We start from the raw sequence: 71,724 nt of genomic DNA on the forward strand, positions 1-71,724 counted from the left end.
GATACTGCAGAAGGGAAGCATGCATAATGTAAATACAATTGCTTTGAGCCCAGTGGAACTCCATGTATGATTACAGTAAGAGCAGAAGTCCTTCATATAATCATCTCTGGCACACGTCTCTGGCTATGTACCACATGCTGTTCAAACCAAAATGTGTGAGGGGCAGTGTTAAAATCTCCCAATTCTTTTAATCTTTGGGCTGAAGGAAGGACAATACTCGGTGTATAAATGCTCAATCAACAATATTTTATTTCCATATAATTCAACACTTAAGAGCATAAGAACCATCATGATGGGGAGACCTGCCTGCAGAGGGTCACAGCAAGTCTCAAAATGGTGACGGGTTACTCAGCTTCTTATAGCCTCTAGTGGCCCCCACCTAGACGTAAAAGCCTAAACATTCACATTGGGTGATTCTCAGCTTCTTTCTTCGACCTCCGGGGATAGACCACCCTTTAGTCGTTGCACAGATCAGGGGATTATTCTGCCCCGATTTCAAACAAAGATCTGTGTATTTTGGGGTCACCGCCGTGTCCCCGTTTTTACCAAGAGCCTCTCGAACCTCGTTGGTCTGGTGTTCCTAGATTTTGGCCAACCCCTTCATGGTTATTGCTGTGTTTATGGGATCCATCCTCTCGAGGAGCCCAAACGCCATGACACTTGACCCCAGTTGCTGTCTCGGCAGTCCCTACATCTGTCTCTGCTGTGAAGGGTCCTCATATCTCCGTGTCCCCGTCTGGTGTCTGTTCCTTTCTTAAGTTTTACCATACCTAAATTATTGAACACACAAATAAAGTCATAAAATGTTCATAAAACCATTGTTTGATGTTCAGACTCAACTTCCCCCTTTTTGACACACTCCCATGTGTCAATTCATCGGAGCTAGAAAATTAAAAGAGAAGGTTAGTGACATCATATCTCAGAACTCAAAATTAGCATTAGCAACCAACGGGTTAAATCTGCAGTTCCACACTCTCATGTGAAGCTACCGTCTCCTCTTCAGTCTCTCTTATCCTCCTGCTCCTGCAAGAACAAAACAAAACAAAGCGAAGCATCCACCCTTCTCTTGCCGGCTAGGTGAATTGTTTGTTGGCATTTACTAATCCTAAAGTTGGTGCAGTCATTGTCTCAGTATCAAGTCAGTCAAAACTTTTAGGCCGTCCATCACAGTCCAGTCACATGCATTCATTCACACACATTCATACCAGATGTTGCTGATAATGGAGTCTCACGCGCGAGCTATTCGAGCATCCATCACCAGCAAGATGACGTCATCATTTTAAAAAGAAAACAATTCCTTGTTTTTTGGACTGGATTGACTCGCTGCAATCCTTTTAGACTCAGGACTTCTCACGTGATCAGTGTCCCCTATAAGTGAATTTCTCTCAAGCCAATTACAATCATGGAGAAGCACACTTTGCAACTGTTTACAGTAATATATTTTATAGCGCTTTAAATCTCAATCTTTCAGGCCTGATTTAAAGAGCTGATTGTTAAATCATGAACTCACAAAATATCACCACCGGTGGATCACACCTCTCAGATGTTTTTCCTCAGTGCACTGTAACAAAAACGAAAACAGACGTAACCAACAAAATACTAATAAAAATAACACAAACTAGGGCCCGTTGCAGACATGTCCAAACATAAAACTATCCCTCTCTCGCTTAGAGAAAGAACACAAGCCAAAGCTCACTGATAAAATCAAGCTAGCGCTAAGCAAAACCAAAAAATCAACCAGAAATTCACAGGAACGTTTTGCTTCCTGCCGGGACAATATTGTGTGGGAATGAGAACCTCAGGTGCCGTAGCACCTTTTGTTCCTCCTTGAATTAAATCTCAATCACAGAAAATGCCGTACTCCGACCTAAAACTTACACTATTAATCTATTAATTCATCATTTTCACTCTGTGCCTCTGTTCCTCACCAGGCTGTGTGAAGCACAGCAAAGAATTCAGTCAAGGCCTTGAGCCATAAACAGACATCACGCACAGACATTGTTTTCATAACCAAACTGTTTCAGACCTTACCCCTAAAATCTACATAAATGTCCTCTGGGTGACATAAAACACATTTTGAGTAATCAATGGTAATCAATGGCTCCTCATAAAAATTATGTATTGGGATATTTGTGTGCAGCATTTTGCATATCAGCATAAGCATTTGTTAGCAAAGCATTCTTCATTGCATCAGCGTGTGTGTGTGTGCGCATCACTCTTCGTTGCACAAGCGTGTGCATGTGTATGTGTATGTGTGTGGATCACTTCTCAGTGAATCAGCATTTCGATGTGTGTGTGTGTGTCATTTCTCACTCAATCAACGAGTGCACATCTGTTCATGTGTGTGTTTCTTTTCATTCTGCATCAGTGTATGTAGATGTGTATGTTTGTGTGTGTTTGTGCTCATCACTTTCCTGTTCTGGTGTCCTGGGTAAACCACGGCCTGAAGCGTGCCCTGGGGTCCTGCCCTCCTCCTTTTCAGTCCGTTTGCGACCATTGCTGCTGCTGCTCAAAGTTCAGTCCGTCCTGGTTCTGACCCCAATTGGGGCAGTCCTTTCTCCAATGTCCATGCTCACCGTAGGTGAAACCTGCATCTTCCTCTGTGTTTTTGTCCATTCCGAGGTGCCTTTTGACCTCACTTGCTCCTCCTGTCTCGGTCACGTCCTTTTTGCTGCCCGATCATGCGTGTTGGTCCATCACTGTCCTGCACAGTGTTAATGCAGAGTTATCAAGATCAGCATTCTTTTGTTCGGCCTTACTTTTCATTCGGGCTTGGCGGGCGTCTCGTCACAGCTCTGTCAGCTGAAGCTGTCTGAGAATTTTCCCCCGTGTAGTGAAACGGGCCTTAGGTTTAGTGCTCTCCGTCTCTGCTGCATGAGATCGCATTCCTGCAGCACTGTTGACATTTTCAGGTTGTTGTTGTGGGTCCAGCTGTTGCAGCATTTGGTCAGGGTCACGTAGAGGGGAGAGCAGGAGTCCAGGTCAGCCTCGGCTTTCAGGGCCGGCAAAGCAGCCTGTAATTAAACATAAAGAGAAAAAACAAAAAAAACAAAAAACAAAAACAAACCGAAGTGTACGAACAGGAAAATGATGTTGTGTTGGCTGTGTTACAACGAGAGGGGAGAAACACCGGGCCAGGCCCTGTGTCAGCCTTCTCTCCCCCTTTTTTTTTTTTTTTTTTTTTTTTTTCACGATATAATCAACTGATAACCCACCAAGTTGACAGGACAACATGCACATGTTCAAATTCTTAAGATCATGTTTAAACTCACAAAAGAGAATTTTCTTTCCGTCAGTAATCACTTGTGTTGTTCAATCATCAGAAAACATCTCACAGTTTGACTCTTAACCACTAAATTTGTTATTTGATCACTAGTTGGTCATACCAGTCTCTTTATTTTCTTTTTTCTTTGAAGCTAAATTGTTGTCCTGCAACCCAGAGGGTTTCTTTGTTAGTAATGGATAAACTTCATCATTTAACAACAGAAGTATGTTAATTTTTGCTGCTTTAACCTTGCTGGAAAATCTCCACATGTTCATGAGTGTAAGCTGTTTCTTCATTGCATGTGTGTGCATTTGTAGGCAGGTCATTTTCTTTCTTTTTTCTTTTTTTTTTTTTTAACTTTTTAACCCAAACTAGGCGTTACCTTAAAAGGAGCCTTTCTCTCACATTTCTCTGCTCGTGTGTGTTTTTGTTTCACCTTTTGTTGTGATGCTCCGGACGCCTTCCCAACCTCCACAAGTCCGTCGGCCCCACTTTCCACCCAATTTTGTGTACTCTTACAGATTTAGTTTCTCCTCTAATTCTCTCCTCGCTGCTGTCGGTTTCACAGCTGCTGATTCGTGCTGGGTGTGGTTCCCATTACTATAATTTTGCTTCGGCCGCTGTGCTTGTGGGGGCAGTTGGTCCAGGTCCGTAGCTTCCTGTATTAACACACTAAGAGATTTATTTAATATCATTTTCATCACTGTTAAACAGATAAACAGGCAACACGCCCACCTTGACAGTGCAAACTGCACGTCAGTCTCCCAACACATTCCTCTCTCTGCTTCTCAATAATTCTCCACTACACACCTCTTACTATCTCTCTCTTCTTTTTTTATTTTTTATTTTTATTACACCACAGAGTAATACACCCAATTATGCCCGTCTATCTCTATGTGGCTCCAAATTCCCTCTTTATTTAATTTCACACTCGTCAGGGGACAGGCCCACAACAATTTCAACCACTGAAATGAGGAATTCAACCTTTTTATTTTTGACTACTCTAGAGCTCAACCTTTGATTGCAAAATGTGTCTTGGTCTAGTCCAGAATAAATGTGAACCCGTGATTACACGGCCGTTCCAGTGTTATTCTGTTATCGTTTGAGGGCCCTCAGCTCTCAGGTGATAAGCCTGGACCTCCAGACGCCGCTGGTCCGTACGCCGCGTCCAACGTACGGTGGGGGAGCCAACCCCAGGGCAAAATTAATTTCCACAGGTACACTAGGTATCAACCTTTGATCCTAAAATGTGTCTTTACTCTAGTGTCCTCCTAATCACACATCAACCGCCACTGTCACTGTGTTCACTCTTCACACACAGAGCGCGCCCCACACACAGAACTGCACCCAGAGCGCGCTTCACACACACAACGCCCAGAGCGCGCCTCACCAGCAGTGAGACCCACAGAGAGCGCTTTTCACCAGCGGAAATTTACACAGAAACCTCTAAGCTCAACTGTTAGAACTCTTCCGAAGCACAACCGCACCATACACCATGTACCCCTTTCACTGCGCTTATGGCCGCCACCACGGGGCAAAATCGCATCATAAAACAGAAGTGATGCACGTCCCCGAGGCTCAAAACCGCACCATAAACCAGCGTCTGCTTTATCTTTAATCGGGGTGAAGTAAATATTTTACTTATAATTTTATGACCGCAGCCCTCGAGGCTTAACCGACACCATAAACCACCGTCTAACCTCTATTCAATGTGCTGAAACCAGCTACCACTCATGCTGCACTTACGACCGCATCACCAGAACACGGCCGCATCATAAACCAAAACCTGCGGACGCGTTACGCATTACGCGTTACTGGCGCTTAACCGACACCGTAAGCCAGCATCTGCTTAACCTTAATTTTATACTAATTTTATGGCCGCATCAACGAGGGCTTAACCGACACCATAAACCAACTTCAAAACCTCTATTCAATGTACTGGACTTATGGCCGCGTCTCCAAAAGATTCTAATGTATTATTGCTACAGAAGCCAGTCTTAGACAAAGTTAAATGTGGAAGGTAAAGTGGGCTGCAACTAGCTCAACGTAGTGTATTATTAGTTTCTTGGTAGAAGCAGTTTATCTAACACACTGGAATTCAGCCTCAACTTATGTTGTTAGTATCTCGCGCCAAAAACCAGACACCGACAAATTTACTGTGAAAATACGTGTAACTCAGCGAACAGATTAATTTGGAAAGCCCAATATGCACATTTGGTATTCATAATACAACAGGCTGTGCTTACCTTTCTGTTTAGGCCGGCCCTCTGTTCGCCTCGCCCCACGATCTCACCACAGGCCAAATCTGCCCCTCCTCAGCACGCCAAAGATCCGGGTCACGGCACCAAGTTGTTAAAATCTCCCAGTTCTTTTAATCTTTGGGCTGAAGGAAGGACAATACTCGGTGTATAAATGCTCAATCAACAATATTTTATTTCCATATAATTCAACACTTAAGAGCATAAGAACCATCATGATGGGGAGACCTGCCTGCAGAGGGTCACAGCAAGTCTCAAAATGGTGACGGGTTACTCAGCTTCTTATAGCCTCTAGTGGCCCCCACCTAGTCGTAAAAGCCTAAACATTCAAATTCTTTCTCTCTTACGGCGCCTAAGTTATGACCTCGGCTCCCTGTCTTTCTGCTCTCCGTAAAGGTGGGGGTATGGAATGTGGCCTGTTTCTTCTATTCTAGACACAAGGTCTCCTGCACACAACATTCTCTTCATGATTCAGCAGTATGAAATGTCAAGAAACCATGTAACACATTCAACAGTGTCGAGTAATACAGGTCAATCCAATAGATCTAATGATTTTCACACTCTTTTAAGTCAGAAGTATAATGCAAACTAAAACTACATACTGATCACACACTCTATATTAAGGGGTATAATATGATCTACAGCAGTATCATAATTCAACTACTTTGATTACAGATATAAGGTAACATATGATAACAGAATAATCTCACAGCAGCCGGAGCTAAAATGCCTTGTTTCAGACAGCAAATGAATGGAGCGGATGAGTGGTTGAGAGAGGTGATACAATGTCCCAGACACGACAAACTAACATTTTACAATCTGTAGCTCTTCTCATAAGTCTGAGACAATGTGGGCATTATCAGAGCCAAGCTTCACCTTCCTCACATGGATTGAATCACAGCAGTTTATCTAGTATTGTCTCTTTTTTTTCATAAGATTAACTTTGGGTAATCACTCAATGCATCTGCTTGTTTGATTTATGAGGAACCCATTGTTTCCTTTTTCTTTTGTTATCTCGCTATGTTTGTGTAATAATGTAAGGAATCATCTTTCCCTGACTGCAAGATTTCCTGCAGAAAACAGTTAAATAAGAGGTTAAAGGAAACTAAATTTTTAAAAAAAGATCTAGGTCATCTATAAACTTGCAAGTCAATGATTAAAATCCATTTTAAAGTCAGAGGTGTGCAAAAGTTAAAAAAAAATCCTCATGTCTATATATTTTTCTTCAAAAAAGTCAAAAATTTCTTGTATATTTTTTTTAAAAGTGCTCTTGAGTAGACATTCTCCAGGGTTTCTGAAGGTCTTTCAAAGAAAAACTTTGAAAGACATTTTTACACTTGTTTTCAATCCAGTCCTCATACACTGAAAAAAAGGCCATGTTGGATTTACTTGATTCAATAGTGGACATCGGTTGCACACAAATTTTTTGCTTTGGCAGAAACTTAAACAATTGAGTTCAATCAACACAACTTTTTCATATTCAGTAAACCTGTGCATTTTGTGTTCATAAAACGCGATTGAAACATGTTTAGATGAAGTAAGTTGAACTCTTGGAATATTTTAATCCTTTACAATTTTGTCATTTTATTTCAACACTATTCAGTAACTTTTACCCCAATACTACTTGGTCACTTAAATACTACATGTTCTCTTCATATTATATAATGTTCAACAAAGTCTAGATCCTGGTTACCATAAAAATTGAATGGATGTACAACAACTACCATCCTCCTATCTTTATCCCGGTTGCAGGGGGGCTGGGAAATAACCCTGAAGTGATAGGTTACAAGGCAGGGCACACCCTGGACAACTCATAAGTCTATCACAAACAACCATTTGCACTTACATTGACAGGTAATTTAGAATCACCAATTAACCTAACTCTAACAACTGCATGACTTTTAACTGTGGGAAGAAACCAGAATACCCAGAGAAAAACCAGTGCAGACTAGCCAGACTGTGGATTTGAACCCACGATCTTCTTATTGTGAAGCAACAGCACTAACCACAATGCCAACAATCTAGACTTGACAAAAGTAGGAAAGCTATGATTTCAAGGCTTGATGCAGAATTTTTTTTGTACGTTTTCGTCCTTGACAGGTTAAACCACAATAAATAGCAATAGCGTACACATGGTGTGTGTGTAGTTGTCTGCCTCTTATAACTCCAGTGATTTTCCTGCAGTTTGACATCTCGTGCGATCTTGTGAATTTCATGAATTCAGCAACTAACCACTCTTACTAGATTGTACCATGTCATCTCAACAAGAACAAATTAAGTTGTTGGATTTCATACAGATCCTTCATGATTTAATTACGTTTATAGAAACATGATATTATTGTGTTTACATTACAAGTTAGACTTTTTTAATGTAACAACCACCCAATTTGCTCGATTTGACTGAGATGGATGCCTTCCTGAAACCATGATCCAAAGCGTATGAGACTGAAAGTTATTGACTTACTTCACTCGAACATGATATGAACAATTTAATCTAGCCTCTCTGCATATCATGTAGTTTCTACACTATATAGTTACACTTAACGTTAAAGCATGAGGCACTTATGTTAAATACACGCAAGATGCTTACGTAAATCCAAGAGTTGGCCAATCCCTTTTTTTCAGTGTAACCGACCATTTTCAGAGGCGTGTGTTTTTGCTTGTTGAACCACTTAACACTGACATTTGAATCATTCAAGCATAAAAAGGGTCCAAACTCCAGAGATGAACCAGGGTTGTGTTTAGTGGCTAATTAAGCTGATGCCCAGTTTTAAACTGTAACTTTAGGCACTTTGTTACAAGCAGCCTATGGTCAAAACATACAATTTGGTCCTATTTCTTAAGCTGAATCTGTAAAAAATGCCAATTCTAAAACCATTCAGCAGACATTTTTGCACCAACAAGTTGATTCCCAAAGAGGTATTAGCCAAACACCTGGCACAACAGAAATGGCAGTTGTAAAAACAAACAAACTAATAAACCAAAAATTATCTACAGCAGACAGAAGAAAAGACCTGACACAAGACTTGAGGTCTGGCCCTTCAGTTCATCCACTGTTCACCAAAGACTCATCAGGAACGTCTCAGTGGAAGGCTGGCTGTCAAGAAGCCATTCTTAAGGAAGGACAACGATGAGAAAAGGCTGAAGCCTCAGCATTATTAAAGCAATGTGGCATGATCTTAGCAGGAACAAAAAGGAACAACCAACATCCAAAGACGAGCTCTGAAGCTTGGAGAACTATTCCTGCAGTCTGCTTCAAGAAAATACAAGAAAGCTTATCTAAGAGTTCAGGCTGTGCTGAAGCACAAAGGTGATCATATTAAATATTGACTTACACGCTCGTTACAATTGCATAGACTTTGTTTTCCCCTTAAAATCTGTATTTACAAAAATTGCTCCAACTATTTGATGTTTTATTAGGAAAAATATAAAGAAATGAGGAGTGGCTCAAGATTTTTGCAAAGTACTGTCTAATCTTAATCTAATTAATATCATTTACTTTTATTTACTCTTTTTATTAACTTTCACTTAGTGAAAGGGTTTTTTTCACATGACTCTTTATTTAAGAACAAAAGCAAAGCTGCACCTCTCCCCAATATCGGTTGCATTTCCAGACTGCAGCTTTTCCACCTTTGATTCTTGGAAGTATAATTATACCTATTATTAACAGGAAGAACTTTTTCAAATGTGAACAGGTTTCCTTTAAGGAAGAATTGGTTTATGACTCACTCTTTTGACTCCTTTTGTTGACTTTTTTTTTTTTTTTTTCAGGTTTGTAGCCACAGATAAAGTTTTACTTATCAGTCATTTCAAGAACTAGGAAGTGCACTCAAATGTGAACCACGTACGTGTTGGGAGTCTTACCCCAGCTAAGACAGACAGACACTCCCATAGGCTAAAGATAATTACCATAATGGGAATGTGATCTTTGTTGTAATAGGGTATCTATTGCACCATAAGTGAGCAATCGCAAGAAGAAAACTAAACAAAAGCTGCTTTTACTTCCTTAAAGTTCCTGTAAAGACAAAACAAACACACAGACACACACATGGACATATTAACAGACACACAAAAACTGCCATTTTATTCATGAAGCTGCCTCAGTGACAGAAGCAGACTGAAAATGTATTCAATAAAAGTGTGTCAACCACGTGGCATATCTTCCCATCAGCAGCCCACTTCTGGCTAGTTATTCCCCTCAGATCTCCTTGTCCATGTCAGTAAATATTTAACCCTTGGTTGATAATTGACTGTAAGGTAAACACAGCAGGAGGCTCTATTTCCTCTTGAGTGCACTACATGAAAAACAGCATCGACGTTGTGTTTTTATGGCATTCGTTTCATGGGGCAAATATTATGAAGCCGCTGTAAAAGGAAGTCTTCAGAAATAATTGTAATCGCTGAGGATTTATTTTGCACCGTTCAGTTTGCACAGGGAGTCTACGTGACCACTTGTGAACGTGATGCATTTTTCGGATTGGGCGTATTTGCTTAAGAACAGTGTTCTTTATCCTTTTTGAAAGCTTGGAAAACCCAGAGCAATGTGTTAGATTTGAAATCGAATAACCTTCCTCTTTGGCGAATGCAACTTAACACGTGAATGCTGCTGACACTGGATTCACGTGTTGATTTGAGCACGGGTGCACGTTTCAGCTTTGATGTTGTGCGAATTATTTCCCACACATTTGATAAAAGTGTCTATCTCGCAGCTAATTTGGTTTTACTCAATGAAAGGCTTCGATAGTTGGACAAAAGATTGAACTTTGTATGTGAGCGACAAGAAGTGCGCGGCTTAAAAACCAGCATCTGTGATGATGTGTGGCACACGGGGCAACATGTGTTGCCATGCAGATGATTTCTTTTTCTACGCAGGCAAGAAAAGAGATCCAGCCACATTCTGAGCATGCACCAGCACGGCTCTGTTGTCAAACAGTCTAAACTGGCTTAACTGGCCCGATTGCGGTCCAGAATTATCAAGCAACTGAAACAAATGATAAGAAGCCTTAAGCTGGTGAGCTTCTCAAATCTATACCTACATTAAAAATGAATGAAAAACATTTCACTTTTTAAGGCTCCAGTAAATGCTCTGTGCACTTTCCAAAAGCTTACAGTGTTGATGCAAAAAAAGAATTTCCACATTTTGAGATGCTTGGTACTTTCCACCATTCCCAATGGGTCACCACAGCAGACGGATCGGCATTTAGATACAGTTTTAACCTGCACAGGTTCAGTTTGTGCTGTCCACCTGGTCTTAAACTGGGGGATCTTTTTGCACACAAGGCAAATTCTTTGCATAATTTGCAGAAATATAAGATAGAAAACAAATCGTTAGAGAAATTTGAAACGTATTGCATTACACTTATTGAAAACATACTCATGTTTTTCAAATAAATATTACACAGCTTTTTGGTAAACGTAAATTCTCCAGGTTTTATTTGTGCTTTCAAAATCATACAGCTTCATTTATATTCATATTCATTTTCAGTTTGTGCTTTGTTGTGAGAAACACAGTAAAACCCTGCAGACTCCTATAAAAACAGTCTCATTTAGTGTCTTTTTATTGTGATTCAAAGTAGTAAATGTATTTTAAGTTATCATTTCCCACAAGGATATGCTGCCACCAACCCTGTAAAATGCATAAAAGACTGGTACGTGACAATAATCCACCAGCTTTACAAATGGCCAAAGCATCCATAGAATCTCATATCAGCTTTGACAATGAGGCAATGTGTGTGAATATAATGTGTGATTGACAAATAACAAACTCCAGAAGTTTCCCAGCTACAAAGCTCCATTTCCTGATCATTACCCTGTAACCTGAGAATATACTGCAGCACGTCCAGCATGATCAAGTTTCAGTGTAGAAGACAAAGCCTCACACCGTCTTGCAATGTGATCGCTTCAGATTTAACGGCAATGTTGACAGATAGGATAAAGAAAGCTCGTGTGGGGACGTTACAGATAGAAAACCTCAACTTAATAATCATCTGTCGGACCTGTTACACCTGTAAAGTTTGATCTGTACTCATTACAAATGATACTTCTAGGATCTCTCTCTTTCTCTCTCTCACACACACCTACACAAACACAGTGCTTGTCTGGGTAATGACGCTGAGGCAGCAGGCACTGCTGTACATAACGAAGAAAAGAACAAATAAATGTGGGCCACTGTGACTTGTTGTCTTGATGCATGCTCAATCATCTAGGTAAATAAATCCCAAAAGTTGATTCTGTTCATCTGGATGTTGCGTTTTCAGTGGGAGAAATGTTTCATCACTCATCCAAGTGACTTCTTCAGTCTCAGCTGACTGCAGGTTCCCCCAACCTTACAACCTTACAACAGTACATTTGCACAATAACTGAAACTAACCCACTGAATGAACAATGGGCTGTGAGGTCAGTTCTTGATGATTAACATGCAAATTCTCTTGACCACTGATCAAAGACCACTGATCAATGGCTATGAGTACCATTCACAGAGTTGGGGAATGGCTGCACAGCATTGTAAGATGGCTAAAGATGTACCCTCCTCGATTCAGAGATGGTCTTTCTCTTTTCACATAAATGGCCTCCTTGACTCCCAGCTCAAACCCCGCTCCTCCCCATCCAGGATGTGCACATCCTCGTCACTGAAGGATGGTCCACTGGCCCGTAGGTGTAAATAGACTGGCCTGACGAGGTAGCTCTTCTGTGTTGTCCGCTTAGCCAGAGGTTGTTTGGTTCCCCCGATGTATACATCATCAACAGTGTTGGGACTAACGCGTTATTAAGTAACGCGTTACAGTAACTACGTTATTATTGTGGTAACGAGCACGGTAACTAGTTATTATGCCAAAACCAGGAACGCGTTACTCGTTACTGGGATTTAGATAGGCTCGTTACTCGTTACTTCGTGTGGTGGATATCGCGGAGCTTCCACAGATTCAATAACATTAGCAAGTGGTGGAAGCCAGCAGGTGGATGAAGGAAAAGGGAGGCAAGAGGAGAGACCCGAAGCGGCCGCCGGTCCGAGTGTCAGGTGAACTGAACTTCAGGTAAGAAGTTATGACCTGCAGTCTATCAGTCAGATATAAACCAAGTTTAGGTGGAGTTTATTTTCGGTATGCTGACATTTTCGTACTGCGTGCTAGCTAGCATGACGGAGTTTCTATACAGCTGGGTGGGTGCTATGTTACCAGTGTTGGGTAAGTTACTTTAAATTAGTAACTTAGTTACATTACTAGTTACTTCTCTAAAAAAGTAACTCAGTTACTTCAAGTTACTCGTTACTTTCAAAGTAACTAGTTACTAGGGAAAGTAACTTTGGTTTTACTCAGAATTCTCTTGTTAATGTGTTGCTTCCGTAACTGGATACCCAGCCAGACTGCCAGTCTTCTAGCTTGCTTACTTGCCACAAGTGCACTGTGCCACCTACCAATAGAAAGGAAAAAATAATGTGCACATTTCCACGAGAGAAATCCCACGCCTGGACCGTCGTTGACCGCCGCCATGATTCTAGCCTGCTTTTTACATCCAACACAAAAACTGCAGTCGTGGTGCTTTTGATTGTACTCAGAACTTGGAAATTCTGCCTTCTGAATAGGAAGATGTAGGTAACACCAGACTGCAGATGAGCTGCATACAGAGCTGGACTGGGACAAAAAAATCGTCCCGGGCATTTTGACTAGAGACCGGCCCACCATTATAGGAAAAATCATAAAGCCTTTGAATGAAAATAAACACTGTTGTGACAGTGATGTACACTGTTCTGATGGTATATATGTATCAATCTATCAATTGTTTTTTGTAAGACTCAGATAATTATTTTTTTAAAAGCGAGACATTTTAAATGAGAATAATAAAGAAAAGTATTTCCTTGTGCCCCCCTTTCCCTGTTAATGCCCTACCTGGCCCCCTGGCAACACTTTGCTAGACCCGCCCCTGCACAGTTACCAGCTGTCAGCTACATAAAAAAAGGATCCTGGTGTTATTTGTCTCTCAGAAACAGCTCATAACTTCCCTTCAACTCATCCATGTCACCTAAAAGGTAAACCTGTTTCTACATCACCTGTTCAGCTCTGATGATTCAGTAAGGACATCTCCTGGTTTCATCTTCATGTTTCCCTCTCACCAGATAATCAAACCGATATCATGACCAGCAGCTTTACAGCTGTGGCTCCAGCAAACATCAGCTGATACTAGAAATTAATATTAAATAAATTCTAACAACAGCTGATCAAGCTTAAACGTGCTGCTGTTGTTTAACGTGACATCCGCTGGATTCCTCTTTCTGGCGCAAAGTGGGCGATAAATAAACAAGAGAGAAAAGCCGATCAGCTGATCACTGATCAGTTTCGTGATTGAAGTAGAAACAGGAGAGGGAGGGGGGAGAATGAGAGAAGAAGAGGCAGCTGTGCAGCTTCAGCTTTGTGTCTTTTTCATTGTAGCTGAAGTCCGGGACAAACTGTGTTCCTTTTCACCTCAGTACGAAACGCGTAATATTTTCTCTGAATACCAGACGATTCTGTTTTTTACTGGACGGTTGGCAACTCTAATAATTAACCGTATGAACAAAATAAAGTTCAACATCAGTAACATAGCACCCACCCAGCTGTATACAGTAGAAACTCCGTCATGCTAGCTAGCACGCAGTACGAAAATGTCAGCATACCGAAAATAAACTCCACCTAAACTTGGTTTATATCTGACTCAGATAGACTGCAGGTCATAACTTCTTACCTGAAGTTCAGTTCACCTGACACTCGGACCGGCGGCCGCTTCGGGTCTCTCCTCTTGCCTCCCTTTTCCTTCATCCACCTGCTGGCCTCCACCACTTGCTAATGTTATTGAATCTGTGGAAGCTCCGCGATATCCACCACACGAAGTAACGAGTAACGAGCCTATCTAAATCCCAGTAACGAGTAACGCGTTCCTGGTTTTGGCATAATAACTAGTTACCGTGCTCGTTACCACAATAATAACGTAGTTACTGTAACGCGTTACTTAATAACGCGTTAGTCCCAACACTGTATGTTACTGATGTTGAACTTTATTTTGTTCATATGGTTAATTATTAGAGTTGCCAACCATCCTGTAAAAAACAGAATCGTCTGGTATTCAGAGAAAATATTACGCGTTTCGTACTGAGGTGAAAAGGAACACAGTTTGTCCCGGACTTCAGCTACAATGAAAAAGACACAAAGCTGAAGCTGCACAGCTGCCTCTTCTTTTCTCATTCTCTCCTCTCCTGTTTCTACTTCAATCACGAAACTGATCAATGATCAGCTGATCGGCTTTTCTCTCTTGTTTATTTATCGCCCACTTTGCGCCAGAAAGAGGAAACCAGCGGATGTGGCGTAAAACAACAGCAGCACGTTTAAGCTTGATCAGCTGTGCCACAGTGCACTTGTTGCAAGTAAGCAAGCTAGAAGACTGGCAATCTTGCTGGGTATCCAGTTATGGAAGCAACACATTAACAAGAGAATTCTGAGTAAAACCAAAGTTACTTTCCCTAGTAACTAGTTACTGTGAAAGTAACGAGTAACTTGAAGTAACTGAGTTACTTTTTTAGAGAAGTAACTAGTAATGTAACTAAGTTACTAATTTAAAGTAACTTACCCAACACTGATCATCAATCAGGCAATCCTCCTGGCACTTAACAACATACACTGTATTACTCTGTTTGTGTCGGAGGACCCGATCCTTGTGGTGGACCAAGTTTTGGCACAGCGTTTAAAAGCCACTGAGATGTGGTCATTAGAAAAAATGCGTCTCAGCTGTTCAGATACTCCTGACACGTTTGGAAACACTACAGGTTTTCGCTTAGGCAGCAGTTGGGACTTATGGCTGCACTATGACTTCATTGGTGGATAATATTAAGAGCAATTATATAAACATAAGTATTTGAAACATTTTAATTGATCGCAACAACGATCAGCCACAGGCCTGTCTTCCTATTGCAGTATTGATGCCAGCATTACTGCAGCTCTGTAGAGGTAACTTACAGGACATCATCACAGTTTAACATCACTGATAATTGAAGACCATCCCAGTTTCACGCTCTTGAACCATGACCAGTAAAATATTACGAGGATGAGTCTCAAGGATTGGAATTTACCCAGAAACTCAAGGATGTTTAGTGTTACTGTCAGACTTGGGAGTAGCTCCAACGGGAAGTTTTTAATCTTCTGGGTTTGGAATAACTGACAACAAACGCCAGCAGAAACCACCTTTAAAAAAAAAAGCAAAAAGAAAAAAGAAAATGCAGTTTTAAAGTAATATTTTATAATCTATTCACATGTCAGAGAAACAAAATGATAATGATAATATTTACAGGTAGTTTACTCACAGCAGTTTATCTAAGCATCTCTATCTGACATTCTTGATAAAACAATGGCAGGTATTTAAACTGACACGTGTTACGAAAAAACAGAGCAGGATGATGTAATGAGCCAAAAATTATGCAAGAATGATTATTCATGTTGAGCTGCGTAGATGAATTCTCGTAGATGAAGACAGTTCTGGGCACTTAATTACGGTAGATTATTTTTTTCATTGACACTTTGTAGTAAATGAAGTCAGTTTGCTGCTCAGAGGATATCGCAACATCATGTTGCGTATTAAAAATAAAATCCCTACTTGTTATTGTGTCCTCACGTAGTGAATTAACATGCTAGCCTATATTAAATCCTATAATTTCAATGTGCTTTTTGACTCACAACTACATTCAGTAAGACATTATCAGGTGCACGTACTGCAGCTGTGCAGGTTTCAACTAAATATTTTGATGTGATGCAATCCTTGCAGGCCTGCTTTCATAGAAGATTTTGTAATATGATATATGTTTTCTGATATGCACAAATCTGACATGCACATTCGCTTTAATCTGTAGAAATAATATGACGTTTGCAGGGAAGGTAGTGCAGTGTTGTCTCTTTCCTCCAGACACGCACTGTAAAATTAGACCGGTGTTTTTGGAGAGGCCAAGGATCAGTCTACTGCCTTATCAACCTCGTGCAAGAAAAAATAACACAACGGACCAGACAAATGAAATACCAAACAACTCAAATAAAGAGGTGAAAAAAAACAGGCACAGAGGGTGAGGTTTGATATATTTTGTAGTTCTGGTCAAACATGACCAATGTGACTTTTTCATTTCGCACGCCAAATCCAAACATTTGTGAGCGTGTCTTTGATTTCTGAGCTGTATTGTTGGCTTTTGATGTGTTGACTGTTAAGCGGTAATAATTAACTTCTATATCTCTAATATGCGGTATGCCTCGCATGAAACCGCAGAATAGTGCAAACATGTATTTTACAGGTTTTATGTAACACTGAAATGACCATGAGCACTAATGCATTACGTTGATCGGGTTTCCTTCCTTGTAGCTACATGGATCTTGTTGCTCTTGGAGTCAACAACGTGCAGTAACATTCATTCTTCTTCCTTATCATAAATCTTGTGTGTCTAACATGCAACATAATCTGAGCTGCAAGCACCAAGAGAGGCAGATTTTGCAGGTGTAGTTTAAATCTTCTATTATGACGACTAAATTAAAATTTAGATTAGCTTTACTTTAATAATTTGTTTTATAAATACTTGTTAATTAAGAAAATTCATTTTGCTTACGTAAAAATATTTGTTCTGAAGGCTGAGCATTTCTCACACACACCCTTCTTTTTTACGCCTCGTGTATTTGCGTGCCATTATTGTATGTCATACATTATCTGCCTCCTATAGTTTGTCTTGCCACCTTTGTTGTTTATCCTTCACCTGCTCATCAGCTGAGACAGATGATGTCTCCTCCCTGGACCCAAATCTACCAGATTAGTTCCTGAGAAAAAGGAGTTCCTACTTCCCACTGTTGCCAGGGTTATATTCCTATGTTGGTGTTTACACTTGTGTAAGATGCATCAATTCTGACTCAGTCTGTGATAGGTTCAGATGTTTTCATTTGTGTTGCAGTCTGTCTCATCTTCTTGTTAGGTCACTGCAGTGTGTCACTGTTACTTGTTTGGGCATCATAATCAGGAGCATTGTCCTCCTCCAATTGAGGATACGCTACTCAGCACCACACCAAACTAGATCATTGTTTAAGGGAATTTTTTAAGGAAATATTTTTACTTACCAGAATGGCAGACTTACATAACAAATATAGTTAAACTGGTTATGCTATTTCCTATTTTATGTAAGAGTGATGGGATGCCCAACCCACATGAAACCGCAAGTAGGAAAGGAGCACAACACATTAATGACAGTAAACAAGTCAATTATAAGTGCTGCAATGAAAAGTATCCCAAATCTCATGAATAAAATGTGCCAATTCAGCAATAACCTTTTACCTACTTTACTTTCAGAGTCTTTGATGGAGCAGATGTATGAGTTCGCAGCTAACAGACATGCCCGAGGACTCTCTCTCTATCCATGTTAAAAAACACTCATACAGAAAGCTGCAAGGAGCCTGTACAAAAAATCCCCAAACAAACAAAAAACAAACAACAACAGTCAATCATTTATTAGCTCATTTATTAACTCATGTGGTTTGTAATGTTTCTTAAGGGTAATTAAAACACTGTGTAAAGAATGAAAACTACATCAGCAAGCAGACTAAGTGGGTTTCTACTAAAGGCAAAGAATTTGTAGTCTAAGACTTCCTCATCTCTGGCAGAAGGTCCAGAATGAAGATGTTATAAAAGATCAGAACGTTGAACATGATTTGTCTATGTGGGTCACGAAACTGATGTGTGGCAGGATTGTGGACCCAAACGCAGGATTGAGAAAGCAAGATGTAAACTCAACAATGCAGCTTTAATGCCGATTGCTCACCAAAGCACATCATCCGAAACAATTCAAAAGGAATTCAAAATTCAGACAACTCGAAGAACTCACTAGACTACAGAGCAAGGGAGCGCACAACTCAACAAAGGACGAGAGGAGACTTAGACAATGTATAGAAAAGGTACTGAGGGAAGTAGGAACAGGTGAGAAACACAGCTGAAGGCACTCAACCAAAGACACGGGGAAGTAAAACTCAACGCAGAGAACAACGCTTTTTAAAACAAAACAGGAGGAGAGACAATCGGGAGACACAAAAAGACCCAAAGACAAACACAGAGACTAAACAAGACATTAAACACAAGGCATGAACACACAGTCTCCACCCTAAACAAAACAAAATGTTTTAAGCCTAAGCAATAATTCTGAGTAAAATGCAACTTAAATGCATAAAATCAACCAATTTATTATTAAATTAAATGATTATTAATTACAATGTGCTTTGGATAAACTGAATTTATATCGGTCAAGTACATTTCATTTTACATTTATATATATATTTAGTTAAAGTCACAATTTTAGGACAATTTATTCATTTATTTGGTTTTGTTTGTTTTTTTCTTTTTGTTTCTTTGTTTTTTTGAGTGAAAGACTGAAATAGAAACAAAAGTGAAACCAAGAACAGAACATTGTTTCACTATTACTCAAACTAAAACTTAAAAATAGAAATACAAAGAAACAAACAGGGCCATGCTGTTGTTCGATAAATGAAAACAAATTCAAAAACCACGTGAGCTACAGCTAAATTATAATCATTTCTATAACATATTATTCAATCAACTGTTTTTTTTTTGTTTGCTTTTGTGTTGATACACAATTTACACCATAAATCAATCTGTAATGCTTTTAAGTGGCCTGTATTAAGATAACAAAATGAGAGCTTATCTTTTAATTGTGAAATGATAAGATATGCTAAGGTCTGCCTGGCTTCTGTGCTCGCTGCTCAATGATGAACAAATGCTGCCCTCTATTGTCTTCACAGGTGATGCTACGTGGTGCCGATACTCACAGTTTAATATGTCAAAAATTCAACTCTGTCCTCTTACAGCGAGGACTGCACAACCTATTAATTAAACTAGATCAAATTCCAACAACCTGCCTCGTGCTTTCAATGGAGAACTGAAACGGGACAACTCAACAAAGGACATTAGGAGTTGTCTTTTATACAATTTTATATAATTTCACTGTGGAATAATAATTTCATTCACTGCACTATAACAGTTTCACACAGAGACCTGGGGTCTGTCTAATGAGCCATGCTGTGAATAACTCAGAGCCAGTAATGTATGTTAGATTGTCAGTTGCTTAGTATGCTTCTGTACTGTTAGGGGCACAAACTCTATTTGAGTATAATTCATATGCAAAAAAACACTTAAAGCATTATTGATTGCATGTTTCTTCCACTTTTTGAGCCCAATTAGAAAAATGAGACTTTGTAAAAATCTCATATTGTTACAGTCATGATGCCAATATGATTCTTCAAAGCTCCTGCTTTGAAATACTGAACTTTAAAAATTGACCTGGTGAAAGATAATAATTCACAGTGACACACCGTCAGGATAAATCTGACTTTAATATCACTGTAGTCATCTGAATCAACTTTCTCGAATGTGCTGTGAACAAATGCTGCTGCAACCCACTGTGGGAAAGCTGTGTTATTAAAATGAAAACATTTGTGACACATGGAACACATTCACAGAGGACACAAAGGGAGGACATGCAGAGGCTGAATTAAAGTCAAAAGTCCAAATCTTTGGTCAAAAACAGGCAGCGGTTACAAGACAAGGAGCCCATCAAACAGTCTGCAGGGTCAAGCACACGATGAACTCAAACAGAAATAAAAAAAAAACTGGACACTGAAAAATTTAACAAAGTGATGCAGGAGGGGACAAAGGGAAGCAGCACTGAATTATCATCAATGAAAGAGCAGAGATTGCAAAATAAATCAGGAAAGGACTTCAAACTTACTGAGACTAAGGCCTCTGTTACAAATCTGTCTCATACAAAAACATGTTGTACAGGTACAGTATGGTAAGTGTTCATAGTAATTCATAAGCCGGCTCTACCTGAACCCCTTCAATATTTAAAAGTTTGTGTTTTTCTTAATTGCAGTCAGAGTGTGGCTGCTAAAGATGAAAACACATACAGAATGTAAACTGAGCTTGGTGACCTTTGTTAGTAACAAATGAGGCCAAAAAAACAAAACCCAAAACACACAAACACGATATTCATTAATAATTAGAAAGCATCTAAACATTCTGGTGGTGGATTTTTACAGTCTTCCGCTCGCTGTCATCTTCATAACCATCGTGATCAATACGTGACTTGGCGAGGTCCTGAGGTAGGCGGGCTGTCTCTGCTGATGTTACCTTCACAGGCAGGAACAGCGTCTGGCACGAGTTGGGGAAACATCCCAGTGCACTGGTGTAGTTTCCTTTCCAGCTGTTTGACATTTGACACTTCAACATTAAAGGGAACAAGAAGAAGCAGAGTTGGGTCAGGTGACCACATGGTTTGTAAAATACTGACAGGAAGTAACCAGGTAGTTAGAAATGGATGGCAGCATGTGTTTAGAGGGACTGCGTTATAGTTGGTGTAGTTAGGTAACTATACTTACCAAACGCAGAAGCACACAGACGAACAAGGATCAGATGCTGAATGTTGCATAGCCACCACCAAACAACTGACTTATTTTTACACACCGGCCAGCATCTGGCCAATCCACCACCTTTCATTATTTGTACCGTTATAGAAAAAAACAACAACAAAAATCCATCGGCCCATAAAAACGAAAAATCACCATCGGCCCACCGGGCAAATGGCCGGTATGCCCGATGGGCAGTCCAACTATGAGTCTAGCACTAGGCTTAATCCATTCAATTCAAGTTCCAAATAATGTCAGTGTGTTTATTGTAAGGCAGATTAATATGCATGCTAGGTTGAACCCACCCGAGAGATTCATAAAGTTTTATCTATGAATTCTTTTTTGCTTTACAGTCACACAAATGTTGACCATGAAAGCTTTTTGTAGTGACCTATGCTGCCTTCACCTACAAAGTCCAGAGCACACAGTACATGTTGGTATAAGCTACACCACATAGCTGCTACAGTTATATTACACCACAGATTTGTGTATAATCGTTATCGTGAGACTATGTAACAAGAGCATATGATCTGTTGATAAAACTCACTGTTATGAAGATAGATTGGTTCCAGTGTGTTCATGAAATGCTGGGTTTATCCATCTTCTGGGCCGTGCCTACAGTGGACTTCGGAAGATTTCCTTGTGAGGGAGCTGGTGGTGAAGATCTCGAGGTCCTCCTTGATTCCTGCGATGAGCTTCAGTCTTCCTGATGTTTCTAAAATTAAGCCTCTTTCAGTGGGTCAATAGAACATCTGGCACAAGACAGCTGTGATGAAAGAAAGGGAAGAAGTTTCTCCAGACCTCTGGACCAAGGAAACCCAGCTTGGTCCTGATGTTCTCCCTCACCAGTTTCCCCGGGGTGGATGTAGCTGTTGATATTAATGTGGACTCTATTATTAAATGAAAAGAAATAATTACACTACACTACTGAAAATTTATGCTGCTGTTCTTTAAAGTTTCCATCTTACCAGGCTGTAGAGTGCTCCGAACATTTAAACAGTTGTAAATCTATTACACTCACAGTCTTATGTTAAAATCCCAAAGGACAGCATTACATTTTTGATATTAAAAGTAACTCTGGACTTCTGTGGACTATGCAGCTGATCTCATTACTGCCTAAAAATGGAGAACAAAACCTAAGAAGTGCTGAATTATTCAAAAAATACAGAGTATTAGAGTAACAGGAGTGTAGCATGCTAACTAGCTAGCAGCAAGCCTCTAACACAGTGTGTATGCTAGCGGCTAATCTAGCAAACAAATTAACAGAGTGATTTTAGGTGTTGTAGAAGATAAGATGATAAGCTGTCTGTCTTTTTCATAATGACGTGGTTGTATTCACCTTAATTGACCGAGTAGTCAGTCGAGGTAAACCCATTAGCAGATAAACTGGATCGGTCTGCCTACCTAAAAACTGTACGGGAGCCTGAAGTGATGGCTCCAAAAGTGCAACGTGCAGCTCCGACAAGCGGGATATTTTGGCTTCATTTTTGCACAATGGGAGAGTCATTATTCCATACAAGCACATTAACATTACTGACACTCGCTGGCACTCTATAAATGGTGGGCATTTCAATGGTCTTACCTGTAAGCACTGGTATATCCACCAAAAAAAGAAAGGATGTAAAGTAGTGACTGGTGTAGCTGCAAATGGACTGCTGAAAAGAGGCAAAAAAGCTGAGGTGTTACAAAACCTTGTGTAACTGGAAAACTATCTACTAAGGAAAACGAACTAATGACAGTGAGGAAAATCGCTATGTTTTGATGTGTAAATTGTGTGGATGGAGCGGAAATTGAGTGAGTTGGGAGCGTTTGTTGAGAGATTGAAGCCATGTTGTGTGTGAAAAATTGCCCTGTTTCCAGGCAAAAGTTAAGGAGGGATTTGAAGAAAAGGTTAAAAAGGCAGAGTGAGTCTGGAGCTCTACAGACTCGCCAGGTTAGGCTGGCAAGTCTGGAGCTCTACAGACTTGCCAGATTAAGCTGGCTGAAGGTGTACTGAGAAGAGTACAGAGCGTATGCAGATGGCAGGCATGGGAATCGAACCATCGCCGCTCAGGTTCAGACTCTGCTTACAGGCCAAGTCACTCTATCCCATAGGCCACTTGGCGGGCCAATCCAACGGCAGCAATTCTGCTCTATTTAAAGGGCACACCCGCGGCCGCGCAGCTGCGCGCTCCCGCCATCTGCAGCTGGGGACTGTCAGCTCTGCTTCTTTTAACCTGCTTTACAACTCAACATCGTCATCATCATCATCATCATCATCACACTGTGCGCACAATCACCTCATTCACTCTACTAAACATGCACCGCCAGCTAATGTCACTGACTCTGTCTCCATGCCAACATATACACCTATCTACATATATCTTATCTACATACATCTATATGTTATTTGCTATGTAAACAGCTTACAAACATAGCGGAATAGCTCTCTGCAGCTCTAACACTTTGACTCTTTGCAAACCATTTCATATGTACTCATTTCATCAAGAAAGAATGTGCACTTTAAATGGAACAAATTTGCCCATATTCACTTGGCCCGCCAGGTGGCTCACGGGCTATGCGGGCAGGTTTCAAATACCAAGGTCCAAGGTTCGAATCCACTGCTTCACACGCGGCTCTGGATCTGATCCTACCCTTGCTCTGTACTTGAATCCTGCTTTCTTTTCCCCCCCAAGGGGACTAAAATTCAAATTCAAACAACACTTTTCATCTCATTTCATTTATTTACACTATTTTACCTTAGTATTCAACACAGCTTTAACCTCTATTACTTTTACCACTTCACAGCTTAAACTTCAATCTTTTAAATACTATTCATTTATTTATCCTTTCACTTTGGCCTGGCTCTTCTGCTTCCAGGGCACCGGGTCATCAACCGCAACTCATTTGCTGATGACCCAAGAAAGACAGGCTGTGCCACTTCACTCAACTGCTTTGTATTTCCTGCATCAGCTAAACATTGCCTATAACAGGACAGAAAGATGACTGGAATACCCTGCTTAGCTTGCTGACACTTGCTTTGCTTAAGCAGAACAAAATCAGCCAGTGACAATATGGCTATTATAAAAATGCCATAGTTTGCAAATATTAGCTATGTAAACGTCTTCCAAAGAGACCGCCATTGCTCTCTGCAGCTGTAACACTTTCATTGTTTGCAAATCATCTTTTTGGCCCACAGACGCACTCGACCTGCTGGCGCGTTATGTGCAGCAACAGAAGGAAGAGAGCTGTTTGGCTCATTAACAGAGATTTTATTGGAAAAGTACAGAAATTTTTCAGTATCAATACCTACCGAATGTTTTCGGTCGGCACTAAAAAGGTATCGAGTTTTGGTATCCAGCCCTACTCGCATTTCAATTCAATTCCAATGATCATGTCAAGGATACAATTCAATATCCCAGTGCATCATGATCGCTTCATTTCAGTTTGTTTGTTTTCGTCAACAAATAAAGGATGTCACGTATAAGCTACTTTTTTTTATTGCTCAAAACTTGTCTGAACACAGATTGCACTTGTTGGTCCACTGTGACGTATGTGGCTGAAGAAAACATACTGCTGTTATTTTTAGCGTGTACAGTCTTTGAAAAATGGCAAAGAATCCTATTTTGCATGTTTGGATCTTAACAAGGTTCCAAGTAGAGCTTCAACATGCAACAGGAAGAAATGGGAGTGAGACAAAACATGTTTTGAGCATGCAATTTATTGAAAACAATGCTTTAACTGAAACAGGCTGTTTTACAGCTGATCAAAAGTTTAGGACCACACTTGCCAAAAAAACAGTAAATCAAAACAGAAATCAAAGTTCCAAACGTGTAATGAGTAGCTCCACCGTTATTGTTGATCACTTCAAAAATGAGTTGCGATGCAAGCGTTTCCACAAGGTGAGTGGAAACATTTGTCCATTTTTGTAAACATCCCTTGCCATCCATCCGCAAAGGTTCTCAGTTGGATTTAGATCAGGGGAACACGCAGGATGGTCAAAAATAAAACTATGAAGACACTCAAAATAAATTTCCTGTGGTTAGAAACTACTTAGTGTAATTTTTTTGTACTTACAGTTTTGAGGGATATATCTCTGAAATTTCTCTAAGTAGAAATTTACATTATGTTATGTTTTTTATTTCAGAGTAATTATGGTCCAAAAAACAACAGTTCACTGTGAATTTTACATTTATCAAGTATACTGTTATGTATTCTGCATTATTATTATATTTTCCATAGTGAAATTCTGGCAACCACAGCTGCCAGCAATTTACCGTAAATTCAACATTATTATATTAATATAATATTATATAAACATTAAAAGCATGAAGTAATCCCCAACCTGATTTTATGAATTTGCAGTCGTTTCTTTCAATAACGATATTTTCCAGTGGGAAAATGTGGGATGACTCGTGGGAGCCCGGCAGTGAATTTCAACACCACTTTGCCGTGCCTGATGTGCCACCTCCTTCAGCCAGTGAGCAAGTCTGTTCATCATATTGTGTTGGTCGTTTACAAACAAGTAATATTATATAATCTTGCTTGTTTGTAACATTTGTAACATAATGTTATTAATATAATATCTGCAAACTGTAGGTGTGTACTGTCTACGGGGAACAGTGTCAAAAATATGTGGAACCAAAGATCCAGATACCACATTGGTCTTTGCTGTTGACGGACAGGATGTGTTCGTTTGAAGCAGTTTGATTGGTTACAAATGTTAGACTCATATTTATACTTGTTTAAGTGCATTGTTTTATGCAAAAATCTGTATCTTATGTTGTTACTTACAATACTAGTTCTGTGATCTTATGTTGAATGTTTTAATTGTAAAGCTTTGTTTTATTTATTTTTTTGCTACATTCTGTAAAAAGTGAGTGCAGAATGTGAAAAGTGGTTCTGGCATGGCTGCATTAGCCGGGTCCTTCTGACTGCATTGGGGCCTGTAATTCACAAAATCAATGTCATGTTGTAGTGAATATGACCTGAAAGCAGTAACTGAGCCCATAAACTCATCACTCTGTTTGCTTTTGTTTCTCTAATAAAGGTGGCATTATAAACATGTGTTTTGTTTATTTATAACTGTGACGGCTGCTGTGAATCTACTGAGTACTGTCACTGCAAATAAAACTAAAACATAGAAAGTTCATTGACGTGTGAGAACCTGAAGTGCTTTTTGATGTTGAGACTTCATGTTTTTTTATTATTGTTATTTAGTATCAAAGTGAGAATTTCATAACAAATACATTAAGCCACATAATCTGTGGAAATAAGCTGTAATTTAATGACCAACAAATTAAATGTCTTTAGTTTATAGTGATGGTGGCATTTGGACTGTGATGTATTATGGTGTACAGACGAACTGACTGAAATTCTTAAAGATTATTTATGTTAATAAATCAATGTAACAAAATCAAAGCAGATTTTCAACAATATAGAAATATGTAAAGGCTCATTTGAATAATGATGGCATTTGGAAGAAGTCGGGGAGGAAATGTAGGCCGCGTACTGCAAAGGTGTTTTTTCTTGTTATCATAAGACATTTGGAGTGACGGCTTCCACAACTCTGTGTTTGGCTGTGCTGAAGCAAAGCTCACAGTCTAAGAAGTCACAGTGTTGACATTCAACACAAAGAGAAAAGCTCACTTGTATGAAGTTATTTATTTATTTATTTACAATTTTTGCTGAGTAACAGCCTGCAGTTGTTTGGTGAAGTTGTCAACAAGTGGCACACGTGAAAGCACGATACTCCCACCACCGTGTTTCACTGTGGGGACACTGATCTTTGGGTCATAGCCTTCTTTCTCCAAACATAAGCAGCGTCTCTGTGACCAGAGAGCTTAAGGTTAGTCTAGGTTAGCTTCCAGTGTGAATAATCTTTCTCCAGGCTGTCCTTAGCACACGTGAGTTGGATCGAAGACGTCTTCTTCTGTAAGAACTGCAATTTTTCTTGGTCTGCGATATCACAGTCCATTTGATCTTTTTTACTACAAGTCCTGACTTGGCTAAGTTATTCACAGGTGTCTTGGCAGTTGTTTTGGGGTCTTTGGACACTTCTCACACCAGTTCCTGACACCTTTGTCCTGCTTTTTCTAGTTCTGAGGCACTGTGCAGGGCAACTAGGAAGTAGTGTTCCAGACTCTATTTCAACACTCAATTGACAGTCACACCGTCCCCCAGCTGTGGAAACACTCCACGGTCATCCCCATCCCCAAAAGAAACAACCCAAAGTCTCTGAATGATCTTCGTCCTGTGGCCCTCACCTCCCTGGTGATGAAGGCCATGGAGAAGATCATAAAACAGCACATCGTAAGAGCAACTGACTCCCTGGTGAACCCACTCCAGTTTGCTTACCGTGCACGCAGAGGTGTCGATGATGCCAAAATCTTCATCTTGGACTCCATCCACAAACATCTGGAGCTCCCTGACTCCTCCGTCAGACTTCTGTTTGCTGATTTCTCATCAGCGTTCAACACTCTGCAGCCTCATATCCTGGCCACTAAACTTTCCACCCGATTTCACCTGGATGATCCGCTAATCCTGTGGTTATTGGACTTTTTGACCAACAGGACTCAGAAAGATTGGGTGAACAACTTTCTTTCTTCTCTCCGTTCCACCTTCACTGGCTCCCCCCAGGGCTGTGTGCTCTCCCCCCTGCTCTTCAGCCTCTACACCGATGACTGCAGATCCACACAGCCCAACTGTCACCTGGTTAAATATGCTGTCACTGCTGTCAGACCCCTCACAACACCACGGGCCCACTCTTCAGGAGTTTGTAGAGTGGTGTGACAGCTCCAAACTTGAATTGAACGTGAGCAAAACCAAAGAGATGATGGTGACCTTCTCCAGTAGGCAGAGGGATCTGGCTGCTTCAGTCACAACCACCATCCACGGGAAGCCAGTGGAAGTAGTTGAGGAGTACAAATACCTGGGAACCATCTTTGACAACCTCCTGAAATTCTCTACCAACACAGAGGAGATTCTCAGGAGGTGTCACCAACGGCTATACCTCCTTAGGAAACTCAACTCCTTTGAAGTCAGCACACCCATCATGATGACTTTCTACTATGCCTTCCTGGAAAGCATCATGACCTTCTCCATCACCTGCTGCTTCCACTCCCTCAGCCTTCAGAACAAGAACAGACTGCAGCACGCTGCATCAGTGTGCTCTAAAATCATTGGACTGCCTGTCAGAACTCTGGCACAGGTTTTCAGCCAACAGGCCCTCAGACAGGCAGCCAAAATCATCAATGACCCCTCTCACATTCTTCACCCCGCATTTCAATGGCTCCCCTCTGGGCGACGCCTCCGCTGCATTTCATGCAGGACTGAGAGGAGGAGAGCCACCTTTGTCCCCAAAGCCACCCTGCTTTTTAACTCCAGCCAATAAGAACATTTCCCACACCCATAAACATAAACTACATTCTTCTTACACTACTGACACTTTATTCACTTTTAGTCACTTGCAGTTATTTATTCACCTTCAGTCACTTTAATTTTAAAACTTTGTCATTTTAAAAACTGTATATACTGTATATTTATTATTTCACTCCTATTGGCTGTTCTTATTGTCCTTATCTTCAAAGCAGTCTTTGACGACAGCTTTGACAATGCATTTCTGTTAAAATCTGCTCTCATGCATGAAATGGAGAAAAAATGGAAGTTGCGTCCGTATGCTCGTTATGCTCTTCTGATCATTGTTATGTCTGTGAGTCTGAAAAAACCATCTCCAGCATGACTAACTAACATGGGCCCATTCTCTGGTGACTCACTTCTCTACATCAAATAAGTACGAAACGTCATCCTTGCACAGTTTCTGTAACCATCATCTCAGACTGAAGCTTCCACAAAATTTACTTAAAAACAAAACAAACTTTAAATGTTCCTAAAAGCTTCCCGTGTTTGGAACAATTAGTAGAGGAAGAGCTTGACGTACCCGGGAGGTAAAAATGACCTGAGATCTCCCAGTTCATTCTCCTTCCACTGTTATCTTCTGTTGTACACAAAAGGGGACAATAGAAGATTGAAAATGTTGCCTGATCTGATGGGTCTCAATCTCTGTAACATTCAGATTTTGGTGTCAGAATTTGTCTTAAAAAACACAAAAGCATGGATCCATCCTGCCTTGTATCAGGAAACGCTGACAAACTCTGAGCAAATGAAACCACAACTATAAAAGATTATTTTCCTAAAAAATTTTGAAAAGAAATTCAGAAGTTTTAACAGCAAGTTTGAAAAAAACAACAACAAGATTTGAAAGATCTTATTTTTCTTAAATTTAAGATCAGAGTTTGTAATAAGCTGCAGGAACCCTGTTCAGTGTGAGGGAGGGAAAGCCAAGTGTCCTCTGATAAACCTCCATCTGTGTCACTGAAAACAGTTCATCTGACTCTGACTGTAAACATGTTTCCATTCATCCCTCGAGTCTTTACTCTGAAAAACAGGAAATGACATCATGGCTCAAACTGTCATTAAACCATTTCTTTATTGAACATTTTGATTTTTTATTTAACCGTTGCAACGTTTCATAACACAGACAGCCTGAACAAAGAACACCTACAGAACACATGGATCAAAATACATTCAATAACAACTTGATTACATAACAACAGATTTCTTCTTCCAACAAAACAAAGCTAACCACTCGATAAGAACACTAAAGTAGAAGAGTTTAGAAAGCTTAAGATGTAACTGCAGGAACATTTATATTTACAGCAGCCTCATCAGTTCTTTACATGAGATTCCAGCTGAAATCTGTGGAGTCGGATCTCAACAGTTTTAATTCTGACCCTGACACCAGATTCACCGTGATCCGGAGATGGGAATGATTTCCGCCCCGCGTGATCACGCTGATGTTTGCACAGAGCAGATAGTGAAGTGAAGGTTTTTGCACATTTGAAGCAGTGAAACAGTTTATCTGCAGCGTGGGATCGTTTGTGTTCAGAGTATGAACTGAGATTCCTGAAAGTCTTGTCACACCGGTCACAGCTGTGTGTGTGTGACCATGTGTGCACTTGTATGGTTTCTCTCCTGTGTGGACTCGTTTGTGTGTTTTAAGCTCACCTGCAGTGGTGAACGATGACCCACACTGATCACAGAGGTGCTTTTTAACCCCACTGTGAATGACTTCATGGTGTTTTAACTCATGTGATCTGGTGAAGCTTCTCCCACATTCTTTGCAGTATTTCAGTTTCTCTCCAGTGTGTCTACGTTGATGTATTTTTAGGCTCTTTGCATGACCGAAACATTTTCCACAAAGGTCACAACAAAAGTCTTTCCCACCACCACAGCGATGACAGGGTTGAGAACTGGATCCATCTGCGTCGCTCTGCTTCTAAACAAAGACACAAAGACAGTTGAAGTCAGTCCTTCAACATTTGTATCGTGAACGTCGCCTGAAATAAAGAGCATCTCTGCCAACGTCCAATTACTTTTTACTCCAATTACTTTTTCAGTTCAAAAGTCTTCTCACACAGGTCACATTTATAAGGTTTCTCCTCAGTGTGGGTAAACATGTGGCTTTGTAACTGTGCATCTGTTATAAACCGTTGGCCACGCTGATCACACCAGTACACAACATGTCTGGTGTGAATGCGTAGGTGTTTATTTCGGCTGTCTCGCCGACTGAAAGTTTTTCCACAAATGTCACAGCTATATGTCTTAGTTCCAGAGTGGGTAACCAGATGCCTCTGTAAGCTGCAACTGCGATCAAAACCTCTGCCACACTGATCACAGCTGTACGCTTTAACTCCTCTGTGGAAGAGTTGGTGTTTTCTTAGGCAACTATCCCAGGGAAAAGACTTTCCACACTGATCACAGCTGAACGGTCTCTCTCCAGTGTGGATGACTTGATGCCTTGATAGTGAAGCTTTGCGAGAAAAATCCTTCCCACACTCGTCACAGCTGTAGTTTTTCTCTCTCTTTCTTCTGTGAGGTTTGTCGGCCTCCTGAGAGCGCTGACTTTTCGGTCCATGTTGGTCCTGCAGCGACAGAGATACAAACACAGGCAGTGAGTGAAATGCAGTCGTTGAACAAACTGAACCTTCAAAGTCCCTCCATTAACACTAATTTTGAACCTGAAGGTGGAGTGTGGCACCAAACACCTAAAGGTCTCTTATCACCACCTACTGGTAACAGTAACACATTACATCCAACCTGGTGTTAAAAATACTGAATGACTGTTCAAACACTCTAAAATCCTGCCCATCCCTCCTGCTTGTACACAAATATTCATGCTAGCATGCTAACACACTCAGAATAGTAATACATGTTTACCAGGTCTATACTCTCTTATATTTCTTTCGCCTGTTTCCTATCATATATTTCTATAATTTGCTAGTTTATTCAATGATAATAAATCCAGTGTAATAATTGCAAGCTTGGTTCAGTGAAGGAAAATGTCAGAGTCTGTTTGTAAACTAAGGTTGTTGTTTTTTAAAAAAAACACTTTTACTCCCTACTTAAAAAAATAATCTGTACTTTATACTCCTTACATTTTGAAAACAGATGTGTTACTTTTGGTGTAAGGCCTTTGAGAGGAGTCATTTCATCACTGCAGGCATCAAACATCAAACTGATTTGAGCTTAAACAGTAACACATGAAAGGCAATCCAGATGGTGTATTAATCACCAGAGTATGACACATGAAAATGAAAGAAAGAAAAGTGGGGGCCATAGTCAGGGGTCAAAGTGGGCCAGTGTTTTTTTGTCTTTTCTCGGCACAACACTGGAATGACTGCAGCGCTCATACGTTGCTGTCGCAGTACTTCAGCATCTAGCTACACAGAAGATGAGCGAGCATAAATGGAGTAATAGTTTTTAAGTGGCAGCTAATTTCAAATGCAGCATTTTTATCAGCTCAACAAAAATTGGAAAGCACACAAAATGTTTGTGTGCAGTTTGTCTCACAGTGTGTTGCTAGCTAAAGGTCCAGCTGCTGTATTTCACAGGGAGAAAAGGTAGCTTCAAACAAAAGGACCAGTCAAAACAAATCGAGGACCTTACTCCTAAACGAGGGGCTACCTCTGTAGCATGGACGGAAAAGAGTATGGAGAGAGTTTACGGATGTTATTGATATCAGTGATGGCCAAATGAAGCTTTCTGAAACACTGAAGCTTGTATTATAAGCAATGTAAGCACAACAAGGGACAATGGTTGGAAATTAGCAATAGCTATAAACTCATGTGCAGGACATCAGTTTTATGTTTTATACTTGGACTATGTTAAACTGCACTGTTCCTTTTAAATAAAGCATTATTATTATTATTGTTATTGAAAAAGGGTTCGTTACTCAAAGCATTTCAACACAGTCCTCTTGGTGCCATCTGCTGGCCAAAAACATGAAGAGTAACTTGAACTTACAAATAAAGTGCTTCATTATAACTGCCCACTCTACAGAGCTCAGCTGACAGCTTCTGTTTAATATTATGTGACAGTTCTGTCTGATATCAGGCTACTGTTTATGGTGCTTTCAATGTGTATTTGTGCGTGTGTGGGTGTGTGTGTATATATAAATTAAATTCAATCCATTTGGTGAAACAGTGGTATTTTTTCCTCACCTTCTGTGTTGAGCTCATCATTTTCTCTGTAGTAGCTGAGCTGAGTGCAAACGGCTGAAAATGTTCCTCTGCTGCTCCCTCAGACTTTTCTCCTCCTGCTGATCAGCTGGGACACAAAACAGACCTTTGTTAGGCTCCACACTGCACTGAACAGTCAAAGTGTCTCATATGTTCTTCTGACCTACGGCTGCACACTCTGGTTCAACTGCTGTACTGTGGAGGACAAGGAGGAAACTTCAGCGGGTGGTGAGGGTGCCAGAGCGGGCAATTGGCACTTCACTAACCCCCCTCAAAGACATTTATACTGGCAGACTTCAGCGGAAAGCCAGTATCATCATCATCAAGGACCCCTCGCACCCTGGACACACACGTTTTCCCCCATTCCCTCTGGTAAACGCTACAGATCCATCAGGTCAAAGATAATCAGACTCAATAGAAGCTTTTACCCACAGGCTGTCAAACATGCCCTACCTCCACCCTGATTGAACGTTAACTGTGCTGTTAACACTCAGGAACACTTGCACTTTATGGGCGATCGTGGCAGTTTGTCTTCTAATTGGAAGGTTGCCGGTTCGAGCCCCGACTCCGACAGTCTCGGTCGTTGGGAAAAAGGGAAGCAGCACTGAATTATCATCAATGAAAGAGCAGAGATTGCAAAATAAATCAGGAAAGGACTTCAAACTTACTGAGACTAAGGCCTCTGTTACAAATCTGTCTCATACAAAAACATGTTGTACAGGTACAGTATGGTAAGTGTTCATAGTAATTCATAAGCCGGCTCTACCTGAACCCCTTCAATATTTAAAAGTTTGTGTTTTTCTTAATTGCAGTCAGAGTGTGGCTGCTAAAGATGAAAACACATACAGAATGTAAACTGAGCTTGGTGACCTTTGTTAGTAACAAATGAGGCCAAAAAAACAAAACCCAAAACACACAAACACGATATTCATTAATAATTAGAAAGCATCTAAACATTCTGGTGGTGGATTTTTACAGTCTTCCGCTCGCTGTCATCTTCATAACCATCGTGATCAATACGTGACTTGGCGAGGTCCTGAGGTAGGCGGGCTGTCTCTGCTGATGTTACCTTCACAGGCAGGAACAGCGTCTGGCACGAGTTGGGGAAACATCCCAGTGCACTGGTGTAGTTTCCTTTCCAGCTGTTTGACATTTGACACTTCAACATTAAAGGGAACAAGAAGAAGCAGAGTTGGGTCAGGTGACCACATGGTTTGTAAAATACTGACAGGAAGTAACCAGGTAGTTAGAAATGGATGGCAGCATGTGTTTAGAGGGACTGCGCTATAGTTGGTGTAGTTAGGTAACTATACTTACCAAACGCAGAAGCACACAGACGAACAAGGATCAGATGCTGAATGTTGCATAGCCACCACCAAACAACTGACTTATTTTTACACACCGGCCAGCATCTGGCCAATCCATCACCTTTCATTATTTGTACCGTTATAGAAAAAAACAACAAAAAAAATCCATCGGCCCACCGGGCAAATGGCCGGTATGCCCGATGGGCAGTCCAACTATGAGTCTAGCACTAGGCTTAATCCATTCAATTCAAGTTCCAAATAATGTCAGTGTGTTTATTGTAAGGCAGATTAATATGCATGCTAGGTTGAACCCACCCGAGAGATTCATAAAGTTTTATCTATGAATTCCTTAAAAACTTTTTTGCTTTACAGTCACACAAATGTTGACCATGAAAGCTTTTTGTAGTGACCTATGCTGCCTTCACCTACAAAGTCCAGAGCACACAGTACATGTTGGTATAAGCTACACCACATAGCTGCTACAGTTCAATTACACCACAGATTTGTGTATAATCGTTATCGTGAGACTATGTAACAAGAGCATATGATCTGTTGATAAAACTCACTGTTATGAAGATAGATTAGTTCCAGTGTGTTCATGAAATGCTGGGTTTATCCATCTTCTGGGCCGTGCCTACAGTGGAGTTCGGAAGATTTCCTTGTGAGGGAGCTGGTGGTGAAGATCTCGAGGTCCTTCTTGATTCCTGCGATGAGCTTCAGTCTTCCTGATGTTTCTAAAATTATGCCTCTCTCAGTGGGTCAATAGAACATCTAGCACAAGACAGCTGTGATGAAAGAAAGGGAAGAAGTTTCTCCAGACCTCTGGACCAAGAAAACCCAGCTTGGTCCTGATGTTCTCCCTCACCACACATTTCCCGGGGTGGATGTAGCTGTTAATAATAATGTGGACTCTATTATTAAATTAAACGAAATAATTACACTACACTACTGAAACCTTCTGCTGCTGTTCTTTAAAGTTTCCATCTTACCAGGCTGTAGAGTGCTCCGAACATTTAAACAGTTGTAAATCCATTACACTCACAGTCTTATGTTAAAATCCCAAAGGACAGCATTACATTTTTGATATTAAAAGTAACTCTGGACTTCTGTGGACTGTGCAGCTGATCTCATTACTGCCTAAAAATGGAGAACAAAACCTAAGAAGTGCTGAATTATTCAAAAAATACAGAGTATTAGAGTAACAGGTGTGTAGCATGCTAACTAGCTAGCAGCAAGCCTCTAACACGGTGTGTATGCTAGCGGCTAATCTAGCAAACAAATTAACAGAGTGATTTTAGGTGTTGTAGAAGATAAGATGATAAGCTGTGTGTCTTTTTCATAATGACGTGGTTGTATTCACCTTAATTGACCGAGTAGCCAGTCCAGGTAAACCCATTAGCAGATAAACTGGATCGGTCTGCCTACCTAAAAACTGTACGGGAGCCTGAAGTGACGGCTCCAAAAGTGCAACGTGCAGCTCTGACAAGCGGGATATTTTGGCTTCAGTTTTGCGCAAAGGGAGAGTCATTATTCCACACAAGCACATTAACATTACTGACACTCGCTGGCACTCTATAAATGGTGGGCATTTCAATGGTCTTACCTGTAAGCACTGGTATATCCACCAAATAAGAAAGGATGTAAGGTAGTGACTGCCGTGTAGCTGCAAATGGTCTGCTGAAAAGAGGCAAAAAAGCTGAGGTGTGTGTGCTCAAAACATACTGGGAGGTTTTGAACCAGGACCGCTAACGCCTTCTCTACTCGCTGAGCTAAACGTGGGCTACCGCCAGCTCTATGAACAAAGCTTAAATTTCTAGTGTACAATGAGAAGTTAAAACCGCCGTTTCTTGCTGTTACAAAACCTTGTGTAACTGGAAAACTATCTACTAAGGAAAACGAACCAATGACAGTGAGGAAAATCGCTATGTTTTGATGTGTAAATTGTGTGGATGGAGCGGAAATTGAGTGAGTTGGGAGCATTTGTTGAGAGATTGAAGCCATGTTGTGTGTGAAAAATTGCCCTGTTTCCAGGCAAAAGTTAAGGAGGGATTTGAAGAAAAGGGTAAAAAGGCAGAGTGAGTCTGGAGCTCTACAGACTCGCCAGGTTAGGCTGGCAAGTCTGGAGCTCTACAGACTTGCCAGATTAAGCTGGCTGAAGGTGTACTGAGAAGAGTACAGAGCGTATGCAGATGGCAGGCATGGGAATCGAACCATCGCCGCTCAGGTTCAAACTCTGCTTACAAGCCAAGTCACTCTATCCCATAGGCCACTTGGCGGGCCAATCCAACGGCAGCAATTCTGCTCTATTTAAAGGGCACACCCCGCGGCCGCGCAGCTACGCGCTCCCGCCATCTGCAGCTGGGGACTGTCAGCTCTGCTTCTTTTAACCTGCTTTACAACTCATCATCATCATCATAATCATCATCACACTGTGCGCACAATCACCTCATTCACTCTACTAAACATGCACCGCCAGCTAATGTCACTGACTCTGACTCCATGGCAACATATACACCTATGTACATATATCTTATCTACATACATCTATATGTTATTTGCTATGTAAACAGCTTACAAACATAGCGGAATAGCTCTCTGCAGCTCTAACACTTTGACTCTTTGCAAACCATTTCATATGTACTCGTTCCAGCAAGAAGGACTGTGCACTTTAAATGGAACAACTTTGCCCATATTCACTTGGCCCGCCAGGTGGCTCACGGGCTATGCGGGCAGGTTTCAAATACCAAGGTCCAAGGTTCGAATCCACTGCTTCACACGTGGCTCTGGATCTAATCCTAGCCTTGCTCTGTACTTGAATCCTGCTTTCTTTTTCACCCCAAGGGGACTGCAATTCAAATTCAAACAACACTTTTCATCTCATTTCATTTATTTACACTATTTTACCTTAGTATTCAACACAGCTTTAACCTCTATTACTTTTACCACTTCACAGCTTAAACTTCAATCTTTTAAATACTATTCATTTATTTATCCTTTCACTTTGGCCTGGCTCTTCTGCTTCCAGGGCACCGGGTCATCAACCGCAACTCATTTGCCGATGACCCAAGAAAGACAGGCTGTGCCACTTCACTCAACTGCTTTGTATTTCCTGCATCAGCTAAACATTGCCTAGAATAAGACAGAAAGATGACTGGAATACCCTGCTTAGCTTGCTGACACTTGCTTTGCTTAAGCAGAACAAAATCAGCCAGTGACAATATGGCTATTATAAAAATGCCATAGTTTGCAAATATTAGCTATGTAAACATCTTCCAAAGAGACCGCCATCGCTCTCTGCAGCTGTAACACTTTCATTGTTTGCAAATCATCTTTTTAGCCCACAGACGCACTCGACCTGCTGGCGCGTTATGTGCAGCAACAGAAGGAAGAGAGCTGTTTGGCTCATTAACAGAGATTTTATTGGAAATTTTGCACCGAAAAATATTCTATTTTTCAGTATCGATACCTACCGAATGTTTTCGGTTGGCACTAAAAAGGTATCGAGTTTTGGTATCCAGCCCTACTCGCATTTCAATTCAATTCCAATGATCATGTCAAGGATACAATTCAATATCCCAGTGCAACATGATCACTTCATTTCAGTTTGTTTGTTTTCGTCAACAAATAAAGGATGTCACGTATAAGCTACTTTTTTTTTATTGCTCAAAACTTGTCTGAACACAGATTGCACTTGTTGGTCCACTGTGACATATGTGGCTGAAGAAAACATACTGCTGTCATTTTTAGCTTGTACAGTCTTTGAAAAATGGCAAAGAATCCTATTTTGCATGTTTGGATCTTAACAAGGTTCCAAGTAGAGCTTCAACATGCAACAGGAAGAAATGGGAGTGAGACAAAACATGTTTTGAGCATGCAATTTATTGAAAACAATGCTTTAACTGAAACAGGCTGTTTTACAGCTGATCAAAAGTTTAGGACCACACTTCCCCAAAAAACAGTAAATCAAAACAGAAATCAAAGTTCCAAACGTGTAATGAGTAGCTCCACCGTTATTGTTGATCACTTCAAAAATGAGTTGCGATGCAAGCGTTTCCACAAGGTGAGTGGAAACATTTGTCCATTTTTGTAAACATCCCTTGCCATCCATCCTCAAAGGTTCTCAGTTGGATTTAGATCAGGGGAACACGCAGGATGGTCAAAAATAAAACTATGAAGACACTCAAAATAAATTTCCTGTGGTTAGAAACTACTTAGTGTAATTTTTTTGTACTTACAGTTTTGAGGGATATATCTCTGAAATTTCTCTAAGTAGAAATTTACATTATGTTATGTTTTTATTTCAGAGTAATTATGGTCCAAAAAACAACAGTTCACTGTGAATTTCACATTTATCAAGTATAACGTTATGTATTCTGCATTATTATTATATTTTCCATAGTGAAATTCTGGCAACCACAGCTGCCAGCAATTTACCGTAAATTCAACATTATTATATTAATATAATATAATTATAACAGTTTATATAATTAATTATATAAACATTAAAAGCATGAAGTAATCCCCAACCTGATTTTATGAATTTGCAGTCGTTTCTTTCAATAATGATATTTTCCAGTGGGAAAATGTGGGATGACTCGTGGGAGCCCGGCAGTGAATTTCAACACCACTTTGCCGTGCCTGATGTGCCACCTCCTTCAGCCAGTGAGCAAGTCTGTTCATCATATTGTGTTGGTCACAATATTAAGCTCACCTGCAGTGGTGAACGATGACCCACACTGATCACAGAGGTGCTTTTTAACCCCACTGTGAATGACTTCATGGTGTTTTAACTCATGTGATCTGGTGAAGCTTCTCCCACATTCTTTGCAGTATTTCAGTTTCTCTCCAGTGTGTCTACGTTGATGTATTTTTAGGCTCTTTGCATGACCGAAAGATTTTCCACAAAGGTCACAACAAAAGTCTTTCCTACCACCACAGCGATGACAGGGTTGAGAACTGGATCCATCTGCGTCGCTCTGCTTCTAAACAAAGACACAAAGACAGTTGAAGTCAGTCCTTCAACATTTGTATCGTGAACGTCGCCTGAAATAAAGAGCATCTCTGCCAACGTCCAATTACTTTTTACTCCAATTACTTTTTCAGTTCAAAAGTCTTCTCACACAGGTCACATTTATAAGGTTTCTCCTCAGTGTGGGTAAACATGTGGCTTTGTAACTGTGCATCTGTTATAAACCGTTGGCCACGCTGATCACACCAGTACACAACATGTCTGGTGTGAATGCGTAGGTGTCTATTTCGGCTGTCTCGCCGACTGAAAGTTTTTCCACAAATGTCACAGCTATATGTCTTAGTTCCAGAGTGGGTAACCAGATGCCTCTGTAAGCTGCAACTGCGATCAAAAGCTCTGTCACACTGATCACAGCTGTACGCTTTAACTCCTCTGTGGAAGAGTTGGTGTTTTCTTAGGCAACTATCCCAGGGAAAAGACTTTCCACACAAGTCACAGCTGAACGGTCTCTCTCCAGTGTGGATGACTTGATGCCTTGATAGTGAAGCTTTGCGAGAAAAATCCTTCCCACACTCGTCACAGCTGTAGTTTTTCTCTCTCTTTCTTCTGTGAGGTTTGTCGGCCTCCTGAGAGCGCTGACTTTTCGGTCCATGTTGGTCCTGCAGCGACAGAGATACAAACACAGGCAGTGAGTGAAATGCAGTCGTTGAACAAACTGAAAAACTGGTGCCATCTGCTGGCCAAAAACATGAAGAGTAACTTGAACTTACAAATAAAGTGCTTCATTATAACTGCCCACTCTACAGAGCTCAGCTGACAGCTTCTGTTTAATATTATGTGACAGTTCTGTCTGATATCAGGCTACCGTTTGTGGTGCTTTCAATGTGTATTTGTGTGTGTGTGTGTACATATAAATATATATATATATATAAATTAAATTAAATTCAATCCATTTGGTGAAACAGTGGTATTTTTTCCTCACCTTCTGTGTTGAGCTCATCATTTTCTCTGTAGTAGCTGAGCTGAGTGCAAACGGCTGAAAATGTTCCTCTGCTGCTCCCTCAGACTTTTCTCCTCCTGCTGATCAGCTGGGACACAAAACAGACCTTTGTTAGACTCCACACTGCACTGAACAGTCAAAGTGTCTCATATGTTCTTCTGACCTACGGCTGCACACTTTGGTTCAACTGCTGTACTGTGGAGGACAAAGAGGAAACTTCAGCGGGTGGTGAGGGTGCCAGAGCGGGCAATTGGCACTTCACTAACCCCCCTCAAAGACATTTATACTGGCAGACTTCAGCGGAAAGCCAGTATCATCATCATCAAGGACCCCTCGCACCCTGGACACACACGTTTTCCCCCCTTCCCTCTTGTAAACGCTACAGATCCATCAGGTCAAAGATAATCAGACTCAATAGAAGCTTTTACCCACAGGCTGTCAAACATGCCCTACCTCCACCCTGATTGAACGTTAACTGTGCTGTTAACACTCAGGAACACTTGTACTTTATGGGCGATCGTGGCAGTTTGTCTTCTAATTGGAAGGTTGCCGGTTCGAGCCCCGACTCCGACAGTCTCGGTCGTTGGGAAAAGGGAAGCAGCACTGAATTATCATCAATGAAAGAGCAGAGATTGCAAAATAAATCAGGAAAGGACTTCAAACTTACTGAGACTAAGGCCTCTGTTACAAATCTGTCTCATACAAAAACATGTTGTACAGGTACAGTATGGTAAGTGTTCATAGTAATTCATAAGCCGGCTCTACCTGAACCCCTTCAATATTTAAAAGTTTGTGTTTTTCTTAATTGCAGTCAGAGTGTGGCTGCTAAAGATGAAAACACATACAGAATGTAAACTGAGCTTGGTGACCTTTGTTAGTAACAAATGAGGCCAAAAAAACAAAACCCAAAACACACAAACACGATATTCATTAATAATTAGAAAGCATCTAAACATTCTGGTGGTGGATTTTTACAGTCTTCCGCTCGCTGTCATCTTCATAACCATCGTGATCAATACGTGACTTGGCGAAGTCCTGAGGTAGGCGGGCTGTCTCTGCTGATGTTACCTTCACAGGCAGGAACAGCGTCTGGCACGAGTTGGGGAAACATCCCAGTGCACTGGTGTAGTTTCCTTTCCAGGTGTTTGACATTTGACACTTCAACATTAAAGGGAACAAGAAGAAGCAGAGTTGGGTCAGGTGACCACATGGTTTGTAAAATACTGACAGGAAGTAACCAGGTAGTTAGAAATGGATGGCAGCATGTGTTTAAAGGGACTGCGTTATAGTTGGTGTAGTTAGGTAACTGTACTTACCAAACGCAGAAGCACACAGACGAACAAGGATCAGATGCTGAATGTTGCATAGCCACCACCAAACAACTGACTTATTTTTACACACCGGCCAGCATCTGGCCAATCCACCACCTTTCATTATTTGTACCGTTATAGAAAAAAACAACAACAAAAATCCATCGGCCCATAAAAACGAAAAATCACCATCGGCCCACCGGGCAAATGGCCGGTATGCCCGATGGGCAGTCCAACTATGAGTCTAGCACTAGGCTTAATCCATTCAATTCAAGTTCCAAATAATGTCAGTGTGTTTATTGTAAGGCAGATTAATATGCATGCTAGGTTGAACCCACCCGAGAGATTCATAAAGTTTTATCTATGAATTCCTTAAAAACTTTTTTGCTTTACAGTCACACAAATGTTGACCATGAAAGCTTTTTGTAGTGACCTATGCTGCCTTCACCTACAAAGTCCAGAGCACACAGTACATGTTGGTATAAGCTACACCACATAGCTGCTACAGTTCAATTACACCACAGATTTGTGTATAATCGTTATCGTGAGACTATGTAACAAGAGCATATGATCTGTTGATAAAACTCACTGTTATGAAGATAGATTAGTTCCAGTGTGTTCATGAAATGCTGGGTTTATCCATCTTCTGGGCCGTGCCTACAGTGGACTTCGGAAGATTTCCTTGTGAGGGAGCTGGTGGTGAAGATCTCGAGGTCCTCCTTGATTCCTGCGATCAGCTTCAGTCTTCCTGATGTTTCTAAAATTATGCCTCTCTCAGTGGGTCAATAGAACATCTAGCACAAGACAGCTGTGATGAAAGAAAGGGAAGAAGTTTCTCCAGACCTCTGGACCAAGAAAACCCAGCTTGGTCCTGATGTTCTCCCTCACCAGTTTCCCCGGGGTGGATGTAGCTGTTGATATTAATGTGGACTCTATTATTAAATGAAAAGAAATAATTACACTACACTACTGAAACTTTCTGCTGCTGTTCTTTAAAGTTTCCATCTTACCAGGCTGTAGAGTGCTCTGAACATTTAAACAGTTGTAAATCCATTACACTCACAGTCTTATGTTAAAATCCCAAAGGACAGCATTACATTTTTGATATTAAAAGTAACTCTGGACTTCTGTGGACTGTGCAGCTGATCTCATTACTGCCTAAAAATGGAGAACAAAACCTAAGAAGTGCTGAATTATTCAAAAAATACAGAGTATTAGAGTAACAGGAGTGTAGCATGCTAACTAGCTAGCAGCAAGCCTCTAACACAGTGTGTATGCTAGCGGCTAATCTAGCAAACAAATTAACAGAGTGATTTTAGGTGTTGTAGAAGATAAGATGATAAGCTGTCTGTCTTTTTCATAATGACGTGGTTGTATTCACCTTAATTGACCGAGTAGTCAGTCGAGGTAAACCCATTAGCAGATAAACTGGATCGGTCTGCCTACCTAAAAACTGTACGGGAGCCTGAAGTGATGGCTCCAAAAGTGCAACGTGCAGCTCCGACAAGCGGGATATTTTGGCTTCATTTTTGTACAATGGGAGAGTCATTATTCCACACAAGCACATTAACATTACTGACACTCGCTGGCACTCTATAAATGGTGGGCATTTCAATGGTCTTACCTGTAAGCACTGGTATATCCACCAAAAAAAGAAAGGATGTAAAGTAGTGACTGCCGTGTAGCTGCAAATGGTCTGCTGAAAAGAGGCAAAAAAGCTGAGGTGTGTGTGCTCAAAACATACTGCTGCTGGGAGGTTTTGAACCAGGACCGCTAACGCCTTCTCTACTCTAAACGTGGGCTACCGCCAGCTCTATGAACAAAGCTTAAATTTCTAGTGTACAATGAGAAGTTAAAACCGCTGTTTCTTGCTGTTACAAAACCTTGTGTAACTGGAAAACTATCTACTAACGAAAACGAACTAATGACAGTGAGGAAAATCGCTATGTTTTGATGTGTAAATTGTGTGGATGGAGCAGAAATTGAGTGAGTTGGGAGCGTTTGTTGAGAGATTGAAGCCATGTCATGTGTGAAAAATTGCTGTGTTTCCAGGCAAAAGTTAAGGAGGGATTTGAAGAAAAAGGTAAAAAGGCAGAGTGAGTCTGGAGACTCGCCAGGTTAGGCTGGCAAGTCTGGAGCTCTACAGACTTGCCAGATTAAGCTGGCTGAAGGTGTACTGAGAAGAGTACAGAAGTATGCAGATGGCAAGCATGGGAATCAAACCATCGCCTGCTCGGTTCAAACTCTGCGCACAGGCCAAGTCACTGTTTCCCATAGGCCACTTGGCGGGCCAATTATCTCACTAGCAATTCTGTTCTATTTAAAGGGCACACCCCGCGGCCACGCAGCTGCGCGCTCCCGCTGTGTCTCCATGGCAACATATACACTATGTACATATATGTTATCTACATAAGTGTATATGTTATTTGCTATGTAAACAGCTTCCAAACATAGCGGAATAGCTCTCTGCAGCTCTAACACTTTGACTCTTTGCAAATCATTTCATATGTACTCATTTCATCAAGAAAGAATGTGCACTCACGCCCACTGCACTGCAGAATAATAAACAATTACATTTAGGCAGAGATTACTTTTTCTCTGTAAATGATTGGCGGTCAGAAACTTGGACCTTGTCTCTACACACAGGAGAGAGCTGCTGCCTTTCTGTGGGTAGGATTTCATTTTTTATTTTTTATGGTTTTTATAATGTTTACTAAAGATGTTTTCAAAGTGTTTCCCAGATATGGATTATTTCTAGTCCCAGATTAAAAGAATAATTCAGTGAAGACCTCCATTTAAACAACTTTATGCCTAGCACTAGGCTTAATCCATTCAATTCAAGTTCCAAATAATGTCAGTGTGTTTATTGTAAGGCAGATTAATATGCATGCTAGGTTGAACCCACCCGAGGGATTCATAAAGTTTTATCTATGAATTCCTTAAAAACGTTTTTGCTTCATAGTCGTACAAATGTTGACCATGAAAGCGTTTTGTAGTGACCTATGCTGCCTTCACCTACAAAGTCCAGAGCACACAGTACATGTTGGTATAAGCTACACCACATAGCTGCTACAGTTCAATTACACCACTGATTTGTGTATAATCGTTATCGTGAGACTATGTAACAAGAACATATGATCTGTTGATAAAACTCACTGTTATGAAGATAGATTAGTTCCAGTGTGTTCATTAAATGCTGGGTTTATCCATCTTCTGATTCTCGCTGATTTGAAGAAAAGGGTAAAAAGGCAGAGTGAGTCTGGAGGCTACAGACTCACCAGATTAAGCTGGCTGAAGGTGTACTGAAAAGAGTACAGAGCGTATGCAGATGGCACGCATGGGAATCGAACCATCGCCGCTCGGTTCAAACTCCGCTCACAGGCGAAGTCACCTTCGCCCATAGGCCACTTGGCGGGCCAATCCAACGTAGCAATTCTGCTCTATTTAAAGGGCACACCCAGCGGCTGCGCGGCTGCGCGTTTCCGCCATCTGCAGCTGGGGACTGTCAGCTGTGCTTGTTTTAACCTGCTTTATAACTCAACATCATCATCATCATCATCACACTGTGCACAATCACCTCATTCACTCTACTAAACATGCACCGCCAGCTAATGTCACTGACTGTGTCTCCATGGCAACATATACACCTATGTACATATATCTTATGTGCATACCTGTATATGTTATTTGCTATGTAAACAGCTTCCAAACATAGCGGAATAGCTGTCTGCAGCTCTAACACTTTGACTGTTTGCAAACCATTTCATAGGTACTTGTTTCATGAAGGAAGACTGTGCACTTTAAATGGAACAACTTTGCCCATATTCACTTGGCCCACCAGGTGGCTGACGGGTTATGCGGGCAGGTTTCAAATACCAAGGTCCAAGGTTCGAATCCACTGCTTCACACGCGGCTCTGGATCCTATCCTAGCCTTGCTCTGTACTTGAATCCTGCTTTCTTTTTCCCCCAAGGGGACTGCAATTCAACCAACACTTTTTATCTCATTTCATTTATTTACACTATTTTACCTTAGTATTCAACACAGCTTTAACCTCTATTACTTTTACCACTTCACAGCTTAAACTTCAATCTTTTAAATACTATTCATTTATTTATCCTTTCACTTTGGCCTGGCTCTTCTGCTTCCAGGGCACCGGGTCATCAACCGCAACTCATTTGCTGATGACCCAAGAAAGACAGGCTGTGCCACTTCACTCAACTGCTTTGTATTTCCTGCATCAGCTAAACATTGCCTATAACAGGACAGAAAGATGACTGGAATACCCTGCTTAGCTTGCTGACACTTGCTTTGCTTAAGCAGAACAAAATCAGCCAGTGACAATATGGCTATTATAAAAATGCCATAGTTTGCAAATATTAGCTATGTAAACGTCTTACAAAGAGACCGCCATTGCTCTCTGCAGCTGTAACACTTTCATTGTTTGCAAATCATCTTTTTAGCCCACAGACGCACTCGAGCTGCTGGCGCGTTATGTGCAGCAACAGAAGGAGGAGAGCTGTTTGGCTCATTAACAGAGATTTTATTGGAAAAGTACAGAAATTTTGCACCGAAAAATATTCTATTTTTCAGTATCGATACCTACCGAATGTTTTCGGTCGGCACTAAAAAGGTATCGAGTTTTGGTATCCAGCCCTACTCGCATTTCAATTCAATTCCAATGATCATGTCAACGATACAATTCAATATCCCAGTGCATCATGATCACTTCATTTCAATTTGTTTGTTTTCGTCAACAAATAAAGGATGTCACGTATAAGCTACTTTTTTACAACAGAAGATAACAGTGGAAGGAGAATGAACTGGGAGATCTCAGGTCATTTTTACCTCCCGGGTACGTCAAGCTCTTCCTCTACTAATTGTTCCAAACACGGGAAGCTTTTAGGTGGGAATATCGTCCTTTCACGTGTGCCACTTGTTGACAACTTCACCAAACAACTGCAGGCTGTTACTCAGCAAAAATTGTAAATAAATAAATAAATTCATTCAAGTGAGCTTTTCTCTTTGTGTTGAATGTCAACACTGTGACTTCTTAGACTGTGAGCTTTGCTTCAGCACAGCCAAACACAGAGTTGTGGAAGCCGTCACTCCAAATGTCTTATGATAACAAGAAAAAACACCTTTGCAGTACGCGGCCTACATTTCCTCCCCGACTTCTTCCGAATGCCATCATTATTCAAATGATCCTTTACATATTTCTATATTGTTGAAAATCTGCTTTGATTTTGTTACATTGATTTATTAACATAAATAATCTTTAAGAATTTCAGTCAGTTCGTCTGTACACCATAATACATCACAGTCCAAATGCCACCATCACTATAAACTAAAGACATTTAATTTGTTGGTCATTAAATTACAGCTTATTTCCACAGATTATGTGGCTTAATGTATTTGTTATGAAATTCTCACTTTGATACTAAATAACAATAATAAAAAAACATGAAGTCTCAACATCAAAAAGCACTTCAGGTTCTCACACGTCAATGAACTTTCTATGTTTTAGTTTTATTTGCAGTGACAGTACTCAGTAGATTCACAGCAGCCGTCACAGTTATAAATAAACAAAACACATGTTTATAATGCCACCTTTATTAGAGAAACAAAAGCAAACAAAGTGATGAGTTTATGGGCTCAGTTGCTGCTTTCAGGTCATATTCACTACAACATGACATTGATTTTGTGAATTACAGGCCCCAATGCAGTCAGAAGGACCCGGCTAATGCAGCCATGCCAGAACCACTTTTCACATTCTGCACTCACTTTTTACAGAATGTAGCAAAACAAAAAAATAAAACAAAGCTTTACAACATAAGATCACAGAACTAGTATTGTAAGTAACAAAATAAGATACAGATTTTTGCATAAAACAATGCACTTAAACAAGTATAAATATGAGTCTAACATTTGTAACCAATCAAACTGCTTCAAATGAACACATCCTGTCCGTCAACAGCAAAGACCAATGTGGTATCTGGATCTTTGGTTCCACATATTTTTGACACTGTTCCCCATAGACAGTACACATCTACAGTTTGCAGATATTATATTAATAACATTATGTTACAAATGTTACAAACAAGTAAGATTATATAATATTACTTGTTTGTAAACGACCAACACAATATGATGAACAGACTTGCTCACTGGCTGAAGGAGGTGGCACATCAGGCACGGCAAAGTGGTGTTGAAATTCACTGCCGGGCTCCCACGAGTCATCCCACATTTTCCCACTGGAAAATATCATTATTGAAAGAAACGACTGCAAATTCATAAAATCAGGTTGGGGATTACTTCATGCTTTCAATGTTTATATAATATAATATTAATATAATAATATTATATTAATATAATAATGTTGAATTTACGGTAAATTGCTGGCAGCTGTGGTTGCCAGAATTTCACTATGGAAAATACAATAATAATGCAGAATACATAACGGTATACTTGATAAATGTAAAATTCACAGTGAACTGTTGTTTTTTGGACCATAATTACTCCTAAATAAAAAACATAACATAATGTAAATTTCTACTTAGAGAAATTTCAGAGATATATCCCTCAAAACTGTAAGTACAAAAAAATTACACTAAGTAGTTTCTAACCACAGGAAATTTATTTTGAGTGTCTTCATAGTTTTATTTTTGACCATCCTGCGTGTTCCCCTGATCTAAATCCAACTGAGAACCTTTGAGGATGGATGGCAAGGGATGTTTACAAAAATGGACAAATGTTTCCACTCACCTTGTGGAAACGCTTGCATCGCAACTCATTTTTGAAGTGATCAACAATAACGGTGGAGCTACTCATTACACGTTTGGAACTTTGATTTCTCTTTTGATTTACTGTTTTTTAGCAAGTGTGGTCCTAAACTTTTGATCAGCTGTAAAACAGCCTGTTTCAGTTAAAGCATTGTTTTCAATAAATTGCATGCTCAAAACATGTTTTGTCTCACTCCCATTTCTTCCTGTTGCATGTTGAAGCTCTACTTGGAACCTTGTTAAGATCCAAACATGCAAAATAGGATTCTTTGCCATTTTTCAAAGACTGTACAAGCTAAAAATAACAGCAGTATGTTTTCTTCAGCCACATACGTCACAGTGGACCAACAAGTGCAATCTGTGTTCAGACAAGTTTTGAGCAATAAAAAAAAGTAGCTTATACGTGACATCCTTTATTTGTTGACGAAAACAAACAAACTGAAATGAAGTGATCATGATGCACTGGGATATTGAATTGTATCCTTGACATGATCATTGGAATTGAATTGAAATGCGAGTAGGGCTGGATACCAAAACTCGATACCTTTTTAGTGCCGACCGAAAACATTCGGTAGGTATCGATACTGAAAAATAGAATATTTTTCGGTGCAAAATTTCTGTACTTTTCCAATAAAATCTCTGTTAATGAGCCAAACAGCTCTCTTCCTTCTGTTGCTGCACATAACGCGCCAGCAGCTCGAGTGCGTCTGTGGGCTAAAAAGATGATTTGCAAACAATGAAAGTGTTACAGCTGCAGAGAGCAATGGCGGTCTCTTTGTAAGATGTTTACATAGCTAATATTTGCAAACTATGGCATTTTTATAATAGCCATATTGTCACTGGCTGATTTAGTTCTGCTTAAGCAAAGCAAGTGTCAGCAAGCTAAGCAGGGCATTCCAGTCATCTTTCTGTCTTATTCTAGGCAATGTTTAGCTGATGCAGGAAATACAAAGCAGTTGAGTGAAGTGGCACAGCCTGTCTTTCTTGGGTCATCGGCAAATGAGTTGCGGTTGATGACCTGGTCCCCTGGAAGCAGAAGAGCCAGGCCAAAGTGAAAGGATAAATAAATGAATAGTATTTAAAAGATTGAAGTTTAAGCTGTGAAGTGGTAAAAGTAATAGAGGTTAAAGCTGTGTTGAATACTAAGGTAAAATAGTGTAAATAAATGAAATGAGATAAAAAGTGTTGGTTGAATTTGAATTGCAGTCCCCTTGGGGGAAAAAGAAAGCAGGATTCAAGTACAGAGCAAGGCTAGGATTAGATCCAGAGCCGCATGTGAAGCAGTGGATTCGAACCTTGGACCTTGGTATTTGAAACCTGCCCGCATAGCCCGTGAGCCACCTGGCGGGCCAAGTGAGTATGGGCAAAGTTGTTCCATTTAAAGTGCACATTCTTTCTTGATGAAATGAGTACCTATGAAATGGTTTGCAAACAGTCAAAGTGTTAGAGCTGCAGACAGCTATTCCGCTATGTTTGGAAGCTGTTTACATAGCAAATAACATATACACCTATGTACATAAGATATATGTACATAGGTGTATATGTTGCCATGGAGACACAGTCAGTGACATTAGCTGGCGGTGCATGTTTAGTAGAGTGAATGAGGTGATTGTGCGCACAGTGTGATGATGATGATGATGATGTTGAGTTAAAAAGCAGGTTAAAACAAGCACAGCTGACAGTCCCCAGCTGCAGATGGCGGGAGCTCGCAGCTGCACGGCCTCGGGGTGTGCCCTTTAAATAGAGCAGAATTGCTACTTTGGATTGGCCCGCCAAGTGGCCTATGGGAAAGCGTGACTTGGCCTGTAAGCAGAGTTTGAACCCGAGCAGCGATGGTTCGATTCCCATGCGTGCCATCTGTAAACTGCAGACTGCAGACTTGCCAACCTAAGCTGGTGAGTCTGTAGAGGGAGCTCCAGACTCACTCTGCCTTTTTACCCTTTTCTTCAAATCCCTCCTTAACTTTTGCCTGGAAACACGGCAATTTTTCACACATGACATGGCTTCAATCTCTCAACAAACGCTCCCAACTCACTCAATTTCCGCTCCATCCACACAATTTACACATCAAAACATAGCGATTTTCCTCACTGTCATTAGTTCGTTTTCGTTAGTAGATAGTTTTCCAGTTACACAAGGTTTTGTAACAGCAAGAAACGGCGGTTTTAACTTCTCATTGTACACTAGAACTTTAAGCTTTGTTCATAGAGCTGGCGGTAGCCCACGTTTAGAGTAGAGAAGGCCTTAGCGGTCCTGGTTCAAAACCTCCCACCAGCAGTATGTTTTGAGCACACACCTCAGCTTTTTTGCCTCTTTTCAGCAGACCATTTGCAGCTACACCAGTCACTACTTTACATCCTTTCTTTTTTGGTGGATATACCAGTGCTTACAGGTAAGACCATTGAAATGCCCACCATTTATAGAGTGTCAGTAATGTTAATGTGCTTGTGTGGAATAATGACTCTCCCATTGTGCAAAAATGAAGCCAAAATATGCCGCTTGTGGGAGCTGCACGTTGCACTTTTGGAGCCGTCACTTCAGGCTCCCGTACACTTTTTAGGTAGGCAGACCGATCCAGTTTATCTGCTAATGGGTTTACCTCGACTGACTACTCGGTCAATTAAGGTGAATACAACCACGTCATTATGAAAAAGACACACAGCTTATCATCTTATCTTCTACAACACCTAAAATCACTCTGTTAATTTGTTTGCTAGATTAGCCGCTAGCATACACACTGTGTTAGAGGCTTGCTGCTAGCTAGTTAGCATGCTACACCCCTGTTACTCTAATACTCTGTATTTTTTGAATAATTCAGCACTTCTTAGGTTTTGGTCTCCATTTTTAGACAGTAATGAGATCAGCTGCACAGTCCACAGAAGTCCAGAGTTACTTTTAATATCAAAAATGTAATGCTGTCCTTTGGGATTTTAACATAAGACTGTGAGTGTAATGGATTTACAACTGTTTAAATGTTCGGAGCACTCTACAGCCTGGTAAGATGGAAACTTTAAAGAACAGCAGCAGAAGGTTTCAGTAGTGTAGTGTAATTATTTGGTTTAATTTAATAATAGAGTCCACATTATTATTAACAGCTACATCCACCCCGGGAAATGTGTGGTGAGGGAGAACATCAGGACCAAGCTGGGTTTCCTTGGTCCAGAGGTTTGAAGAAAGTTCTTCCCTTTCTTTCATCACAGCTGTCCTGTGCCAGATGTTCTGTTGACCCACTGAGAGAGGCATAATTGGAGAAACATCAGGAAGACTGAAGCTGATCGCAGGAATCAAGGAGGACCTCGAGATCTTCACCACCAGCTCCCTCACAAGGAAATCTTCCGAAGTCCACTGTAGGCACGGCCCAGAAGATGGATAAACCCAGCATTTCATGAACACACTGGAACTAATCTATCTTCATAACAGTGAGTTTTATCAACAGATCATATGTTCTTGTTACATAGTCTAACGATAACGATTATACTCAAATCAGTGGTGTAATATAACTGTAGCAGCTATGTGGTGTAGCTTATACCAACATGTACTGTGTGCTCTGGACTTTGTAGGTGAAGGCAGCATAGGTCACTACAAAAAGCTTTCATGGTCAACATTTGTACGACTATGAAGCAAAAACGTTTTTAAGGAATTCATAGATAAAACTTTATGAATCTCTCGGGTGGGTTCAACCTAGCATGCATATTAATCTGCCTTACAATAAACACACTGACATTATTTGGAACTTGAATTGAATGGATTAAGCCTTGTGCTAGGCATAAAGTTGTTTAAATGGAGGTCTTCACTGAATTATTCTTTTAATGTGGGACTAGAAATAATCCATATCTGGGAAACACTTTGAAAACATCTTTAGTAAACATTATAAAAAAACATAAAAAATAAAAAATGAAATCCTACCCACAGAAAGGCAGCAGCTCTCTCCTGTGTGTAGAGACAAGGTCCAAGTTTCTGACCGCCAATCATTTACAGAGAAAAAGTAATCTCTGCCTAAATGTAATTGTTTATTATTCTGCAGTGCAGTGGGCGTGAGTTCATTTGGAAATTTGGAAGTTAGGCTGAGTCTTTTATTTGCTGTGGGCAAATGATAAGCCCAGGGGCAAATAATATATGAAGAGAGGGGAAAGATTTTTTATTTCATGACTCTTTGGCATTATGAGGAAACAGTAGCAGTGGCTTATGATGCAGTGTGTCATCTGGAAGTACGGATTAGGTTTGGATGTGCACAAACATGAAATGCTGACAGGACCCGTCAGGATCACAGCGGTTTTTTGAAGAGAGATGAGAGAAAAAATACATCACAGTACCTCCGGCCGTGCTTGTTCTGGCTATTGTGATGTTAGGGTTAGGGATGCGTTCACTGTTTTCTAATGAAGTGTGTAAATCTTTAATGATATTTATTTGCTTGGGTATTTTAGGAGTGTTTTTCTAAACATGGAGAAAAAAGATGGAAGAAACCGATCTGAATTTCCCATCTCCTGCCTCCGATGATCACTGTGACCTCAGAGGGCAACTGGTGTGCAAAGCTGGAACTGGAGTGAGGGAGAGAGGAGTCATCATCCAGCTTGAAAGAAAACATCCGGGTAAAGTGATGTGGATCAGTGGATAAATTACTATATATGTTTACTATTTTATCTCTACTATGTACAGCACTTTGGCTCAACCCGTGTTGTTTTTAAATGTGCTTATGAATACATTTTGATTTGATTTTTGATTTGACACTGTAATGAGTACAGTTTAGAAATAAATACTGTAATGAATAGTGTTTATAAATAAGTACAGTGCAAGTGTTCCTGAGTGTTAACAGCACAGTTAACCTTCAATCAGGGTGGAGGTAGGGCATGTTTGACAGCCTGTGGGTAAAAGCTTCTATTGAGTCTGATTATCTTTGACCTGATGGATCTGTAGCGTTTACCAGAGGGAAGGGGGGAAAACGTGAGTGTCCAGGGTGCGAGGGGTCCTTGATGATGATACTGGCTTTCCGCTACAGTTGAACCAGAGTGTGCAGCCGTAGGTCAGAAGAACATATGAGACACTTTGACTGTTCAGTGCAGTGTGGAGTCTAACAAAGATCTGTTTTGTGTCCCAGCTGATCAGCAGGAGGAGAAAAGTCTGAGGGAGCAGCAGAGGAACATTTTCAGCCGTTTGCACTCAGCTCAGCTACTACAGAGAAAATGATGAGCTCAACACAGAAGGTGAGGAAAAAATACCACTGTTTCACCAAATGGATTGGATTTAATTTAATTTACATATATATGTGTACACACACACACACACACACACACACAAATACACATTGAAAGCACCACAAACAGTAGCCTGATATCAGACAGAACTGTCACATAATATTAAACAGAAGCTGTCAGCTGAGCTCTGTAGAGTGGGCAGTTATAATGAAGCACTTTATTTGTAAGTTCAAGTTACTCTTCATGTTTTTGGCCAGCAGATGTCACCAAGAGGACTGTGTTGAAATGCTTTGAGTAACGAACCCTTTTTCAATAACAATAATAATAATAATGCTTTATTTAAAAGGAACAGTGCAGTTTAACATAGTCAAAGTATAAAACATAAAACTGATGTACTGCACATGAGTTTATAGCTATTGCTAATGTGAAAAGATTTTGTTTATTCTTCAAATATGCTTTGCTTGTAATTGTGTAAACTCTGAATGACGATTCACCCTGATAAACATGAAGCCTTGCCTATGCTTTATCAAATGCCTGTGAAGACAAGTTCCTGTGTACAATAGAACGGAAAGTTCCTCTTAAGCAGATGTTTAGTATAGTATGGACAGAATGTTTTAACAAGATATGCATTTGTCTGTTAAGCAATCTATATTCTGAGAATAAGAGGAGACTGCCTCCGCTCTGTTGTGATAACCGCATGCCTATATAACCTGCAATAAAGAAGTGTACTGTGTGACTGTCTCTCGAGACGTTCACCCATGTACATGTGATTGATTATATTGTCTCACTGTGTCTCTGTTTTACTTGGCAGCCTTCTATTTGGGATTTTCCCAAGACAGCTAATTTCCAACCATTGTCCCTTGTTGTGCTTACATTGCTTATAATACAAGCTTCAGTGTTTCAGAAAGCTTCATTTGGCCATCACTGATATCAATAACATCCGTAAACTCTCTCCATACTCTTTTCCGTCCATGCTACAGAGGTAGCCCCTCGTTTAGGAGTAAGGTCCTCGATTTGTTTTGACTGGTCCTTTTGTTTGAAGCTACCTTTTCTCCCTGTGAAATACAGCAGCTGGACCTTTAGCTAGCAACACACTGTGAGACAAACTGCACACAAACATTTTGTGTGCTTTCCAATTTTTGTTGAGCTGATAAAAATGCTGCATTTGAAATTAGCTGCCACTTAAAAACTATTACTCCATTTATGCTCGCTCGTCTGTCTGTGTAGCTAGATGCTGAAGTACTGTGACAGCAACGTATGAGCGCTGCAGTCGTTCCAGTGTTGTGCCGAGAAAAGACAAAAAAGCACTGGCCCACTTTGACCCCTGACTATGGCCCCCACTTTTCTTTCTTTCATTTTCATGTGTCATACTCTGGTGATTAATACACCATCTGGATTGCCTTTCATGTGTTACTGTTTAAGCTCAAATCAGTTTGATGTTTGATGCCTGCAGTGATGAAATAACTCCTCTCAAAGGCCTTACACCAAAAGTAACACATCTGTTTTCAAAATGTAAGGAGTATAAAGCACAGATTATTTTTTTAAGTAGGGAGTAAAAGTTTTTTAAAAAAACAAAAAAACAACAACCTTAGTTTACAAACAGACTCTGACATTTTCCTTCACTGAACCAAGCTTGCAACTATTACACTGGATTTATTATCATTGAATAAACTAGCAAATTATAGAAATATATGATAGGAAACAGGAGAAAGAAATATAAGAGAGTATAGACCTGGTAAACATGTATTACTATTCTGAGTGTGTTAGCATGCTAGCATGAATATTTGTGTACAAGCAGGAGGGATGGGCAGGATTTTAGAGTGTTTGAACAGTCATTCAGTATTTTTAACACCAAGTTGGATGTAATGTGTTACTGTTACCAGTAGGTGGTGATAAGAGACCTTTAGGTGTTTGGTGCCACACTCCACCTTCAGGTTTAAAATTAGTGTTAATGGAGGGACTTTGAAGGTTCAGTTTGTTCAACGACTGCATTTCACTCACTGCCTGTGTTTGTATCTCTGTCGCTGCAGGACCAACATGGACCGAAAAGTCAGCGCTCTCAGGAGGCCGACAAACCTCACAGAAGAAAGAGAGAGAAAAACTACAGCTGTGACTTGTGTGGAAAGTCTTTTCCCTGGGATAGTTGCCTAAGAAAACACCAACTCTTCCACAGTGGAGTTAAAGCGTACAGCTGTGATCAGTGTGACAGAGCTTTTGATCGCAGTTGCAGCTTACAGAGGCATCTGGTTACCCACTCTGGAACTAAGACATATAGCTGTGACATTTGTGGAAAAACTTTCAGTCGGCGAGACAGCCGAAACAGACACCTACGCATTCACACCAGACATGTTGTGTACTGGTGTGATCAGCGTGGCCAACGGTTTATAACAGATGCACAGTTACAAAGCCACATGTTTACCCACACTGAGGAGAAACCTTATAAATGTGACCTGTGTGAGAAGACTTTTGAACTGAAAAAGTAATTGGAGTAAAAAGTAATTGGACGTTGGCAGAGATGCTCTTTATTTCAGGCGACGTTCACGATGCAAATGTTGAAGGACTGACTTCAACTGTCTTTGTGTCTTTGTTTAGAAGCAGAGCGACGCAGATGGATCCAGTTCTCAACCCTGTCATCGCTGTGGTGGTGGGAAAGACTTTTGTTGTGACCTTTGTGGAAAATGTTTCGGTCATGCAAAGAGCCTAAAAATACATCAACGTAGACACACTGGAGAGAAACTGAAATACTGCAAAGAATGTGGGAGAAGCTTCACCAGATCACATGAGTTAAAACACCATGAAGTCATTCACAGTGGGGTTAAAAAGCACCTCTGTGATCAGTGTGGGTCATCGTTCACCACTGCAGGTGAGCTTAAAACACACAAACGAGTCCACACAGGAGAGAAACCATACAAGTGACAAAAGCTTCTCACAGTCAAGTAGTCGTAACCATCATGAACATACCCACGTGGAAGGAAACTACAGCTGTGACCGGTGTGACAAGACTTTCAGGAATCTCAGTTCATACTCTGAACACAAACGATCCCACGCTGCAGATAAACTGTTTCACTGCTACAAATGTGCAAAAACCTTCACTTCACTATCTGCTCTGTGCAAACATCCGCGTGATCACGCGGGGCGGAAATCATTCCCATCTCCGGATCACGGTGAATCTGGTGTCAGGGTCAGAATTAAAACTGTTGAGATCAGGCTCCACAGAGTTCAGCTGGAATCTCATGTAAAGAACTGATGAGGCTGCTGTAAATATAAATGTTCCTGCAGTTACATCTTAAGCTTTCTAAACTCTTCTACTTTAGTGTTCTTATCGAGTGGTTAGCTTTGTTTTGTTGGAAGAAGAAATCTGTTGTTATGTAATCAAGTTGTTATTGAATGTATTTTGATCCATGTGTTCTGTAGGTGTTCTTTGTTCAGGCTGTCTGTGTTATGAAACGTTGCAACGGTTAAATAAAAAATCCAAATGTTCAATAAAGAAATGGTTTAATGACAGTTTGAGCCATGATGTCATTTCCTGTTTTTCAGAGTAAAGACTCCAGGGATGAATGGAAACATGTTTACAGTCAGAGTCAGATGAACTGTTTTCAGTGATACAGATGGAGGTTTATCAGAGGACACTTGGCTTTCCCTCCCTCACACTGAACAGGGTTCCTGCAGCTTATTACAAACTCTGATCTTAAATTTAAGAAAAATAAGATCTTTCAAATCTTGTATTATTTTTTTTTTCAAACTTGCTGTTTAAACTTCTGAATTTCTTTTCAAAATTGTTTAGGAAAATAATCTTTTATAGTTGTGGTTTCATTTGCTCAGAGTTTATCAACGTTTCCTGATACAAGGCAGGATGGATCCATGCTTTTGTGTTTTTTAAGACAAATTCTGACACCAAAATCTGAATGTTACAGAGATTGAGACCCATCAGATCAGGCGACATTTTCAATCTTCTATTGTCCCCTTTTGTGTACAACAGAAGATAACAGTGGAAGGAGAATGAACTGGGAGATCTCAGGTCATTTTTACCTCCCGGGTACGTCAAGCTCTTCCTCTACTAATTGTTCCAAACACGGGAAGCTTTTAGGAACATTTAAAGTTTGTTTTGTTTTTAAGTAAATTTTGTGGAAGCTTCAGTCTGAGATGATGGTTACAGAAACTGTGCAAGGATGACGTTTCGTACTTATTTGATGTAGAGAAGTGAGTCACCAGAGAATGGGCCCATGTTAGTTAGTCATGCTGGAGATGGTTTTTTCAGACTCACAGACATAACAATGATCAGAAGAGCATAACGAGCATACGGACGCAACTCCCATTTATTCTCCATTTCATGCATGAGAGCAGATTTTAACAGAAATGCATTGTCAAAGCTGTCGTCAAAGACTGCTTTGAAGATAAGGACAATAAGAACAGCCAATAGGAGAGAAATAATAAATATACAGTATATACAGTTTTAAAATGACAAAGTTTTAAAATTAAAGTAACTGAAGGTGAATAAATAACTGCAAGTGACTAAAAGTGAATAAAGTGCCAGTAGTGTAAGAAGAATGTAGTTTATGTTTATGGGTGTGGGAAATGTTCTTATTGGCTGGAGTTAAAAAGCAGGGTGGCTTTGGGGACAAAGGTGGCTCTCCTCCTCTCAGTCCTGCATGAAATGCAGTGGAGGCGTCGCCCAGAGGGGAGCCATTGAAATGCGGGGTGAAGAATGTGAGAGGGGTCATTGATGATTTTGGCTGCCTGTCTGAGGGCCTGTTGGCTGAAAACCTGTGCCAGAGTTCTGACGGGCAGTCCAATGATTTTAGAGCACACTGATGCAGTGTGCTGCAGTCTGTTCTTGTTCTGAAGGCTGAGGGAGTGGAACCAGCAGGTGATGGAGAAGGTCATGATGCTTTCCAGGAAGGCATAGTAGAAAGTCATCATGATGGGTGTGCTGACTCCAAAGGAGTTGAGTTTCCTAAGGAGGTATAGCCGCTGGTGACACCTCCTGAGAATCTCCTCTGTGTTGGCAGAGAATTTCAGGAGGTTGTCAAAGATGGTTCCCAGGTATTTGTACTCCTCAACTACCTCCACTGGCTTCCCGTGGATGGTGGTTGTGACTGAAGCAGCCAGATCCCTCTGCCTACTGGAGAAGGTCACCGTCATCTCTTTGGTTTTGCTCACGTTCAATTCAAGTTTGGAGCTGTCACACCACTCTACAAACTCCTGAAGAGCGGGCCCGTGGTGTTGTGAGGGGCCTGACAGCAGTGACAGCATATTTAACCAGGTGACAGTTGGGCTGTGTGGATCTGCAGTCATCGGTGTAGAGGATGAAGAGCAGGGGGGAGAGCACACAGCCCTGGGGGGAGCCAGTGAAGGTGGAACGGAGAGAAGAAAGAGAGTTGTTCACCCGAACTTTCTGAGTCCTGTTGGTCAAAAAGTCCAATAACCACAGGATTAGCGGATCATCCAGGTGAAATCGGGTGGAAAGTTTAGTGGCCAGGATATGAGGCTGCAGAGTGTTGAACGCTGATGAGAAATCAGCAAACAGAGGTCTGACGGAGGAGTCAGGGAGCTCCAGATGTTTGTGGATGGAGTCCAAGATGAAGATTTTGGCATCATCCACACCTCTGCGTGCACGGTAAGCAAACTGGAGTGGGTTCACCAGGGAGTCAGTTGCTCTGACGATGTGCTGTTTTATGATCTTCTCCATGGCCTTCATCACCAGGGAGGTGAGGGCCACAGGACGAAGATCATTCAGAGACTTTGAGTTGTTTCTTTTGGGGATGGGGATGACTGTGGAGTGTTTCCACAGCTGGGGGACGGTGTGACTGTCAATTGAGTGTTGAAATAGAGTCCAGAACACTACCTCCTAGTTGCCCTGCACATTGCCTCAGAAGTAGAAAAAGCAGGACAAAGGTGTCAGGAACTGGTGTGAGAAGTGTCCAAAGACCCCAAAACAACTGCCAAGACACCTGTGAATAACTTAGCCAAGTCAGGACTTGTAGTAAAAAAGATCAAATGGACTGTGATATCGCAGACCAAGAAAAATTGCAGTTCTTACAAAAGAAGACGTCTTCGATCCAACTCACGTGTGCTAAGGACAGCCTGGAGAAAGATTATTCACACTGGAAGCTAACCTAGACTAACCTTAAGCTCTCTGGTCACAGAGACGCTGCTTATGTTTGGAGAAAGAAGGCTACGACCCAAAGATCAGTGTCCCCACAGTGAAACACGGTGGTGGGAGTATCGTCCTTTCACGTGTGCCACTTGTTGACAACTTCACCAAACAACTGCAGGCTGTTACTCAGCAAAAATTGTAAATAAATAAATAAATTCATTCAAGTGAGCTTTTCTCTTTGTGTTGAATGTCAACACTGTGACTTCTTAGACTGTGAGCTTTGCTTCAGCACAGCCAAACACAGAGTTGTGGAAGCCGTCACTCCAAATGTCTTATGATAACAAGAAAAAACACCTTTGCAGTACGCGGCCTACATTTCCTCCCCGACTTCTTCCAAATGCCATCATTATTCAAATGATCCTTTACATATTTCTATATTGTTGAAAATCTGCTTTGATTTTGTTACATTGATTTATTAACATAAATAATCTTTAAGAATTTCAGTCAGTTCGTCTGTACACCATAGTACACCAGAGTCCAAATGCCACCATCACTATAAACTAAAGACATTTAATTTGTTGGTCATTAAATTACAGCTTATTTCCACAGATTATGTGGCTTAATGTATTTGTTATGAAATTCTCACTTTGATACTAAATAACAATAATAAAAAAACATGAAGTCTCAACATCAAAAAGCACTTCAGGTTCTCACACGTCAATGAACTTTCTATGTTTTAGTTTTATTTGCAGTGACAGTACTCAGTAGATTCACAGCAGCCGTCACAGTTATAAATAAACAAAACACATGTTTATAATGCCACCTTTATTAGAGAAACAAAAGCAAACAGAGTGATGAGTTTATGGGCTCAGTTGCTGCTTTCAGGTCATATTCACTACAACATGACATTGATTTTGTGAATTACAGGCCCCAATGCAGTCAGAAGGACCCGGCTAATGCAGCCATGCCAGAACCACTTTTCACATTCTGCACTCACTTTTTACAGAATGTAGCAAAAAAATAAATAAAACAAAGCTTTACAATTAAAACATTCAACATAAGATCACAGAGCTAGTATTGTAAGTAACAACATAAGATACAGATTTTTGCATAAAACAATGCACTTAAACAAGTATAAATATGAGTCTAGCATTTGTAACCAATCAAACTGCTTCAAACGAACACATCCTGTCCGTCAACAGCAAAGACCAATGTGGTATCTGGATCTTTGGTTCCACATATTTTTGACACTGTTCCCCGTAGACAGTACACACCTACAGTTTGCAGATATTATATTAATAACATTATGTTACAAATGTTGCAAACAAGCAAGATTATATAATATTACTTGTTTGTAAACGACCAACACAATATGATGAACAGACTTGCTCACTGGCTGAAGGAGGTGGCACATCAGGCACGGCAAAGTGGTGTTGAAATTCACTGCCGGGCTCCCACGAGTCATCCCACATTTTCCCACTGGAAAATATCGTTATTGAAAGAAACGACTGCAAATTCATAAAATCAGGTTGGGGATTACTTCATGCTTTTAATGTTTATATAATATAATATTAATATAATTATATTATATTAATATAATAATGTTGAATTTACGGTAAATTGCTGGCAGCTGTGGTTGCCAGAATTTCACTATGGAAAATATAATAATAATGCAGAATACATAACGGTATACTTGATAAATGTAAAATTCACAGTGAACTGTTGTTTTTTGGACCATAATTACTCTGAAATAAAAACATAACATAATGTAAATTTCTACTTAGAGAAATTTCAGAGATATATCCCTCAAAACTGTAAGTACAAAAAAATTACACTAAGTAGTTTCTAACCACAGGAAATTTATTTTGAGTGTCTTCATAGTTTTATTTTTGACCATCCTGCGTGTTCCCCTGATCTAAATCCAACTGAGAACCTTTGAGGATGGATGGCAAGGGATGTTTACAAAAATGGACAAATGTTTCCACTCACCTTGTGGAAACGCTTGCATCGCAACTCATTTTTGAAGTGATCAACAATAACGGTGGAGCTACTCATTACACGTTTGGAACTTTGATTTCTGTTTTGATTTACTGTTTTTTTGGCAAGTGTGGTCCTAAACTTTTGATCAGCTGTAAAACAGCCTGTTTCAGTTAAAGCATTGTTTTCAATAAATTGCATGCTCAAAACATGTTTTGTCTCACTCCCATTTCTTCCTGTTGCATGTTGAAGCTCTACTTGGAACCTTGTTAAGATCCAAACATGCAAAATAGGATTCTTTGCCATTTTTCAAAGACTGTACAAGCTAAAAATAACAGCAGTATGTTTTCTTCAGCCACATACGTCACAGTGGACCAGCAAGTGCAATCTGTGTTCAGACAAGTTTTGAGCAATAAAAAAAAGTAGCTTATACGTAACATCCTTTATTTGTTGACGAAAACAAACAAACTGAAATGAAGTGATCATGATGCACTGGGATATTGAATTGTATCGTTGACATGATCATTGGAATTGAATTGAAATGCGAGTAGGGCTGGATACCAAAACTCGATACCTTTTTAGTGCCGACCGAAAACATTCGGTAGGTATCGATACTGAAAAATAGAATATTTTTCGTTGCAAAATTTCTATACTTTTCCAATAAAATCTCTGTTAATGAGCCAAACAGCTCTCTTCCTTCTGTTGCTGCACATAACGCGCCAGCAGGTCGAGTGCGTCTGTGGGCCAAAAAGATGATTTGCAAACAATGAAAGTGTTACAGCTGCAGAGAGCAATGGCGGTCTCTTTGGAAGACGTTTACATAGCTAATATTTGCAAACTATGGCATTTTTATAATAGCCATATTGTCACTGGCTGATTTTGTTCTGCTTAAGCAAAGCAAGTGTCAGCAAGCTAAGCAGGGTATTCCAGTGATCTTTCTGTCCTATTATAGGCAATGTTTAGCTGATGCAGGAAATACAAAGCAGTTGAGTGAAGTGGCACAGCCTGTCTTTCTTGGGTCATCAGCAAATGAGTTGCGGTTGATGACCCGGTGCCCTGGAAGCAGAAGAGCCAGGCCAAAGTGAAAGGATAAATAAATGAATAGTATTTAAAAGATTGAAGTTTAAGCTGTGAAGTGGTAAAAGTAATAGAGGTTAAAGCTGTTTTGAATACTAAGGTAAAATAGTGTAAATAAATGAAATGAGATGAAAAGTGTTGTTTGAATTTGAATTTTAGTCCCCTTGGGGGGGGAAAAGAAAGCAGGATTCAAGTACAGAGCAAGGGTAGGATCAGATCCAGAGCCAGGTGTGAAGCAGTGGATTCGAACCTTGGACCTTGGTATTTGAAACCTGCCCGCATAGCCCGTGAGCCACCTGGCGGGCCAAGTGAATACGGGCAAATTTGTTCCATTTAAAGTGCACATTCTTTCTTGATGAAATGAGTACCTATGAAATGGTTTGCAAAGAGTCAAAGTGTTAGAGCTGCAGAGAGCTATTCCGCTATGTTTGGAAGCTGTTTACATAGCAAATAAGATATAGATGTATGTAGATAAGATATATGTAGATAGGTGTATATGTTGGCATGGAGACAGAGTCAGTGACATTAGCTGGCGGTGCATGTTTAGTAGAGTGAATGAGGTGATTGTGCGCACAGTGTGATGATGATGATGATGACGATGTTGAGTTGTAAAGCAGGTTAAAAGAAGCAGAGCTGACAGTCCCCAGCTGCAGATGGCAGGAGCGCGCAGCTGCGCGGCCGCGGGTGTGCCCTTTAAATAGAGCAGAATTGCTGCCGTTGGATTGGCCCGCCAAGTGGCCTATGGGATAGAGTGACTTGGCCTGTAAGCAGAGTTTGAACCTGAGCGGCGATGGTTCGATTCCCATGCCTGCCATCTGCATACGCTCTGTACTCTTCTCAGTACACCTTCAGCCAGCTTAATCTGCCAAGTCTGTAGAGCTCCAGACTTGCCAGCCTAACCTGGCGAGTCTGTAGAGCTCCAGACTCACTCTGCCTTTTTAACCTTTTCTTCAAATCCCTCCTTAACTTTTGCCTGGAAACACAGCAATTTTTCACACACAACATGGCTTCAATCTCTCAACAAACGCTCCCAACTCACTCAATTTCCGCTCCATCCACACAATTTACACATCAAAACATAGCGATTTTCCTCACTGTCATTAGTTCGTTTTCCTTAGTAGATAGTTTTCCAGTTACACAAGGTTTTGTAACACCTCAGCTTTTTTGCCTCTTTTCAGCAGACCATTTGCAGCTACACCAGTCACTACTTTACATCCTTTCTTTTTTTGGTGGATATACCAGTGCTTACAGGTAAGACCATTGAAATGCCCACCATTTATAGAGTGCCAGCGAGTGTCAGTAATGTTAATGTGCTTGTATGGAATAATGACTCTCCCATTGTGCAAAAATGAAGCCAAAATATCCCGCTTGTCGGAGCTGCACGTTGCACTTTTGGAGCCATCACTTCAGGCTCCCGTACAGTTTTTAGGTAGGCAGACCAATCCAGTTTATCTGCTAATGGGTTTACCTGGACTGGCTACTCGGTCAATTAAGGTGAATACAACCACATCATTATGAAAAAGACACACAGCTTATCATCTTATCTTCTACAACACCTAAAATCACTCTGTTAATTTGTTTGCTAGATTAGCCGCTAGCATACACACTGTGTTAGAGGCTTGCTGCTAGCTAGTTAGCATGCTACACTCCTGTTACTCTAATACTCTGTATTTTTTGAATAATTCAGCACTTCTTAGGTTTTGTTCTCCATTTTTAGGCAGTAATGAGATCAGCTGCACAGTCCACAGAAGTCCAGAGTTACTTTTAATATCAAAAATGTAATGCTGTCCTTTGGGATTTTAACATAAGACTGTGAGTGTAATGGATTTACAACTGTTTAAATGTTCAGAGCACTCTACAGCCTGGTAAGATGGAAACTTTAAAGAACAGCAGCAGAAAGTTTCAGTAGTGTAGTGTAATTATTTCTTTTCATTTAATAATAGAGTCCACATTAATATCAACAGCTACATCCACCCCGGGGAAACTGGTGAGGGAGAACATCAGGACCAAGCTGGGTTTTCTTGGTCCAGAGGTCTGGAGAAACTTCTTCCCTTTCTTTCATCACAGCTGTCTTGTGCCAGATGTTCTATTGACCCACTGAGAGAGGCATAATTTTAGAAACATCAGGAAGACTGAAGCTCATCGCAGGAATCAAGAAGGACCTCGAGATCTTCACCACCAGCTCCCTCACAAGGAAATCTTCCGAAGTCCACTGTAGGCACGGCCCAGAAGATGGATAAACCCAGCATTTCATGAACACACTGGAACCAATCTATCTTCATAACAGTGAGTTTTATCAACAGATCATATGCTCTTGTTACATAGTCTCACGATAACGATTATACACAAATCTGTGGTGTAATATAACTGTAGCAGCTATGTGGTGTAGCTTATACCAACATGTACTGTGTGCTCTGGACTTTGTAGGTGAAGGCAGCATAGGTCACTACAAAAAGCTTTCATGGTCAACATTTGTGTGACTGTAAAGCAAAAAAGTTTTTAAGGAATTCATAGATAAAACTTTATGAATCTCTCGGGTGGGTTCAACCTAGCATGCATATTAATTTGCCTTACAATAAACACACTGACATTATTTGGAACTTGAATTGAATGGATTAAGCCTAGTGCTAGACTCATAGTTGGACTGCCCATCGGGCATACCGGCCATTTGCCCGGTGGGCCGATGGTGATTTTTCGTTTTTATGGGCCGATGGATTTTTGTTGTTGTTTTTTTCTATAACGGTACAAATAATGAAAGGTGGTGGATTGGCCAGATGCTGGCCGGTGTGTAAAAATAAGTCAGTTGTTTGGTGGTGGCTATGCAACATTCAGCATCTGATCCTTGTTCGTCTGTGTGCTTCTGCGTTTGGTAAGTATAGTTACCTAACTACACCAACTATAACGCAGTCCCTCTAAACACATGCTGCCATCCATTTCTAACTACCTGGTTACTTCCTGTCAGTATTTTACAAACCATGTGGTCACCTGACCCAACTCTGCTTCTTCTTGTTCCCTTTAATGTTGAAGTGTCAAATGTCAAACACCTGGAAAGGAAACTACACCAGTGCACTGGGATGTTTCCCCAACTCGTGCCAGACGCTGTTCCTGCCTGTGAAGGTAACATCAGCAGAGACAGCCCGCCTACCTCAGGACTTCGCCAAGTCACGTATTGATCACGATGGTTATGAAGATGACAGCGAGCGGAAGACTGTAAAAATCCACCACCAGAATGTTTAGATGCTTTCTAATTATTAATGAATATCGTGTTTGTGTGTTTTGGGTTTTGTTTTTTTGGCCTCATTTGTTACTAACAAAGGTCACCAAGCTCAGTTTACATTCTGTATGTGTTTTCATCTTTAGCAGCCACACTCTGACTGCAATTAAGAAAAACACAAACTTTTAAATATTGAAGGGGTTCAGGTAGAGCCGGCTTATGAATTACTATGAACACTTACCATACTGTACCTGTACAACATGTTTTTGTATGAGACAGATTTGTAACAGAGGCCTTAGTCTCAGTAAGTTTGAAGTCCTTTCCTGATTTATTTTGCAATCTCTGCTCTTTCATTGATGATAATTCAGTGCTGCTTCCCTTTTTCCCAACGACCGAGACTGTCGGAGTCGGGGCTCGAACCGGCAACCTTCCAATTAGAAGACAAACTGCCACGATCGCCCATAAAGTGCAAGTGTTCCTGAGTGTTAACAGCACAGTTAACGTTCAATCAGGGTGGAGGTAGGGCATGTTTGACAGCCTGTGGGTAAAAGCTTCTATTGAGTCTGATTATCTTTGACCTGATGGATCTGTAGCGTTTACAAGAGGGAAGGTGGGAAAACGTGTGTGTCCAGGGTGCGAGGGGTCCTTGATGATGATGATACTGGCTTTCCGCTGAAGTCTGCCAGTATAAATGTCTTTGAGGGGGATTAGTGAAGTGCCAATTGCCCGCTCTGGCACCCTCACCACCCGCTGAAGTTTCCTCTTTGTCCTCCACAGTACAGCAGTTGAACCAAAGTGTGCAGCCGTAGGTCAGAAGAACATATGAGACACTTTGACTGTTCAGTGCAGTGTGGAGTCTAACAAAGGTCTGTTTTGTGTCCCAGCTGATCAGCAGGAGGAGAAAAGTCTGAGGGAGCAGCAGAGGAACATTTTCAGCCGTTTGCACTCAGCTCAGCTACTACAGAGAAAATGATGAGCTCAACACAGAAGGTGAGGAAAAAATACCACTGTTTCACCAAATGGATTGGATTTAATTTAATTTATATATATATATATATATATATATATATATACATATATATTTATATGCACACACACACACAAATACACATTGAAAGCACCACAAACGGTAGCCTGATATCAGACAGAACTCTCACATAATATTAAACAGAAGCTGTCAGCTGAGCTCTGTAGAGTGGGCAGTTATAATGAAGCACTTTATTTGTAAGTTCAAGTTACTCTTCATGTTTTTGGCCAGCAGATGTCACCAGTTTTTCAGTTTGTTCAACGACTGCATTTCACTCACTGCCTGTGTTTGTATCTCTGTCGCTGCAGGACCAACATGGACCGAAAAGTCAGCGCTCTCAGGAGGCCGACAAACCTCACAGAAGAAAGAGAGAGAAAAACTACAGCTGTGACCAGTGTGGGAAGGATTTTTCTCGCAAAGCTTCACTATCAAGGCATCAAGTCATCCACACTGGAGAGAGACCGTTCAGCTGTGACTTGTGTGGAAAGTCTTTTCCCTGGGATAGTTGCCTAAGAAAACACCAACTCTTCCACAGTGGAGTTAAAGCGTACAGCTGTGATCAGTGTGACAGAGCTTTTGATCGCAGTTGCAGCTTACAGAGGCATCTGGTTACCCACTCTGGAACTAAGACATATAGCTGTGACATTTGTGGAAAAACTTTCAGTCGGCGAGACAGCCGAAATAAACACCTACGCATTCACACCAGACATGTTGTGTACTGGTGTGATCGGCGTGGCCAACGGTTTATAACAGATGCACAGTTACAAAGCCACATGTTTACCCACACTGAGGAGAAACCTTATAAATGTGACCTGTGTGAGAAGACTTTTGAACTGAAAAAGTAATTGGAGTAAAAAGTAATTGGACGTTGGCAGAGATGCTCTTTATTTCAGGCGACGTTCACGATACAAATGTTGAAGGACTGACTTCAACTGTCTTTGTGTCTTTGTTTAGAAGCAGAGCGACGCAGATGGATCCAGTTCTCAACCCTGTCATCGCTGTGGTGGTGGGAAAGACTTTTGTTGTGACCTTTGTGGAAAATCTTTCGGTCATGCAAAGAGCCTAAAAATACATCAACGTAGACACACTGGAGAGAAACTGAAATACTGCAAAGAATGTGGGAGAAGCTTCACCAGATCACATGAGTTAAAACACCATGAAGTCATTCACAGTGGGGTTAAAAAGCACCTCTGTGATCAGTGTGGGTCATCGTTCACCACTGCAGGTGAGCTTAAAACACAAACGAGTCCACACAGGAGAGAAACCATACAAGTGCAGTCACTGTGACAAAAGCTTCTCACAATCAAGTAGTCGTAACCATCATGAACATACCCACGTGGAAGGAAACTACAGCTGTGACCGGTGTGACAAGACTTTCAGGAATCTCAGTTCATACTCTGAACACAAACGATCCCACGCTGCAGATAAACTGTTTCACTGCTACAAATGTGCAAAAACCTTCACTTCACTATCTGCTCTGTGCAAACATCAGCGTGATCACGCGGGGCGGAAATCATTCCCATCTCCGGATCACGGTGAATCTGGTGTCAGGATCAGACTTAAAACTGTTGAGATCAGGCTCCACAGAGTTCAGCTGGAATCTCATGTAAAGAACTGATGAGGCTGCTGTAAATATAAATGTTCCTGCAGTTACATCTTAAGCTTTCTAAACTCTTCTACTTTAGTGTTCTTATCGAGTGGTTAGCTTTGTTTTGTTGGAAGAAGAAATCTGTTGTTATGTAATCAAGTTGTTATTGAATGTATTTTGATCCATGTGTTCTGTAGGTGTTCTTTGTTCAGGCTGTCTGTGTTATGAAACGTTGCAACGGTTAAATAAAAAATCCAAATGTTCAATAAAGAAATGGTTTAATGACAGTTTGAGCCATGATGTCATTTCCTGTTTTTCAGAGTAAAGACTCGAGGGATGAATGGAAACATGTTTACAGTCAGAGTCAGATGAACTGTTTTCAGTGACACAGATGGAGGTTTATCAGAGGACACTTGGCTTTCCCTCCCTCACACTGAACAGGGTTCCTGCAGCTTATTACAAACTCTGATCTTAAATTTAAGAAAAATAAGATCTTTAAAATCTTGTTGTTTTTTTCAAACTTGCTGTTAAAACTTCTGAATTTCTTTTCAAAAATTTTTTAGAAAATAATCTTTTATAGTTGTGGTTTCATTTGCTCAGAGTTTATCAACGTTTCCTGATACAAGGCAGGATGGATCCATGCTTTTGTGTTTTTTAAGACAAATTCTGACACCAAAATCTGAATGTTACAGAGATTGAGACCCATCAGATCAGGCAACATTTTCAATCTTCTATTGTCCCCTTTTGTGGACAACAGAAGATAACAGTGGAAGGAGAATGAACTGGGAGATCTCAGGTCATTTTTACCTCCCGGGTACGTCAAGCTCTTCCTCTGCTAATTGTTCCAAACATGGGAAGCTTTTAGGAACATTTAGAGTTTGTTTTGTTTTTAAGTGTTCTTAAGTGTTTTTTGCTTCAGCACAGCCAAACACAGAGTTGTGGAAGCCGTCACTCCAAATGTCTTATGATAACAAGAAAAAACACCTTTGCAGTACGCGGCCTACATTTCCTCCCCGACTTCTTCCAAATGCCATCATTATTCAAATGATCCTTTACATATTTCTATATTGTTGAAAATCTGCTTTGATTTTGTTACATTGATTTATTAACATAAATAATCTTTAAGAATTTCAGTCAGTTCGTCTGTACACCATAATACACCAGAGTCCAAATGCCACCATCACTATAAACTAAAGACATTTAATTTGTTGGTCATTAAATTACAGCTTATTTCCACAGATTATGTGGCTTAATGTATTTGTTATGAAATTCTCACTTTGATACTAAATAACAATAATAAAAAAACATGAAGTCTCAACATCAAAAAGCACTTCAGGTTCTCACACGTCAATGAACTTTCTATGTTTTAGTTTTATTTGCAGTGACAGTACTCAGTAGATTCACAGCAGCCGTCACAGTTATAAATAAACAAAACACATGTTTATAATGCCACCTTTATTAGAGAAACAAAAGCAAACAAAGTGATGAGTTTATGGGCTCAGTTGCTGCTTTCAGGTCATATTCACTACAACATGACATTGATTTTGTGAATTACAGGCCCCAATGCAGTCAGAAGGACCCGGCTAATGCAGCCATGCCAGAACCACTTTTCACATTCTGCACTCACTTTTTACAGAATGTAGCAAAAAAAAAAATAAAACAAAGCTTTACAATTAACATTCAACATAAGATCACAGAACTAAGATACAGATTTTTGCATAAAACAATGCACTTAAACAAGTATAAATATGAGTCTAACATTTGTAACCAATCAAACTGCTTCAAACGAACACATCCTGTCCGTCAACAGCAAAGACCAATGTGGTATCTGGATCTTTGGTTCCACATATTTTTGACACTGTTCCCCGTAGACAGTACACATCTACAGTTTGCAGATATTATATTAATAACATTATGTTACAAATGTTACAAACAAGTAAGATTATATAATATTACTTGTTTGTAAACGACCAACACAATATGATGAACAGACTTGCTCACTGGCTGAAGGAGGTGGCACATCAGGCACGGCAAAGTGGTGTTGAAATTCACTGCCGGGCTCCCACGAGTCATCCCACATTTTCCCACTGGAAAATATCGTTATTGAAAGAAACGACTGCAAATTCATAAAATCAGGTTGGGGATTACTTCATGCTTTTAATGTTTATATAATATAATATTAATATAATTATATTATATTAATATAATTATATTATATTAATATAATAATGTTGAATTTACGGTAAATTGCTGGCAGCTGTGGTTGCCAGAATTTCACTATGGAAAATATAATAATAATGCAGAATACATAACGGTATACTTGATAAATGTAAAATTCACAGTGAACTGTTGTTTTTTGGACCATAATTACTCCTAAATAAAAAACATAACATAATGTAAATTTCTACTTAGAGAAATTTCAGAGATATATCCCTCAAAACTGTAAGTACAAAAAAATTACACTAAGTAGTTTCTAACCACAGGAAATTTATTTTGAGTGTCTTCATAGTTTTATTTTTGACCATCCTGCGTGTTCCCCTGATCTAAATCCAACTGAGAACCTTTGAGGATGGATGGCAAGGGATGTTTACAAAAATGGACAAATGTTTCCACTCACCTTGTGGAAACGCTTGCATCGCAACTCATTTTTGAAGTGATCAACAATAACGGTGGAGCTACTCATTACACGTTTGGAACTTTGATTTCTGTTTTGATTTACTGTTTTTTTGGCAAGTGTGGTCCTAAACTTTTGATCAGCTGTAAAACAGCCTGTTTCAGTTAAAGCATTGTTTTCAATAAATTGCATGCTCAAAACATGTTTTGTCTCACTCCCATTTCTTCCTGTTGCATGTTGAAGCTCTACTTGGAACCTTGTTAAGATCCAAACATGCAAAATAGGATTCTTTGCCATTTTTCAAAGACTGTACAAGCTAAAAATAACAGCAGTATGTTTTCTTCAGCCACATACGTCACAGTGGACCAACAAGTGCAATCTGTGTTCAGACAAGTTTTGAGCAATAAAAAAAAGTAGCTTATACGTGACATCCTTTATTTGTTGACGAAAACAAACAAACTGAAATGAAGTGATCATGATGCACTGGGATATTGAATTGTATCGTTGACATGATCATTGGAATTGAATTGAAATGCGAGTAGGGCTGGATACCAAAACTCGATACCTTTTTAGTGCCGACCGAAAACATTCGGTAGGTATCGATACTGAAAAATAGAATATTTTTCGGTGCAAAATTTCTGAACTTTTCCAATAAAATCTCTGTTAATGAGCCAAACAGCTCTCTTCCTTCTGTTGCTGCACATAACGCGCCAGCAGCTCGAGTGCGTCTGTGGGCTAAAAAGATGATTTGCAAACAATGAAAGTGTTACAGCTGCAGAGAGCAATGGCGGTCTCTTTGGAAGACGTTTACATAGCTAATATTTGCAAACTATGGCATTTTTATAATAGCCATATTGTCACTGGCTGATTTAGTTCTGCTTAAGCAAAGCAAGTGTCAGCAAGCTAAGCAGGGTATTCCAGTCATCTTTCTGTCTTATTCTAGGCAATGTTTAGCTGATGCAGGAAATATAAAGCAGTTGAGTGAAGTGGCACAGCCTGTCTTTCTTGGGTCATCGGCAAATGAGTTGCGGT

At 40.4% G+C, this 71,724-nt stretch overlaps 1 protein-coding gene and 6 long non-coding RNA genes across 37 annotated transcripts; 2 read left to right on the forward strand and 5 right to left on the reverse strand.

Annotated features, from left to right (window-relative positions):
• Positions 1 to 471: 471 nt before the first annotated feature.
• Positions 472 to 5,625, reverse strand: LOC112847731 (uncharacterized). The gene is made up of 2 exons (XR_003221478.1): positions 5,512 to 5,625; positions 472 to 770 (listed from the first exon to the last, which is right to left on the reverse strand). It is a non-coding gene; the product is annotated as an uncharacterized LOC112847731 (long non-coding RNA).
• A 14,266-nt stretch (positions 5,626 to 19,891) lies between these two features.
• LOC109203277 (uncharacterized) lies at positions 19,892 to 23,101 on the reverse strand. Of its 4 annotated transcripts, none has more exons than XR_002063220.2 (4): positions 22,564 to 23,101; positions 22,321 to 22,460; positions 21,529 to 21,850; positions 19,892 to 20,796 (listed from the first exon to the last, which is right to left on the reverse strand). It is a non-coding gene; the product is annotated as an uncharacterized LOC109203277 (long non-coding RNA). The 4 variants fall into 4 exon arrangements; XR_002063219.2 differs by having other exon boundaries at positions 21,529 to 21,871; XR_002063221.2 differs by lacking the exon at positions 22,321 to 22,460 and having other exon boundaries at positions 22,564 to 23,099.
• A 6,328-nt stretch (positions 23,102 to 29,429) lies between these two features.
• LOC109203275 (zinc finger protein 726) lies at positions 29,430 to 34,631 on the reverse strand. 3 transcript variants are annotated; one of them, XR_003221328.1, is made up of 4 exons: positions 33,857 to 34,016; positions 32,522 to 33,698; positions 30,395 to 30,943; positions 29,430 to 30,297 (listed from the first exon to the last, which is right to left on the reverse strand). XR_003221328.1 is itself a non-coding variant. In XM_019362781.1 (4 exons), exons 2-4 carry the CDS (start codon positions 32,540 to 32,542, stop codon positions 30,186 to 30,188), a joined length of 666 nt encoding a protein of 221 aa, XP_019218326.1. In that variant the 5' UTR covers positions 32,543 to 32,627; positions 34,413 to 34,631; the 3' UTR covers positions 29,430 to 30,185. The 3 variants fall into 3 exon arrangements, 2 of the variants coding, with proteins under 2 accessions (XP_019218326.1, XP_025765464.1); XM_019362781.1 differs by lacking the exon at positions 33,857 to 34,016 and adding an exon at positions 34,413 to 34,631 and having other exon boundaries at positions 30,411 to 30,943; positions 32,522 to 32,627; XM_025909679.1 differs by lacking the exon at positions 33,857 to 34,016 and having other exon boundaries at positions 30,411 to 30,943; positions 32,522 to 33,832.
• Positions 29,430 to 43,243, reverse strand: LOC109203276 (uncharacterized). Of its 6 annotated transcripts, none has more exons than XR_003221348.1 (6): positions 42,507 to 43,243; positions 41,132 to 42,057; positions 39,798 to 40,973; positions 38,926 to 39,474; positions 38,558 to 38,828; positions 29,430 to 30,026 (listed from the first exon to the last, which is right to left on the reverse strand). It is a non-coding gene; the product is annotated as an uncharacterized LOC109203276 (long non-coding RNA). The 6 variants fall into 6 exon arrangements; XR_003221350.1 differs by having other exon boundaries at positions 39,798 to 40,010; positions 40,269 to 42,057; XR_003221347.1 differs by having other exon boundaries at positions 39,798 to 42,036; positions 42,750 to 43,243.
• A 417-nt stretch (positions 43,244 to 43,660) lies between these two features.
• On the forward strand, positions 43,661 to 56,602 carry LOC102077309 (zinc finger protein 506). Of its 14 annotated transcripts, none has more exons than XR_003221340.1 (7): positions 49,656 to 49,801; positions 50,227 to 50,298; positions 50,981 to 51,325; positions 52,331 to 52,495; positions 53,002 to 53,107; positions 55,129 to 55,593; positions 55,691 to 56,602. It is a non-coding gene; the product is annotated as a zinc finger protein 506 (long non-coding RNA). The 14 variants fall into 14 exon arrangements; XR_002063214.2 differs by having other exon boundaries at positions 49,659 to 49,801; positions 50,230 to 50,298; positions 51,107 to 51,325; XR_002063213.2 differs by having other exon boundaries at positions 49,660 to 49,801; positions 51,107 to 51,325.
• On the reverse strand, positions 51,105 to 51,884 carry LOC112847660 (uncharacterized). The gene is made up of 2 exons (XR_003221351.1): positions 51,813 to 51,884; positions 51,105 to 51,251 (listed from the first exon to the last, which is right to left on the reverse strand). It is a non-coding gene; the product is annotated as an uncharacterized LOC112847660 (long non-coding RNA).
• A 7,939-nt stretch (positions 56,603 to 64,541) lies between the features above and the next one.
• LOC102075740 (zinc finger protein 431) lies at positions 64,542 to 68,365 on the forward strand. 8 transcript variants are annotated; one of them, XR_003221332.1, is made up of 5 exons: positions 64,542 to 65,982; positions 66,096 to 66,272; positions 66,348 to 66,453; positions 66,799 to 67,347; positions 67,445 to 68,365. It is a non-coding gene; the product is annotated as a zinc finger protein 431 (long non-coding RNA). The 8 variants fall into 8 exon arrangements; XR_003221334.1 differs by having other exon boundaries at positions 66,096 to 66,268; XR_003221333.1 differs by having other exon boundaries at positions 64,544 to 65,982; positions 66,241 to 66,272.
• The last annotated feature ends 3,359 nt before the right edge of the window (positions 68,366 to 71,724 follow it).

Source organism: Oreochromis niloticus, linkage group LG8 (genome assembly GCF_001858045.2).
Source record: "Oreochromis niloticus isolate F11D_XX linkage group LG8, O_niloticus_UMD_NMBU, whole genome shotgun sequence".
Taxonomy (NCBI): domain Eukaryota; kingdom Metazoa; phylum Chordata; class Actinopteri; order Cichliformes; family Cichlidae; genus Oreochromis; species Oreochromis niloticus.

Excerpts from the sequence above, each read along its gene's own strand:
- LOC109203275 (XM_019362781.1), bottom strand. The coding sequence starts at position 32,542 with ATGATGAGCTCAACACAGAAG. Across the intron at positions 30,944-32,521 it reads TGATGAGCTCAACACAGAAG|GACCAACATGGACCGAAAAG; the intron begins GTGAGGAAAAAA and ends CTGTCGCTGCAG. Across the intron at positions 30,298-30,410 it reads AAGACTTTTGAACTGAAAAA|AAGCAGAGCGACGCAGATGG; the intron begins GTAATTGGAGTA and ends GTCTTTGTTTAG.